Below are 72,089 nucleotides of genomic sequence, written 5' to 3'. Positions count from 1 at the left end.
TTCCTTCTCGCTCACCGTGTGATTTGCCGAATCACTCAATAGCATCTCACTTGCAGATATAATGTGATTATGAAGTAAATAACCACGTGAGATAACTTGCTGACATCTCAAGTTTGCACTGAAGTCAGAAAAAACTTCATAAGTATTGTGCAGAAGAAATTTGTTTCAATATTTGTTATAAACTGATTTCATAGACACGGAAATTAGAAAAAACTTTAGAGGAAATTTTGATGAAATAAAGGCAGAATTCTTATCCAGTTTAAACATGAAGCTGGATCTGAAAGCAGAAGCAAACAGGTTCATTAGTTCATACAATAGAAAACCCGTAATCAAGGCTTAAAAAGAAATGGCTTAGTGTAAGTGTCAGAACAGATCATTTCTCAGATATCAAAAGTAAATTGGGAAGTTACCATAATTTTGTGAAAATATTAGGAACATGCTTCTTATAGCTAGTGCAAGATCCCCTTTTTACCAACGAGCTGCCAGATCTTTGTGCATTGGTTCTTCTGACTTATATTTCTTGTTCTATTCTTAAAAGAGAATGATCTTTTTATGCATGATTTGATGACAGATAATGATTTATGATCACATAAAGCTATTGGGACACAGAGTAGCTCTCATTCACATACGAGGGCTTTTAACAAACTGAGAAAGCATTTTTCTTCAATCCAATCCATTCCCCACCCTTGGTTGAATCTCAAAAACAATGTCTGGGTAACATAAAGCTGTACTTCACTCATTTCAAGCTGCCTATTGTTTTAGCTTGTATTCGTATGCAAAATAATTCAGATGTAAAAAAACTAATGCATTTTATTGACAAGTAATAAAACAAAATGCGAAATGCATACTCTGGTTGAGTTTTACTGCAGTTTCTTCAGCATAGCAGCAGAAACTTGTAGCATTTTCGTATTGTTTTTGTGCTGCATTAACATAAAATGGGCGATTTTCTGAGTCACCAATACATCAGAAAATCTACTGAAACACAGCAGTTGAAGCAGAAAATCAATGTTGTCGGTAATCTGATAGCTCATCAAATTTTCAGTGGCGTGTGAGCATCATGAGGTGAAACTTTTACTCTCCAGTATAGCTGCAACTAGTCCAAACAAGGTCTTTTTAAAATAATAATTTGAAATCGCTCTAGTGTTACCTTGGAGGCACCTGTCTCCCTTGGCTCTTTGTTAACAGAAAATATAATTGGTGCTTGAATATTGTGCAAGACTCTGTTTTCACAACCAAAATACATATGCACGCAAAGCTCTGGTTTGTCTAAGTAGATAGTGCAATACCAGTGCTGTCACTATGCACACCATGGCACACCAAGGCTAATAAATCACATGGGACATCAGTAATGTCACATCCAATTTCCAGACTAAATATTTACAATAATAAAACTTTAATATGAAATTGCTTTCCTCAATGCATTACGATTACAAAACTAGTACAAATTATCTATTTACGGTTCAATCTATGATTGTAGTTAATGTCATAGAACCACAAGATCATACAGTATATTCAGCCCATTGTGCCTGTGCCAGCTTTTTGTCAGGGTTTCTCAATTAATTGTATTCCTCTGCTCTTTCCCCGTAGGCTGACAAATCTTTCCTTTTGAAAGCTGCTGTGAAATTTGCTTCCACCACCATTTCAGATGCATAATAGATCATTACAACTTGCTACATAAAAATGAATCTCCTCATTGCCTCCTGATTCTTTGGCCAATTGCTTTAAATCTGTCTATTCTGTTTAACAAACCATCCTGTCAGTAAAACAGATTCTTTTTATTTATTCTATCAAAATCTCTCATCATTTTGAACATATTTATTGAGTCTCCCCTTAATCTTCTCCTTTCTAAGGAGAACAATCCTAGGTTTTCCATTCCTGGTATCATTCTAATTGGCCTTTTCTTCACCTTTGTCAACGGCTCGACATCCTTCTCAAAGTGTTGTGTTCAGAATTCAATGCAATATTCAAGCCAAGGTCTAATCAGCCATTTGTAAAGGTTTAGCACAGCTTCCGTGCTGTATGACTCTACTAATAAAGCCCAGGATCAAGTATATTTTCTGAACATTTTTATCAAATTGTCCGACATACCTCCAAATATTTTCAGTTGTGAACCATCAGATCTTTCTTTGTCTGCACCCACAGCAAAATTGTTTCAGCTTTCTTTTTATTGTCTCACCTCACTCTTCCTTCTAAAATACATCACATCACTTTGCATCATGATTTACCTGCAGTTTGTCTGTTATTTCCACCAGTCTGTCTATGCCATCCTAAAGTCTGCTACTATCCTCCTCACTGTCAACTACATTTATGATTTTTGTGTCATCTTCAAACTTTGAAATTATGCCCTACATGCCAAATGTAGATCATTAATATATTCCAAAAAGATCAGTGAACCTAATACCAGTACCCATAAGATTCTCCGGTATACGCAATGCCAGTATGAATAACTTTAATATTCCCTCTAACTGTCCTCAATCACAATCTCTTCTGATGTTGTTTCAATGATGAAACTAATTACTGCTGATTTGCTAAAAAACTAACTGTTGCGTGCCTTTCACCTTTACAACCGAATAAGTGCGAACAAGAACTGCTGAGCTGACTGTCAGGCAGTCCATCTCCACTTCCTAGCATCCAACAAGGTATTTATTTCATAGCTGACAATTAAAAAACTCAGGGGAGGAGACAAAGGTAAAGGATAGTATGAATATAACCCATAGCTGAATGTGAAAGAATGAATATCCAAGAATAAATTATTTTTCCTCCAAAATCAGGTCCATGCCTCACATTGTGTTATGTACCATGGTCAGTATGTTAGTGTACCTTTAAGAAATTTGCTCACTGTATCATAGCATTTGACTTTTGGATATAAAGATCTCATACTTCTCACCACGGGGGTAACTTGAAGCATGCCATGCTATTGAAAGCTCAGTGTAACCTAAGACTTTAACATTTGTCCAGTCACTTACGTACCCGTGAATGTAGTATTTATACAGTATTGGCTGTAATTGGATTCTTCATTACCATAACTTCACAAAAGTTCTCACTTGGTCAAGGAGTTCTCTTCACAACATTGCACAACAGGAAATCTGCATTGCTTTTCAAAACTGGTTGTACAGTTCAATATAAGAAATGATGATCAGATTTTTCCAGTTTGTGTATGAGGGCATTATTTCATCCAACTTGACGCCTAATCTCTACATCTGTTTCAGCTTATAAGTGTTATCAAATCCTCATCTATGCATTTGCTCCCTCTGGATTCGGCTATTCCAATGTTCTGCTGGCTGCCTGTCACCTTGCACCCTCTGTAAAGTTTTGGTCTCAGAAGCTTTGATTCCCACATCCTATCTTTCATCCAAGCCTTGTCTACCTGGCAGCCCTGTTCTCTTTAACTTACATTGACTTCCTGTATTTGAATACCTCACTGTAAAATTCTCAACCCTGTTTATATATCTGTCCATGGCATCACCATTCACTATTTCTATAACCTCCTCTATACAACCATCCAAGAAGTTTGTGTTCCTTCAACTCTGGCCTTTAGTGCAACCCCATTCCCTTTGCTCCACCGCTGAACCATTATCTTATGGCAAAGAAAAGAGACAGATCTAAGAGGGAGAACATCTGGGCAGAATACTGCAGCAAATTCTTCTGGGGAGAGCAAATATGATTAAGAATGATTTTATTGTCCTGTGTATTTTAGTGAAGAAAAACAGTAAAATACAGTGAAATGCTTTTCCACTGTTGCCATGATCTGGCGCCATTTTGAATTGTTTAAAAATAAGAAAAAAAATAGAAAGATACAGCTTAGAGTCCATCAGATCTGAGCTAGCTCATCATCAACAACGCCTGCACCTCCATCTACACCAGACCCAACCAACGTTGAAGTTGCCACTCTTTCGTCACTGGGCTAATTCTTCTCCACCACCTCCTCACCGCTGCTTGCGCCAGACCTACAACATCAGAGTTGCATCTATCACTGCTGGGCCCACCTTGTCAATGTTGTCATGATGCCCTCTGGCCACCGTTTCACCTCCACCAGCACTAGACCCAACCAAAGATGAAGTTGCCGATCCTCAGGTGCAATCCTTCACCACTGAGCCTACCTTGCCAATGTCAGCTCTGCCGATGTAGTAGCCATCATGTACCGTGCTCACTCCAGAAAAGTCAGTAAGGCTACTGTGGGCTCACTCGCCGATGCCATGAGGTCCACTCTGTGCTCGCCCTTGTCTGCTCTGGGCTCACTCACTTCTGCCAATGCTGTCTGAGCTCAGAAAAGAGGCAAGTAAAGGAAAAGAGAAGAAACAAAAAGGAAAAGAAAGAAAGCATCAGCAGTCAGAGCGGACGAGCCCCGGCTCAGGAGCCCTACGCCCCTGCCATTTTGATGACATCACTGATAGCCAAATAACCAAAGGTTGCACTCACATTGGTACTTATGGCAATAGGTAGGAAGGGGGATGTGAATCAGAATTTAGGAACCGAAAGAACTGCGGATTCTGTGAATCAGGAACAAAAACAAAGTCGGAGTTCTGAGGAAGAGTCATCTGAACCGAAACGTTAACTCTGTTCTTTTCTTCACAGATGCTGCCAGACATGCTGAGCTTTTCCAGCAACTTTGTTTTTGATCAGAATGTAGGAAACTGGATGGAAAATACATAAACAGGACCTCAAATATAGTAGTCTCATATATGTGTCCAGCTCAACAAGAAAGCAGGTGCTGCTAGACTTGCTCTTAGCAATGAGGAGAACCAAATAGATCAAGTGTCAGTGGAAACATTTAGGAGACAGTGATCATTATACCTTAAGCTTTAGGATGATGAAATGTGAAATTGCCTTATTACAAGTCTTTGCCACTACCTCTTTCTCTCTCTCATTCTTTAAGATCAACCACAAAACCTGTTTGAACGCCATTTTAGTATTTTCTTTAGCTTGGTGATAAGTTTTGTAGATGAGACAATTTCGGACACTTAACTACATTAAAGATGATAGTTTACAATGGCTGACATTTTCTCTTTTGTTGGGAGTAAGAGTCGGGGTGTGCATTTCAGGTGTCAACTAAATTACAAACCCCACTGCCAAGAAAGCTCATTGGATCCCATGCCAATCAGCTGGTTAAGAGACTGCTGGCACAGTTAGGCTCACAAATCTATCACAGGCTCGACAGTGATGTGCCAGATCACCAGAGGCTGCCAGCTTCTAACCTACCAGCCAATCAGACACTGGCAGTTTCTGTTGAGTTCTCATCTTCACGGTATCCAACAGTGAGAAGGTACGTCCTAATTGTTTCCCTCTCGGGGATTAGTGATTGTGGGAAGAAAGGGATCAAAGGCAGCAGCATGGAGATGGTTTTCAGAGGCCAACTGCTTAGCACCATCCATGCCTCTCATTGCCTCCAGATTGGGGAAAATGGAGCTCACCCCAACCAGGCAGGTAAGTTACCCTGGTTACCCAGGCAGGACACCAGTCAGTTGTCTTGCCTACCAGGAAGGCAAGTAATCAGGAATGTGGTGAGTTGAGGCTCTTGAATGGCTTTTGTTTTACCACTTAATGATCTGCCTGGCATGTCAAAAAAATCCACTTTGGACCTTCTTGCCCAACACTTAATTAGTGAGTTGATATGAAGACAGCGATTGTTTCTCCAGTGCCAATGCACTTGGTATTTTCCCTTCTTGTTACCTATTTCGCCAACTCCAGAGAGGCTATTGTTGCAGACTGTAGATCGCCAATATTATCAGTTTGCAGATGATCAATTTTGCAGCATTTGGTTAAGGTGAAAGAAAAATTATTGTCTCAACCTGTTCAATGAATAAAAAACTAGGTAAACAAATAGTTTAACTTTGACTTGCCCTTTTCCTTTGAACTGGTTGCTTTGATCTTTCTGCATGATACGTTTCATACTGAAAAAGTCCTGTGTCGAAATTTATCAGGTTATTCATTTACAAGAAGACAACTAATAAACACTTCGACGAAGCTGCATCTGAGATTCAGAAGTAGAATGTACTATTCAAAATTACAATCAACATCAAATTCTGCAAGGCTTTAATATAGCAAAGAATATTTAACGTTAGGATGATTTTGCTGCATGCATGCGATAATATGACCATGGCCAAAATCATGGCCAGCTCCTGAATGATATGGTAATAGTGAATACGGCAAGATCAGAAAGATGAGATGCTCAAAGCTGAGATAAAATGTCCAATTTTGTGTTGTACACTGTTGCACTTATTTAAACAACTTGGTTATTTTGCTTCTGGCTGCTGCTACTCAACATCAATGCACAATCACCATCATCAGAATTGTACTTGTGAATGATTCGTGTGCCATACATTGGCCTGAACTAGCTTCTGGTGTTCACACTGTCATGCCATAATTCACAAATGACTTTGCATGATCTGAGTTGGCTACACACTCTAGTCACATTTGCCGGTACCCACATATTTGCATTTGTACTTCTACCTTGCACTCTTTGCTCTATGCATAATTTTGGTAATTCTCTACCAGTTCACTCGTCATGTATCTCTTTCAACCTGCCCTGTCCACAAAGAAGGACTTTCCATGTTTTGGAATGATTAGCTGATTGGTTGCTGACCATGGCTGCTCACATTTGTCTTCCAAGCAGAAATGTGCTGGTGATGGTAATCACTTCTCCAATGATATTGCACAAAAATGCAATACGAAAATCCTGCTTTGTTGCTTGACACATGATGACCATTCATTTCACAGAATGTGTCATATGATTTGCTAGCTTGCTTGAGTACAGATAGTGGGGTGACAATTAAAGTTCCATTGAAGCTGCATGCGCAAGAAGCTGTAGGGAGGGTCTGAACACAATGATTGGCCTGCAGAAGAAAAAAAAATTAGCAGGAACATGAATGCAGACTACAATGGCGGAAAACCTGTTTCTCATGGCAGATCCAGAGAGATTTTCATTGCTCACAGGATTTGAATGAAATTCGTATTGTATGGGAAGCTAGCTGCACTTGTATCCTTAATTTTACCAAGGCTTTTCTATGTCTTTCCACTGTTTTGTTAGAGATTTGGTGCAGCAGGACCTCTGCCTATTATTACAAGCATTGAAAGGATTCTGCTAAAAGGGTTCATTCATAGAGGGAACAGGATCAATTTTGAAAACAGCACTTTTCGGCTATTTAGCATTTGTTTTCAATTCATAAATAGTACTTAATTTAAACAATTTAATGACTTTGCAGCCACTAAGCTTTCTGCTGGTTGAAGATTCTTGATGCAGGATTAAATTGGGACCTTGAACCCACACTTATCAGGAGCCAAAATGGAAGTCATATTTTCCCAAAGGCAGCCTCCTAATTGGGTGCCTCCAAGCTCACTTTCCTATTAAAGGCAGCAAGTTCAGAGCCCACTGCAGCACCAGAGAACTGCAAGGAATTGTCACACTCTCTAAAAATTGGGCAAGTTTTCTATTAAGAGATCCATTTGGTCAGATTACTAACGAGGTTGTAAGGGTTAAAATCTACTCTGATTACTTCTGATCCCTACAGAACAATTAAGGAGTCAGAGCAACAATTTGCATAGAGAGTTAAATCAGTGTGATTTGTTTATTTTAGTTTCTGTCTACAGCCAGACAAGATTTTAGTTAGCTGAGAGAGAAAATTGTTTGCTTTAATGGTTTGATTTAATAAAACAAAGTTATTTTGAGAACTGGAAGTCATTGCCCTACATTTCTGACTTACTCCATTGAACTTGTAACCCAATAGAATTTGGCCTTGTCTCTGTAGTTATGTTGATCTTGTTATGTCTATTTAAAGTACATTTATTGCATTCAAAAAATGTTGCATGATTGGGGAATGCTAGTATTTAAAATATAAAGACATCCGGGATACATGTTAAAACTGTCTGTAGAGAATGTTTTGTTCAAACTTAAAGGCAATATTCTTTTATGCCAGCGGATGGGCTACAATTGATATATGTCATGTGCACAATGTCACATGATGATAGGGTAAAACCAGTGGGTATTATTACCACCAGCAAAATTACAATTAACAGAACAGCTGTAATAGGTCAATGAATTACTCACAATTCATGGCCAATAATCATAAACCTCATGCAAAAGCAACGTCACGACATAAACAAACCGAGTTTCTTTTGTTAAACACAGATCATATTGTTCCATCAATGTTAATTTTCATGCCATCAAATACAAAAAAAATTATGCTTCCTCTGAGAAATCTTTTCTTCTACACTTTTCCTTTGACAGAGTTCCTATTTTGATTCACTCTGAATCAAAAGAATTTAAGATTTGAGATGGTTTATTAAGTCTAGAAATTCTTCTTAATGGAAATAATTGCAACATCAACAACTGGGCAAGCTGGGACCAGAAATTCCATCAATAGATCAGCTCACCATCCCTTTAGCACACAGTAGAGACCAAACAGGATTGGGCATCTGGTTACCCACTGGAATTTTTTGCTTATCTGAAGAATTGGCTAAAGATTGCTTATCCACTGAAAAGGCATATGACTGAGTGAAGTGTTTGATACACCCCCTGATTTCTCACACTTCAGGATAATGTGCTTGCCCCCAGCATTAAATTCACCTTTTTAATTTTAGCTCAAGGCCAGAAATATTATTATCGTCTCAGAAGATAGTTCTCAAAGTTGAAATGCCTTTTTTAAACACAACTTCCTTATGGTTAAATATGGAGGTCACTTTAAAAGTGTCCTTCTAGAATAACATGCAATGTGATGAAAAATAATCAAATAGGCATGCTAAGCTGAGAACTCAGCTTAGATCAAAACCAGTCCACATTTACAAATAAAAACAGAAATTGTGGAAAATCTCAGCAGGTCTGGTCGCATCTGTGGAGAGAAATCAAAGTTCATGTATCAGTGATCCTTTTCAAAACTCAAAATGTTTACAAAGAAATGGGATTAATGAAACGGAAAGCTAGGTCACTACGATTTAGATAAATAACAATACATCACATCACTCTACAGTGGTTGTTTAAAAACTTTACTATTAGATACCATTAATGCGCTATCCTGTATACATTTGCTTCAAGTCTTCAGAGTGTTAGAGACAGAGAACTCTACTGACCTCATCATCCTAGACAACCTGTACTGCTCTCCTCTTGGGAAGCAGCTGACAGAATTTGCAGTATCCTTTGCATCCATCTCACGTAATGGTGCCACTACTGCTGGATACATTAATCCTGGTGGTCAAGGTACTTGAGCATGTTTTATCTTGTATTATGTTTGCCATTTCAATCCATTTTGTTTCCAAGTTGATTTTTCAGTACTGGCTCTGCTTCCGCTTCACTGGTTTGTGTGGAGATCAGCAGTACTCAGAACATATGGTCAAGTGCACATAAGTTCTCAGAGGCTCTACACTCAGGATCTGGCTTTGCATGTCTAATTAATCACCAAAGTAGAAGTTTGGGAGGGAATATTGATGCAAAACAAGACAAGCATATTCTCCTTGTGCACCATTCCACTCCAAGATGATAAATTGGAAATTTATTTCACTACAATACGTTAAAATGTAAATAGTATAAACAATGCACAACTAGGTTGACAATAGTTTATGATATTTGCTTAGTTTGTGGCATTTGACTAACATAATTAACTTAGAAACTACCGCTACAGCATTCTAAATGACAATTTTAATGGGCAGAAAATCATGGATTAGCACTACGAGAGGGACAACACTCCAGGAGATTATTACAGAAAATTGTACTCTCATTTTGAACTATGCACAATGTGACTTTGATGCTATGCTTAAGTAAAATATACTCATTATATAGAGCTTGTAGCAATAACCTTTTCAGATCTACAGCCCAACATCTTGAGTAAAATTTTATATTCATTTTCTTAAGAGGAAACTGGCCTAGCTTAAAGCAGGTTTTAAAGGATATTGAAACAATTATCTGAACATTCGAGGATGCAAAGGTTGCTGACCTGCTGTGTGGTCTGTGGAAAATATTCTGAAGAACACCACAGGTTATACAGGATAATAAAACAATGGCATAGTCTCACAGTTGGCAGCAAAGTGATTAATTCTGTTTAGAAACAGGACTTCATGATTTATTGCTGTCAGAACTAATGAGTTTTTCTGTGCTAATTATTTCCATTAGTGCACTGAGTACTGAGATCTCAGAGCAGCAACCTGACAACTGTTAATATATCCCAAAATATCTGAAAACAAGTTAATGACAGCATAGCTCTTTGTATTGGATCTAACATATACATATGGTCATCTTTGCTAGGTATCAAGATAGTTTTCACTCTTCTCATTGTTTTAATTAGCTATAAAAATCTGTTGTCTTTAAGATCACATTTTTATCCACTTATGGGACATGGGCGTTGCTGGTTGGCAGTCCCGAGCTGCCATTGAACTGAATGGCTTGCTAGGCCATTTCAGAGGGTTAACTACATTGCTGTGGGTCTGGAGTTCCATGTAGGCCAGACTAGGTAAGGATGGCAGTTTCCTTCCCTGAAGGACATTAGTGAACCAGATGGTTTTTTCCTAACAATCACAGTCATTAGTAGATTCTTAATTCTAGATTTTTATTGGATTCAAACTCCACCATCTGCCATAGCCAGATTCAAACCTGAGTAAACAGAACATTAGCTGAGTTTCTGGATTAATAGTCTAGCAATAATACACCAGGCTATTGCCTCCCCTACATACCTGATTTAAAGTGTGCCTTATGCTATTTTGTTTCTTTCCAGACATGGATATTAGGGGTGGAAGCAAGAAAATAGAAATTAGAGAAACACAGTTCTGTAGTACCAGTCTGGATCACAGGAACTGATGAGTTATTTTCTTTTGGTTTCATATAATTCCTTTTATTTCTTTGCTGATGAGACAAAGATCTGAAGAGGCCATATTGGACTTGAAAAGTTAACTCTCTTTCTCTCTCCACAGATGCTGCCAGACCTGCTGAGTTTCTCGTGCATTTTCTGTGTTTGTGTTTCTAGCTGTCCTACCTACCTTGTATTGACCACTGAATTTTGCTTTCAGAGGTTCACTCTGGAAAGGCAGTAACACCAATACTTCATCTCTACCCCTTTATATTCCCCTCTCACATACAGAAAGACAAAACGAATACGAGACATAGATATCAAGGATGGAAAAAGGAAAAGAAAATTAAGGAAACACAGTTTGATTCCACCAGTAGAGACCATGGGAGTTGATTAGTTGTTTTATTTTGGTTTCTTCCAATTCCTTTTAGTTCTTTGCAGATGAGACAAGGTTGTTTGCACGCCATTGCCTTCTTTCACTCACCGTTTGAGAATTTGCCTTTTTTAGAGTTTCTGAAATTGCAGACAAAGGAAGGTTCTACAAATATCATAGCGCATTTGTTAATAAAGTCTTGCTTAATTTGAACCGATTTCTTCTTATTTTTAGAATTTTTGCCTCAAGCACATTGCTTTTTTTTTGGAAGTGAACTATTAATTAAACCAATTCATCACAAGTTGAATTTGTGCATCCAAGCATAAACAATTTAATGATTTTTACTTTACATGTTGTTGTGTTAAGCTGTTGGCTTAATTCTACAAATTCATTGTCATATCTCCAGTGCAAAATTGGTGAAACTCCCAAGCAAAAAAGTAAAATAGCTAAAAATAACCATTTGTAATTTCTGTTTGAAGGTCCCAAGGTTTTCCTGCTAGTGTTATAGTGTTGAGACCAATAAATTACTTTTGAACTTTCAAAGTTCTTTGTGAAGCTGATTTTGAACCGTATCAGGTAAAATGTAATTTTATTGCATTACTTCATAAGGTCACTTTTCCAGTGAAGATGCAATAATTTCTCTCAAAATAAGAGCAGATAAATTGTGCGAAGCAGGGGTCTGTTCATTGTTAAAAGTCCCATCACTTGTTCTATTTATATTGTAACTTCAGTCATTTTAATATTTAATGAATATGATGCATGGTCAAAATTAATTAGTTAGTTTGAGACAAATTAGCACAGAGAAGAGCTATTTTCTATTTTTCAGAATAATCAAAACCAAACTTGTCATTTTTCGGACTTACAATGGCAAAAGAGAGCAAAAGAATGAAGAAAATCTTGAGGACATCTGAAGTTCACCAGCAGAGAATGTAGTATTGTCCCTTTATCAGTTAGTCAAAAAGGATTAATTTCTTATGATAAAACCATTTTGACAGCATCAGTACTATATCTTCATTTATTTATTTTAAAAACGTATTGTCCCTCCTATGTTCTATGATTCTTTGATTCTATATTTGTTCTCCAGGATAAACTTTCTCTCCCTTTCTGAGCTACTATTTCTGAACAATTTAATGAAATGCATGTGATGAAGGGGAGGTGATTGCCTAGTGGTATTATTGCTGGACTGTTAATCCAGAGACCCAGATAATGTTCTGGGGACCCAGGTTCGAATCCCATCATGGCAGATGGTGGAATTTGAATTCAACAAAATATCTGGAATTAACAATCTAATGATGACCACGAATCCATTGTCGATTGTTGGTAAAAATCCTTCTGGTTCACTAATGTCCTTTAGGGAAGGAAACTGTCATCCTTACCTGGTCTTGCCTACATGTGACTCCAGACCCACAGCAATGTGGTTGACTCTTAACTGCCCTCTGGGCAATTAGGGATGGGCAATAAATGCTGCCTAGCCAGTGACGCCCTCATCCTGTGAATGAATAAAGAAAAAAAAAATCACTTGGTAGAAGTTGGATTGTACTTCTAATAAGTTAACTATGGCCCAGATCTTCTGGTATCATTAAATTGAAGACTAGGCTGTATCCAACATTTTATATGTTAGGACCTCGAAGATATCCCAATCAATGCATGAACCATTGTGAGAATTGCTTGGAAAATTTAAACTTCCAAGGGCCATCACCCAGCATCTGGAATTCTCCAAAAAAGTCTCCAACACTGATTTAGAGTTGGCTGCTTCAAATATTAATGTTTCCAATTCTTCAGTCCTTTAGTAATACCTCTGAGTTTAAGGAAGACTAAACATTTATGGTCAGTGCCTCTGCAGTTTTCACTGTCACCTCCTAGTATCCTTGGATGCATCTCATTTGGTCCAGTGACTTGTTAACATTAAGTACTCACAGCTTATGCAATACCCCCTCCTTATCAACTTTGAACTGTTCAAGTGACTGGGTTTCCTCTTCTCTCACCATGGCCTGGGAGGCATCTGCTTCCTTGGTAAAGACAAATGCAAACCATTTCCTCAATAACTCAGTGTTGCTGAATTTGCTGGATAGCCAGTTTACAATACAGTGTAATGTCAACAGAGTGGGCTCAGTTCCTACAGCTGCCTCTCTCCTTGCTTGAGACATGGTGACCTACACCAGTTATCTTGGTCTAATGAAAGAGCAGCCATATGGTCCAATAGCACAATGGTGACTTTATTATTCATGTGCATCCTGAAGATTTTGGAATTTCCTATAATGTTAGTTATGAATTCTGTTCATAAACCCTCTTTATGTCCATTAATTGCTTTCTCACCTCCTTTCTGAGCCTTCTATATTTGGCTTGGTTCTCAATAGTATTTTCTACCTGATACCTTCTATAAGCATATACTTTCATTGTAGTCTTGATTCCATCTCTATCACCATCCAAGGAAATCTGCATTGTTTTCCCTATCCTTTTCCTTTGAAAAAGACAAAGATCTGTGGATGCTGGAAATCAAAAACAAAATCAGAAATTGCTGGAAAGGTCTGGCAGCATCTGTGGAGAGAAAGCAGAGTTAACATTTTGAGTCCAGTGACCACTCTTCAGAAGTAGAAACTCCTCTCGTTTAACCAAGACGTGGTTGTCCTCTAATACCTTACACAAACCTGCCCCTATAATTTATTTTGCTTAAAGAGCATATAGCTGCAAACTTCAGCATGAGAAGCAGCTTATACAGTATAGTGGGGTGACCTGCCCACCAATCATTCAAATGAACAGGTGGCATAGCAATGACCAGGCAGCACAACGCTGGTATGCTGTCTGTTTGAAAATGAACAGCTAGTGCAGATTAATCACATATTGTGATCCTCATTCCCATTTCCCTTATTAGTGCTTTTAGAACAGGAGAGGGAAGAATGGTCAAATAACCTGGGAAAAATAAGTTCATAGGTATTAGGATGAAATTAATTTGCCAAAAACTCCAAACCTCTTGAGTCAATTAAAATCACATAGTTTTCATGTTTAGCAGAAACAGTTCTATGAAAGGTTTTTAAAAAGTGGGTTGGTCACAGAGGTAATTTGATTATATTTTTAAGAACAGCTGTCATTTGAATCTCTAAATTTGTTAGTGAAAATAAGTCTGTGATACACTTGCATGGAACACAAGAATCATTTAACATTTAAAAAAAGCATTTCTATGTTGTTTTATCAATTTTCTTTCTGTTGTTTCTAAAATAAAATTATTCTTGAGTGGAGTAGCCTAGAAAATGATTAAGTCTGACTTAAAGGCAAAATTGATTCAAGTGCACATATTTCTCATTGGTTTCTATGGCATTAAATTCCTGTTTAATCTTGATTATTTTTCTCATGCATGGGATTTGATTTTGTGTTGCAGGGCACCTAGAAGATCTAAGGTGACCTTGTACTCTCTATTTGTGCACCATGAACCATTAATCATTCATTAATGGCTTAAATCACCTAACTTAAGTCTGTTTCCAATGAAATATCTCACAGTTTGCTTTGGCCTTCAAGTGCACTTTATCGTGTTTCCTACTTGAAAACAAGTGGTTGGAGCAGATAACTTGATGTACTAATTTTCAGCGTTCCTATAGCAACACAGTGGACTATAAATTGCTGTGCAGTGCAGAGTATTTGGAAAACCTTGCTGTTATGAAGATTCCAATTGTATGGTCTCTGGAGGTAGCAAAATGATGAGACAAATAGTAAAATGTGAAGTAATGCATGTGTCGTTTAGTGAGCCTGTTGTTTGCCAGAAGTTAAATTGTGAGTAATCGCCAAGACAGCAAGCCAACCAAAACAGAGTGACAAATCAGTTGCCCCTTGTGTGTTGTCAGTTCATTTTGTCCTAGTTTACATCTGTCAGTTTCCTGCCCTATTTTCATTCCACTGATTATCAGTGATTCATACCTTATCTAATGCTAGACAGCCCGAGGCCTTTCCAAGGAAGAATTCAAATGCCTTCTGAAAAAATATCTTGTCTGTTCTTCAAAAGATCTTCCCAACATCTAAAACAAAAAAGACTTTCCTTCTGTATCTTTAACCATAACTCTTAGGGACTGCAGCAGAACTTCTGTAATCAAAGATCAGAAATTCTTAAAGAATATGAGTGAGTTTAAATACTTCAAATTCAGTCTTAAAATAGTTAGCATTTCAATGAAATAGAAGATAAACTTTGGATACTCTCTTTTATTCATTCACAGGATGTGGGTGTTGCTGTCTAGGCCAGCATTATTGCCCATCAATAATTGCCCACAGGCCAGTTAAGAATCAGCCACATCTCTGTGGATCTGGAGTCCCTTAAATGTCAGACCAGATGGGGACAGCAGATTTCCTTTACCTAAAGCGCATTAGTGAATCAAATGAGTTGTTACAATTGACAATGTTTACATGTTCTCCTTTAGGCTAGCTTTATAACTCCAGATCTTTACTAAATTTAAATTTTGCCACCTGCCATGGTAGGATTTCAAACTTGTCCCTCGGACATTAACCTGAGGTTTGTGGATTACTAATCCAGTGGCATTGCCACAACACCACCACCTTCCCAAATATGATGTTTTCAAAACCCACTATTGAATAACAAAGTGGTTAAAAGCATTAGTTGTAGTTGACAAAACAAGTTTTTGAAAGGATGCTACAGAGGATCCAATGCTGTTCTGGACATTGGAAAGCAAGAAGATCAATCTTAAATTATTCCTTAAATTCATAATAAGAAGAAAATATAGAGTCATAGAATTATTACATTACCAAAGAGGCCTTTCGGCTTATTGAGCTTGCTAAAAATACACTACAACCTGCACCAGTCCCACATTCCTGCACTAGGTCCATTGCCTTGAATGTTATGATGCTTCAAATGCTCATTCAAGCACTTTTTAAAGGTTGTGAGTTTTCCTGCCTCAACGTGTCCTCTAAGGCAACGCAGTTCAGAGCCCCATCACTCTCTGGGCGAAAAACATCCCTTAAATCCCCCTCTAAACTTCCTGACTTTACTTTAAAGGTATAATTTAAATAAAATCTTATTGGAAATATCCTTTTGCTAAAGTAAATCATTTTTATCTCTAGAAGTTAGAGCATGTTCAGTTATACAGTCTGAGGATCTTTGGATAAAGCCTTCATGTTTCATGCAGAATGAACTTCCTCAATTACAATGCAATCGTTAATGAAATCATATGTTCAGAGCCATAAGGGAAAAGGATACTATGAGAAAAATCAGAAGATTGGAATGTAGCTGTGATCTAATTGCCAACAAAACACCTATCATGGGAATGATCTTTTTTTTCCCATTTGTATTCCTGGGGAAGCGGCTATGTTTCACTATTAATGTTAACAATCCAAACACTGATACAGTGATGCCACCTGGAATGGATCAATCAGACAGACTTTCAGATGGGAGATGATCTGACTTGAATGGCCACGGTCACTATAGATAGTGACTTAGGTTATCTACAGGGACTTCAAATCTAGGACCAAAATCAACAAGCTAAGGAACATATTCTCAAACTAAAACAATGAAGTAATGTTTCCTCAGTTCTGTCTGTGCAGCATTTCCTGAATCTTAGATTTTGTTTAATATTTTACTGCACAATTACACATGGAACCTTCAACAGACTAGGCAATTTACTTCAAGATAACTGTACCCAGCTTATCTGTTTCAGGGAAAGTCCCGCAAACTTTCTGTCTAATGATCCGAGGATTATAGATGTCAATAATAAACATCCCTTCATAGCACAGGCTGTGGCAAGTTACTTTCTGTCCTATCATTGCCACTATCACCTGTTGCTGCTCACTGATAGTTTCATCATGTGCAAGACCCTCTAACTCACTATTTGAGCCAATATCTGAGTTGGTGCCTGGATGGATTGATGTAAGTACATTGTCAGTAGGACTGTACTTCTCCAAGTTAGAGTCATAGAGTCATGCAGCACAGAAACAGACCCTTCAGTTCAACTCGTCCATGCTGACCAGACATCCCAATCTGACCTAGTCCGTTTTGCCAGCATTTGGCACATATCCCTCCAAACCTTCCAATTCATATACCCATCCAGATCCCTTTTAAGTGTGTAATTGTACCCACCTCCAACACTTCCTTTGTTGTCTTCATATGCAGCGCTCTGTTACTGTCAAGAAGAACCTAGAGTAAAGATCAAAGGAACAAGGGTTAATTAGACTCTGAACAACAACGACGGACAGTTTTGAGAATTGAGTCAAGAAATTTGCGGCATATTTGCTGACTAAATGAAATGCTGCAGGTAATATGCAGACACTCTGCAGTGTTGACTGGCCAGTCATACCGTCCCTGACGCTGCTGGCTCTGTCTGAGCCATTGATTCCATGCTGTTCTACTTTGCTTAGGTGAAGACAATGATACTGATAACTTTGCCTGTTTGTTCCTTTACTTCAGAAAAGGAGGGTGGGTGTTAGAAAGTTAAGTGAAGATATATGCAGTTCATCCATACAGTGGATATGTTGGCAGTCAGTTAATGGGATGGTTTGTGATGCAGACTGATAGCAATAGCATAGGTTTGATACTTGCACTGGCCAAGGTCACCCTGAGGATAACACATTCTTCACCTTGAACCTTACCTGAGGCATGGTGATCCTCTGGTTAAACTCAGTACCAAATGTCTCCCTCTAAGGAGACAGCAGCCCTATGGTCCTCTGGGACTATAGTGACTTCCATTCAATTAGGAGTTGGTAAACCCACTTGGCCAGTTGGCTGATGCCAACAGCATGGGTCAGTGGCTAAAGTTACCATAATGGCCCTGCCTTCTTGACCTCAGCCCTTGCCTGAGGTGTGGTGACCCTCAGGTTAAACTCATGAGTAGTTGTGTGTGTTTCTCTCTCTCTCTAATGGGAGTGTGGGACTATTGGCAACTTTACTTTACCTGGGAGATGGAGAAAAATAAAAATGAAAACAAGGTGACAAAATCTTGAATTTAAAGGGAATTTTTCACATCTAAATGTGAATTGAAGGGGTATTAAGTGGATTGTGCTAGTGGTTGTTTGTGATAAATGAATGGTGATAGTGTGTACTGTAAAGAGAGGATAGAAAGAGATGAAAGAAGTGAACTCTGAAAAGTTAATTGGTGAGGGTTACAGGGGTGGAAGAGAAGACTGAAGGCTTGCCTAGGCTGATTAATACTTTTATAGGTATAGCAGTTTGCCTGAATGCTATTGCATTTAAGATTGTGAAGGAGGAACGAAATGGTTGGGAGTGGTTGAGGAGAGGTAACAGGAGTATTCTAGGGTGCTGTTGAATGAGAATTGTAGAAGTGAAGAGCTGGATTTGCCCTGCTCCTCTTCTGAGGTAACTGAATCACTTTCTACATTGAATTAGAGGTCACAGTCTAAGAATAAAGAGTAAGCCATTCAGAACTGAGATGAGGAAGAACTTCTTCACTCAGAGAGTTGTAAACCTGTGAAATTCTCTACCACAGAAAGCTGTTGGGGCCAGTTCATTGTGGCTAAATGGATAAAGGAGTTTGGAGAGAAAGCAGGAAGGGGATACTGAAATTGCATGATCAGCCATGATTATATTGAATAGTGGTGCAGGCTCAAAGGGCTGAATGGCCTACTCCTGCACCTATTTCCTATGTTTCTGTGAACATGGATTTTTGGTGTCATGCTGAGCATTTCAGTCATCTCTGTCCTGGCCCATTTCACTGCAGTCTGGACAAGGCCAGTATTAAGCAACCAAGGTAAATCTTTGATCTTCTATTACCACCCCGTAACCCTCACCAATTAACTTTTCAAAAAAAAATATTGTGATTAAGTATAAATAAAAATCCTGTGTGAGTGTTGTGGTAATGTCACTGGACTAGTAATCCAGATCTTAAGATAATGCTTTGAGGAGATGGGTTTGAATCCTACCATGGTAGGCGGTGAAATTTGAATTTAACCTGGAATTAAAAACTAGTCCAATGGTAATTATGTTGATTGTCAGAAAAACCCACTAAATTCATTAGTGCCCTTTGGGGAAAGAAATCTGCCTTCGCTACCTGATCTCACTTACATGTGCCTTCAGACACACAGCAATATGCATGACTTTTAACTGCCCTCTGAATTGGATGAGCCGTTGAATTCAAGGCAAACTACTGATGGTAAACAAATGCTGGCCTTGCCAGTGATGCCCACATCCCACACAAGAATAAAAAGGATTAAAACTATATATTTAATTTAAAATGGAAGTAGAGAATACAATGATATTGATTATACATTTGCATTGTTCGACACTATTCATATAATACGTAAAAGAAGTGAGTACTACAATGTGTAACATGGCTCAAACGATGCAATACTATGAGTTCCTAAAAGATTGTCTGTACAGGTTGCACAATCAATAGTTATTACAATAGATTGACCTGGACTAAATTATATTCTTTAATATTTTTTATCCGTTCACATTTTTGTTATAGTTATATAAATGTATACATTATAGAACAGTCATATAATTAGGATGAGGACTAAAGTATGAATTTTTGGGAAAGATTGCAAAATAAATATGCAGAAATCAAGTGCATGTCAGTGTTTGTGGATGTACATCAGTAGAGGCCCTTTCATTCCTCTGCTGGAGGCTGTTTGTTTAGACCCACCCACCACTCCACACACCCTCTCCCCCTGAATGTTGTCATTCTAGACACTGTGTGGTTACATCAGTCTAGGGCCTTGAGGATGCTCCTTCAACTTTATTATTATTATTTTGGGAATCCTCATGATGACAACCCTTCATCCCATTTGTCTTGAAACATGTGTTCCAAAGTTGTCCAATTATCCAACTAGAGAATGCAACTTTGCGCAAGATGTGCAGTTAAGTAGGTCCCCTTGACCCACACTGGAAATTGCACATATCATCTGTGGGGGTCTCTTGGATTTGCAACAGACTTAGGAGAACAACTTGTTAGTGTCTTAGAAAGAGGCCCAGATGGTTAAAATTTCCTGGAGAGGGTCTCATGCTAACAGTATCATGGGTACTTGTTTCCCCATCCCACTTGCCCAACTCATGTTCCAACTTAAATATTGGGCTTATGTGTTTGGAATTGGGTTTGTTCTTTTCACTGATATTGATATACTCATCCAGCTTTGAAAACTTTAATTGAGGATAAATATAACAGACAGAAAAGGCTCTGGTTTGATTGTCCAAATTGGAATGGATTACATTTTGTGTGTCTCTTTATAAGCAGAGAGTCTACCTTTGTATTTTTCCTTTATGGGAAATGAAACATTATATGTATTGCTATATGACCAGAGGCTACAAAGTTTGTGCAATTTTGTGGATTAACTATATTCCATACGATGGTGGTACAATCCAGCATGCTTCCTCATTCACAATCCTATTAGTGTCAGATCCCATTGAAAAAAAACAGGTCTGGTGTTAATGGCATTATTCCTTTGATGAAAGAAAAGTCCTAAGGGGCTGTTTGTGATGGACAGGCTGAGGCAGTCAAAGTAAATCAAAGATACTCAGAGATCCATTTAATTATCTGCACTCATATTCCTCATGACAATATTAAAGCCAAACAATTGTATGAGACCAACAATTAAGTATAGAAAAAAAAATTGCCTGAAGCATTCCAAGCAACCAAGGTCTGAAGTATCTATTATATTCGTAGGAAAAATTACTCTTTTTTACAAAAAAAGTCTAGTACATTTAATTAATTAGAACTATGTTTCATGAAAAACTTCTGCTGAATCCATTTATTTTCACTCTACAAAAGGAGTTGCTTTGCGCATACCCCCATTTACATCCATCAGATTTCGCAAAGAGATTTACAGCCAATGAAGTCCTTTAGAAAGTGCAGTCACTGTTGTAATAATAGAAATATGGTAGCTGAATTGCAGAGAGTAAACCCCTATAAACAAACTATGATAATGAACAGAAAATCCATTCATGTGATGCTTTTGAGAGTTAAATGTTGGTCAAGACACTGGCCGATAACTCCCCTTCTTTTTCCTCGTTGAAATAGTGTCAGGGGTCTTTCATGTTCACTTAAGAGGATAGATAGCTCAGCCAAAAGACAGTCCCACTAATAATTAAGCAGACTCCCAATTCAAAGCTTTGGGCTCTGAACCCACAATCTTCTCCTATAGAAGTAAGTGTGCTGCCAACTAAGCCAATGGCAAGCATTACAAGACAACAAGAGTATCCAAAAGATTAGCAAATTGGATGATCTCATGCAGAGAATCTACATGTTTAATGAAGCCACCATGTAGTAGGATCACAACAAGCTGATGCAACAAGTCTCGTTTGGAGAGTGCTGGTGAGCAGTGAGTGCAATATTGAGACAATGTGTTTCACAGGACTTAAACAAGACTAACCAGCTTTGGCCAGGGGTAAAGGAGAAAGGCAGTTGATGAGGTTCTAAGGAAGTGTTCTGAAGAAAGTTCTGAAAAAGGGTCACCGGAACCAAAATGCTAACTTTGTTTTCTCTCCACTGAAGCTACCAGACCTGTTGAATTTTCCCATCAATTTCTGTTTTTGTTCCAATTGATGAGGTTTATCAATGGCTGACAGCAGAATTTCCTTTTTATTAAGCTTGTTTCCTTATTATTAAACTTATATTTAGCATTCAAGAGTTATTATTTCCACTTGGATCACTGGTACACCGATATGCAACGGATGGAAATTGACTGACAGAGTTAAAATGAGTCTTGAGAGTTACAAATCACCCTAACTCCATTTCTGGAGCAGTCAGCAAGTTCATACCTCACACCACAACCCACTTACTCAGAATTCAAATTAAGGTTTGAGAGTTACAGATACTGCAGTTCAGATCCTTTGTCCTCTCTGTGTAAAATTCTGAATTGAACACAAATAAACAGGGATTTGTTTCTAACACTTGTCCCTGTACTATGCATTGTCACTATAACAAAGCACAATGGGCATATGTACCTCTAAAATATAGGAGGCCTTTGTAATCCATAGCAGAATAATTGATTTTGCAGGACATTATACCAAACATTTTGAAATTCTTTCAAAGATCTACTGCCAACACTATTCTGCTACAGAACTGTCTCCCTTTCAGCACTGGAAGATTCCCTTCAAGTTGCAAAACATATCACAAATATATTTACTGACCCTGTCGCTAATGGTTTGACTGGTTTCAGGGATGAGTTATAGGCAACAGATATGATACTGTTATCATGCACCTGTTCACATGAGGCAGACGTGTCTGATAGAGGAAATCAGCAGATCTTCCGAACCAGCTCTGAGGAAGGGTCAGAAATGTTAAATCTCCATTCTCTCCACAGGTGCTGCCAGGCTTGAGCTCTCCCAGCAATTTCTGTTTTTGTTTCAGATTTCTAGTATCCACAGTTCATTAGTTTTTTTGCCTGTTGGAGGTGCTGACCTGGTGAAATGATGCCACTGGTGTCTCACAGGATTGATTGTTGGCTGGAAAGTACAAGGAGAGGTATAGACATAGAAACAAAGAAGATAGGAGCAGGAGGAGGCCAAACCGCCCTTTGAGTCTGCTCGGCCATTCATCACGATCATGGCTGTTCATCCAGCTCAATAGCATAATCCTGCTTTCTCCCAATAACCTTTGATCTCATTTGCCCTAAGTGCTATATCTAACTGCCTCTTGAATACATTCATTGTTTTGGCATCAACTACTTCCTGTGGTAATGAATTCCACAAGCTCACCACTCTTTGGGTGAATCCTAAATTAACTACTCCGAATCCTCAGGCTGTGATCCCTGGTTTTTGATGGGGAAGAACCTTCATGAATACTACAGGGAAAGGGTGGAGGGTCACTCAGGACAGAGGAGGCCTTAGCTTTTCTGGCAAGTCAAGAGTAACACCTCTTGGAAAGGGGTTGGGATGTAGATACACAGTTCAGTGTAAGCTGAGAAGTTCTACACAATGTTTTAATTGATGACGCCTTTAAATGCACATTTCTGATAACTCACAGATCTTTACATACAGTCACTGGTTCCTTAAAATCTACATCTTTGATCATATTTTGGTCATCCGACCTAATATCTCTATCTGTAACTCGGTGTCATGTGTTTTCTTAATTCTCCAGTTAAGTGCCTTGGAACCTCTTTTTAGTTTAAGCATGCTGCATGAATATAGGTCATAGTCATTGAGCCTACACTGATGGTTTAGTGGCACTATCAATGGGTTAGTAAGTCCAAGGCCCAGCTTAATGTTCTGGAGACATGGGTTCAAATCTCACTCTGCGAGATGTGTGATTTGAATTCCATGAAAAGAAAGACCAATGGCGACAATGTTGGTTGACATAGTGAGCCATAATTTGCCATTCTTACCTAGCCTGTGTGTGACAAAGTAACATGGTTGACTCTTAGCTGCCCTACAGGTAATAAATAATGGCAATGCTCACATCCAATGAATGAATTTTAAAAAAAAATGTGACCAAAAGGATTTTAGTTCAGTGGGAAGATTGATCCCCTGATTTACATTCCTAGTTGAGAACCTGGGCCTGCTGACTATACTATCTTCAGTCTTTTCTTTCCCTATCCATGCATTAGAAGGCCACATTAATCACTAGGTACAGTTTTATGGAGCTTCAGCGTTCAAATGTTTATAGCAAGACTGATATGCAGTGCCATAGAAACCTGTACTCATGTTGAAAAGAGTGTTTAATGATTACCATTTGTTCTGATTCTTTTACTTCTAAGGAACATCAAGATCTAGGTGGTTAATGTAGTAAATTAAAGAAAGTCATGAATTACTTCTTTCAGAAATTAATTTGAAATTTTAAGGTTAATTTTAGCATCCCTTCATTTTCTCTACCCATTTTAATGGGTATAAAAATATTTTGGCTCATTCAGTGTATGCCAGTGATATCACTGAAGAAAATACCAGCCAAGAATTAATGACTCCAAAAATGCAAAGTGTGAAACAACATCAATGGATATAACTTTAATTCTGTATTCTGCACTACTGTGCTTGTTTCAACTATGTTTTCTCGTTTAGGTTGACCCCTTGATAATGTTGGGTCAGTTACTTCAGTCTTAAATTTCCAGTCTGCTCCCTGATAAAATCATTTCCTGTGCACAATGGTGCACCAAGGACAATATTACCAAGCACAAGAATATCACAACTATGAAAGTTTTTAACTATTGCAAATGTAAACTGAGAGTAGGGGAGTGCTTTTTTGCTGATTTTGCCTCAGCTATTGTTCAATTGATGCATCATTGCAGTTTAGATTTAAAATTATTTACCTGTCATTCTTCGCATTTTAATTGCCTACCTGCATGTAGTTGAAGCAGAATATAAGAAGAACCACTAGGTACAGTGATACCTCACTTGGGACACTGCTGTTCCCCATGGGTCAGTTCATTTATGGAGTATACAGTATTCCATGGATGCTCATCATTTGTCCTGTGTGTATTCCGCACAAGAAGAAAAAGAAAGAAGTAATGTAGAATTAATCACAATTTTGTTATCCTATAAACATAGATAGCAAATTCACTTTGATGCCTAGTCTATGCTTAATTAGCTAGTTTTAACTGGATAACAATAACAATGATACATTTAACCTCAATGTCTACACAATGGAGAAAAACAGAGCTGGAAGAGTTTGTGGAGAAAACCGTCAGATAGGGTGGAGAAACGTGATTCGGTTCAGCTGTGATGCCTGTCACTGTTGAATAACCTGTACTTACTTTTATACCTGGTCACATGTGATGAAATGAGCTATGTCTAGCTGTCGTTATAGAAGTAATATAACCCATTATGTACTAAAATAAACAAAGGCAGAATTGGAAGGAATATAACTATAAATGTTGACACCTTACTTACAGTTGACACTAATGGTGCAATTTTTACCATTTTCTTTTTTAAGAGGAGAGCTAATGAGAAAACTCAGGTTTTCAGTAAATTATTTGGCAATGGGAAAGGTGCCTCAAAGTAAAAATTCATGCAATATACTTGCCTTAATCAAGTGAAAGTATTGCTGGGGTAGGGGCATTGGAGGTGGGGAGTTTCCAGGGTGTATTGGAGGTGAAGCTGAGAACGGTGGAGGGACAGAAGTGCTGGTAAAACAAATGCTGATGAGTTAAAGGATAAAGAACATGGACTAGCTCTCTACCCACCCCCACATCTCCTTTCGCACACTATCATTTACCCTTTATCTCCAACTCACCAGCTCTGCCAGATCCAGCTGGGAATGGGGGAGGTAGATCACACTGATGTGGGTTTGCTTTTGGGTGATGTACAAAGGATGAGGATGCTAAGAAAGCCAGGAATTAAATTGGAGGGTGACTGCAGAATGAACCCCCCTATTTATGTTAATTTACCATATTCATTGCTGGCTAACTTTTACAGGAGGAATGGAGATCATAGAGGTCACTGAATGTGGGTAATAGACATGCATGTCACTATGGACAGAACTTTATTACCCCCAAATTTATTGCAATATGAAACTTTGATCCTGAAGCAGGGGATGGAGTATTAAGGTCTTCCTCAGAAACACACAGAACTGGATCTCTGTAGCTCTCTCCTTTGTTGAGTGCTCGCAATAATGAATAGAAAAGTTGAATTATTTTATATCTGTCGGTATCTAGACCAATATCATGGCTTAAGATTCTGAAGTGTTTACTGCTACCAACTCTTTTGTTCCCACCAGGATAGTCAGCTCAGCTCCTTCTGGGGAAAGATCATGGAAATTTCCAACAAGAGGAGACACACTGACTCTCAGGAAGTCCCCAGATCTTCTGGAAATCAAGAAATGCAGAAAAATGGGCATGAAAAAGAAGTTGAGGCAGAAGATTAGCTATAATCATATTGAATGATGGAGCAGGCTTAAGGGACTATCTGGCCATCTGCTACCACTATTTCTTATGATCTTATGTTCCCCTACATGCATAGGTGCCTGAGGAAGATGACTGGGCAAACAATTTATATTACATCAGGAATGACAATATTAATGGCACCAATATTACCTTGCATTTATATAGCATCTTTAATATTGAAAAATATTCCAGGGTACTCAACAAAAGTGAATCAATCCCTACCTCTTCTGTATCACAACTCCAAAAGAAGGCTGGGAGCCAGAATATCTATGCCTTGGGCTATTTTAAATCCTTCAGCCCTGAAGAATCAAAGAATTTTGATTTGTAATCCTTATGAGCATAGGCTGCATTGATCAGAATATTTTATAGAATCACTCCAAGTAACTACAAATTACAACGTATCATCAAATTGACGTAAATCAGTATGGTCTGCAGATAGTACATTTCAAAATTGCATCGTAACGTAATATCTAACTAACATTTTAAATAGATCTCCAATAAAATGGTAAACAGCAGATTAAGATGGCAAATGTACATTAAAGCTATTTGAAAACAATCACATTCAATGTTTAGCTCAAGCATATTTTCATGACTACACCATTGTTCACATCCATTAATTTTGAGCTGTCTGACAGATATCAATGGTTGGTTGCTTTCACAACTAAAATACCTATTTCAATATATTTAGCTTAAAAAGAAGGGAAGAGGTTAGAGAATGGACACGGTTGTATGACTTGTAGAGTGGTTTTGTCTCTGTGCTGCGGAGGAGCTCTGCTCAATTTTTCTGATATTACTCACTTCCAGTCAAGTCAGAGAGTCTCTGCAGGCCCTATGGTTCTATTTTATCCAACCTACTACATTAATTGGAACTTTAGGCTGCAAGTTTAAAAACGTTTTAAATATTTTGTGTTTTAATTTTAAAAGTGCATGAACATGTAGGGACTAATAAAAGGTGCCTCAATTGAATTAATATTTAATTTTAATTAATCATTTATTGTAGCTCTGTTTAAGAAAATCACTATGATTCACCGAGTTAATCAAATTGATGACTCTGAACAAATGGTAATTTGTATAAAAGTAAAACTCAAAATGGACTCCATCGTGAGTGCTGGCTTCATACCCTAAATAGACTTAAAATGCAACTATTTTCATAAATCCAGTTTTACCATTTCATTTTAGAATGCCTCTACCCTCAACAAAATTATGTCAACAGTGAATGCAGGAACATTTTGTTTCATTTTCTGCCTTAGCAGGCCACAATTTCGGAAGTCACTTTAGGTTCGATAGCCTGATCTGGTGACACAAGATCACAAAACAGATAAACATGACTGAGCTCATTCAGCCATTGAAATTCATCAACTCAAAAAAATCTTAACATCTCCCCATTGCAACATTTAATCATTTCTTAACTGACTCCATTCATTACCCATTAGAGGTTAGAAGAATGAGCAATGAACTTATTGAAATACACAAGATTTTGAGAAGGTTTAACAGGGTAGATGTTGAGAAGATATTTTCACTAGTGGAAGAATTTCAAACTAGGGGACATGGTTACAGAATAAGGGGACACTCATCTAAAACTGACGTGGAAATGAATTTCTACTCCCAGAACTAGTGGATGTATGGAATTCTCTACTCTAGAGAACTAAGGAGGCAAGAAAATATCTAAGGAGGAGATAGATAGATTTTGAAATATCAGGAAGTTGCCAGCTATGATGACCTGGAATAAAAGTGAAGTTGACGCCTGGGGCAGATCAGCCATGATCTAATAGAACTATTGGGCAGGCTTCAAGGGCTGAAAAGCTTACATTACTCCTATTTATTTTGTTCTTGTCTCCTCGTTAATCCAAAGCGTTTAACATCCAATGGTCTCTGAAAATATATTTCACAGATTGGTGACTGAATGAAGAATATATTTCCTGATATTATTCCAAAATGTGACTATTAGTTTGAAGTTTGAACCAACTCTCCTTGGGGCTCCTTTCACGATTCAATTTATTACAGCTTTAACTTTTCCATCCCAAAATTATAACCTCTATTAAAATACATAGTGACTTTCAAAGGGAATTGGATTAATACTCAAAGTGGAAACATTTACATAAATATAAGGACAAGAGCAGGGGTGTAGGACTAATTGGATAACTCTTTCAAAGAGCTACCACAGGTACAATGGACTGAATGGTTTCCTCTGTAATGAATCTTTCCATAATTCTAAGATTATTTCCCAGGCACCTCCTTTCTGGTTTGAATATCTCAAATTGAGCAGTTTTCCTGAATATTTCAGACCTTTGACATATCCAAACCTTTCACTGTACTGTCTCCAGAAAAAATTGTATCTCAGCAATCAGAGATAGACAGTACTTAAGTTGTGGTCTCACCTGAGCACTCTAAAATCTGATCATGGTTTTCTCTGACTTATATTCTATGGTTTTGAATGTGCAGTTTAATATTTGTTTGTTTTTTTTTAAATTGTATGGGCATGTTTAGTTCTGTGTCTCTTAGAACTCCTAAATCCTTTGAATTTTATTATTACATACATCAGTACCATTGGGTCCGCAAACATGTTTTGACCACCCCATTCTATTATTTTTGAGCTGCCTCTTCTAATTACACTGCAAATCTGAGTTGCAAATGTGGCTATTTGGCATTGAGTTTCCGAAAGCAAGTGAATTGTGAATTAGAAACAGTTGCGAACCCTCTACTGAGGTCTAGGGCATCTAATATTTCCCCATCCTCACATGACTAATATATTCCTTTAATTCTTTTTCCCCTTCAGCCAGTTTCTTCATTCCAACAGCTAATCCTAAATTCCCACAACTTTGATTTTGACTAATGGCCTTTCATACAAAATTTTGTCAAATGCTGCTTTGGAAATAAAAGTACACTATATCATAGCACGTCCCACAATCCACCCGGCATGTCACTTGCATAAGATTAAGGAGGCTGGTCAGGCAGAAGCCTTCCCTTCTAAATCCATGCTGGCCTTTGTTTCCTGGTTTATTATTCTAAAGATAATCATCAAATTGTCTTCTAATGATCAATTCATTTTAACTTGAATGGATGAGACCCTAAATGAGCCAATATTTGCTTGGATCCGTTTTATTGCTCGTTTTGAATATGATGCAGAGGTGCCCGAGTTGGACTGGGGTGGACAAGGTCAAAAACCACGTGACACCAGGTTATAGTCCAACAAGTTTCTTTGAAAACACAAGCTTTCGGAATCTCTCTCCTTCTTCAGGTGCTCATGAGAGGAAGCAAGAAGACACAGAATTTACAGTGACCTCAACTGGGATCTTGGGTTCATGTCAAACTACAGGTGACCCCACCAACACTATACACTCACACACACGTGCGCACACACACACACACACATACACACACATATTAATCCATGCAGTGAATTTGCATTTGCAGATTTATATTTGCAGATACATTCTATTTTGTTCAAGAGGCACACAATTTGTAAACAGTCAGTCAATGTGGCATCTTATAAATTCCTTATTCAGAAGTCTGAATCCAAGTTGAAATACAAACAGATTCTAAACGGGGCCTCACGCCTAACATGCATTGTCTGACCTGAAATGTCACCTCTTCTTTGATAAAACCTTTACTTACCTCTGGGCAGAAATTCTGGGATTCGCATATTAATGAGTCGAAACCTGCATCTCCTTTGTAACCGATTAAAGATTTAACAGCATCTTAGGTCTGTTCAATTCGCATCAGTGGGTGACTCTTTGGTCTTTTACTCATACATTTTGTGTCTTTTTGCTTCCTCTCCCACAAGCACCTGAAGAAGGAGAGAGACTCTGAAAGCTTGTGTTTTCAAATAAACCTACTGGTCTATAACCTGGCGTCGTGTGGTTTTTGACCTTTTTGAACATGGGCACCATTCCAGCCTGTCTTCAAATGGCTGGTGACTCCTCAAGAATTAAATTAAATGAACATTGGCCTCAGATTAAAGCCTTACACCTCAAAAATAGTGAAGTACTCTAAACTTTTTTTGTACATTCGCAAGATGTGGGCATTGGTGGCAAACCAGCATTTGTTGCTCATTCCTATTTTGTATTTATTCATGGGCGATGGATGTCGATGGCTGTCCCTAGTCGCACTTGAGAAGGCAGTGGTGAGCGGCCTTCTTGATCCCTGTCCTCAATAATCATGAAGTGCTGAGAGAGGCTGGTCATGGCCCACATCAACGTAACAGGTCCACAGAGCATGCTGTATCCCTAGCCTCGCACTCATCCCTGAAACATCTGGACAACAAAGACACCTACATCAGACTCCTGCTCATTGACTACAGCTGGCCCTTCAACACCATTTTGCCCTCCAGACTGATCTCAAAACTCCATGACCTTGGTCTCAGCTCTGCCCTCTGCAATTGGATCCTTAGCTTTCTGACCCACAGACTGCAATCAGTGACAATAGGTAACAGCACCTCCTATACAATAACACACAACATTGGAGCCCCCCAAGGATGGGTCTTCAGCTCCATGGTATACTCCCTTTACTCCTATCACTGTGTTGCCAAATTCCAAATGAATGCCATCTACAAGTTTGCAGACGACACCACTGTAGTGGGATGTATACCTAACAATGATGGGTCAAAATACAGAAGGGAGATAGAGGGGCTTGGTGACATGGTGCAATGAAAACAATCTGTCTCTCAACATCAGCAAAACTGAAGAACAAATCATCGACTTCAGAAAGAAAGGAGGAGAATACGCCCCCATCTACATCAATGGAACTGAGGTTGAGAGAGTGAAGAGCATCCAGTTCCTCAGAATGATGATAACAGACGACCTGTCCTGGAGTCCCTACGTAGATGCAACAGTCAAGAAAGCACAACAACGCTTCTTATTCCTCAGGTGGCTCAGGAAATTTGGCATGTCCATAAGGTCCCTCATGAACTTCTATAGATGCACCATTGAAAGCATACTGTCCGGGTGCATACGGCCTGGTACGGCACCTGCTCTGCCCAGGACCTTGAGAAACTGCAGAAGGTGGTGTGCACAGCCCAGACCTTCACAGAAACCAACCTTCCATCCATGGGCTCCGTTTACCGGGCTCGCTGCCGCGGAAAGGCAGCCAACATCAAAGAGCCATCACACCCTGGTAATGATCTCCTACAACCTCTTTCGTCAGGCAGAAGATACAAAAGACTGAACACACGCACAAGCAGGTTCAAGAGCAGCTTCTTTCTCGCCGTTATCAGATTGAATGGACTCTAGCCTCAAATAATGTAACCTGCAATGTAATCTGTATGCCTCCAAGTCTTTTTGATCTGTACATCCTTTGCTTGCTGTGATCGACCTGTACTGCTCGTAAACAAAGCTTTTCATTGTATTTCGGTACACGTGACAATAAAATCAATCAATCAATCAAACAACAACCACTGCAGTCCATTTGAAGTCCAATTGCTGTTGAATTAGATGGCTTACAAAGCCATTTCAAAGAGTAGTTCAGAATCAACCACATTCTGTGTATCTGAAGTCATACGTAGGCCAGACCAGGGAAGGTCTCCTTCCCTAATGAACAGAAGTGAACCAAATAGGTTTTTACAAAAATCAATGATAGTTTCATGGAGCTGAATCTTACATTTGTATGGCTAAGTACAAATTGCTTTGAGATTTTTGAAGAATTTCTCAGCACAAGATGTAACAAGATTTTTTGCCGTATTTTATCAAACTCACCTCATTCCCTCACTACCTCACTCTGGGTGTCCCTGTCCTGCAATTCTACCTTATCACATGCCATTCCTGAATGTACTCTCCAGACATCCACCAAAAGACCAGCATCCCATGTGCCCATGCCATCTTTATAACATTGCTGTACACTGGACAAGCAATGGCATTCTGGCATTGCTCCTCACCAACAATGTAATGGCAATGCAGACAACAAGCTACACTACGCAAAGCAAATAACTGACATGACTGGTACTTCCTTGCACATATACCCCATTCTGTCACCCTACTCACTTTATAACCACCATGTTAGTTGACCCATCCTTAACTACATTCCACCTAACACCCTCTCTAAATTCTGTCCCCAGATCACATCGGGGAACTGCATGTTGTCACTGCCCAGTCCATTCCATTCCCCCAGTTTCTCCATTGCTGTTGCTGTTGTTCTGATGATGCCTTCTACAGGGAGTTCTCAGGACTATCTACCTTTTTCCCCAGGGCCCTCAGCCATGTCTGACCCATTTCCCAAACTACTGCCCTCACGCCTTCCCTCCCCTCCCACATCACCGATGGGGTTCCCCTGGTCCTTACTTTCCATCCCACCAGCTTCCAAAGGATCATAAGCCTCCACTTCCTCCATCTCTACTGGGATGCCACTACCAGACACATATTCCCCTTCTCTCCCTTGTCAGCTTTCTGCTGAGACTGTTCTCTCCAGGGACACCCTAATTCACTCCTTCTCCATTCCCAACACCTCCCCACATACCCATGGCATTCCCCATGCAATAGCAGTGGGTACAACTCTTCCCATTTACCTCCTTCTTCCTCACCGTCCAAGGCCCCAAACACACCTTCCAGGTGAAGCAGGAATTTGCCTGCACTTCACTCAATCTAGTCTACTGCATTTGCTGCTTACAATCTGGTCTCCTCTTCACTGAAGAGATAAAATGAAGACCGCGTGATCACTTTGCAGAAACCCTTGCTCAATCTGTAATAATGACTCTAAGCTTCCAGTTGCCTGTCACTGCAACACACCACCATGTTCTCTGGCCAATATCTCTGTCTCAGGCTTACAACAGTGCTCAACAAGGCTCAACGCAAGCTTGAGGAACTAAACCTCATCTTCACCTAAGCACTTTACAGCCCTCAGGGCTCAACATTGCGTGTAACAATTTCAAAATGTGAACACTCTCCTCTATGTTCATTACTCTTCCCCCATACCCCCTAGGTCATGTCTTGTATAGGTTGCTCACTGCACAGCCGATCCATTTTCATACATTTACACTTCTCATTAACACCCAATCCAGCAATTATCTCTTGTGATAAGGAACAGGCTGAATGGCCTCCTCCTGCTCCAATCATATATCTATCTTCTTTCAATTGATCAACAGCTAACTCTTTGTTTGTCTATCCCTTTTTCTCTCTTTCTGGGTTCCATCTCTATGTACTCCTTTAACTCCCACTCCCACCCTGTCATCAGCATACAAATCCCACATGACCTTGGACATTCCACATTGATGACTAAGCATGACCAAACCCTTATATTGTGTGTGGACTGTGAGGAACAGACAGCATCCTCTTCACGCCTCAATTGGACTGAGGAGTAGGTACTACCGAGTTTCTGGCATGCCCATTTGGTGAAATAAATGTGTGGTGTGTTTGCGCAGGTAGCTAACACTCACTGTAGGCGTTAGATTGATGCGTTGACTGCTCATCATGGATAAAAACTTTCCTCCTCAAACATAGCCAAATCACCAACGACAAGCCACCTATCTGTACATCTGCACGAAACAGGGCATCAATATGAAGTACTGATAGACTTTGACTGTGGGTGATTGCCAATGCACTAAAAGGCCTAGCAAATGGATCAGAGAGGTGCCATGATGTTCATGATAGTCATGAGGAGTTGAGAAATGTCAGAACCCAATGACCATGTACAAGGGGTGTGCACGGCTGGTGCCAATGGAACATGCCCTGAGATATCGCTTGGTGCTGTGCAACATGGAGGTTCCTCACAGTCAGTGGTGAGCTGAAGTTCCCAGTGTCTACTCGGACTCCCATTTTGAGATTTCTCAGCGTCTAGCTTGTTCAGAGCTTTGGTAAGATCAGAGGATGAATATTTGAGAGATGACCGATGGCACTAATAAAGCGAGTATCAAAAATAATCCCCCCAGTTGACAACTCACTGCTGCCTAGTGAGAATCTTTTCTTGCTGCTCAGCAATAGCTTAAAAGATGCAGTGAGTTGCTCCTAATGTTGAGACAGGCCTCACTGTAGTTCTCGAAGATTCAGCCACAAATCTCACCATTGCCTGTGTCACTCAGGCCCCTGCAAGGTTCACCATTACTGAGATTAGCTTCTAGTTCCAGATTTTATCAGCTGGTATACCAGGATTTGAACCCATGGCTTCAGACATTTAGTCTAGGCCTCTAGATTTCTAGTCCAATGATATTACCACTGTGTCCCCCACCTTCCCAAAAACCTGAAATTGAATACATTTACACCTTTGATGTGACCAACTGAAGAGAGTGAGCAGTGGAGATCCAGTTCACCCCTCCCACCTGGTTACAGCATATCACATAGCATATTGGTCCAAAGCAGTGAGACAATGTCAGGCCTTCAGGTGAATCCTGCAGTTTTAAAACAAAATCCTTACAGTGCAGATAGAGGACATTTGGCCCATCAAGTCTGCACTCACTCTCCAAAGAGCATCCCACCCTATCCCTGTAACTCTGCATTTACTGTGGCTAATCCACCTAGCCTGCACATCCCTGGACTCTATGGGCAATTTTTAGCATGCCAGTCCACCTAACATGCACATCTTTGAACTGTGAAAGTGGAGCACCCAGAGGAAACCTCAATACTCATGGGGAAAATGTGCAAACTCCGCACAAGCATATGCCCAAGGCTGGAACCGAATCCAGGTCTATGGCACTTTGAGGCAGCAATGCAAACCACTCTGCTGTTGGTTTAATCATAAATTTTCTGGAGCCTTATCTTCTACACCATTTGTAAAACATGTATGGCAAACAATTCATACAGCTGTCTCCAGAAATGTTAATGGCTGTTCTGTGCACAAATCATCTGATGTGGAGATCTTTCAAATCTATCTGCTAAGGAGAAGGTGCTAATATCCTGGAACACTGATACAGGTAGTTAAATGTCACATACTCCATTGAAGCCTCCACTGTCTTCTGTGAGGATCAATGTTCCTTGACATTGGTCGATATGAGGTCCTTGGACTGCAGCATAATTCTGTCGCCTTTCCAAATCATAGAGAGATTACCTCCAAACTAGGACATAGGTATAACCTTTAATGACTACCCTTCTTTTCAGCATCAATATAGCCCATGACCAAATCTGCCAAATAAAAGTATCTTCACTGCCTTCCATGAGAAGCAGCCAAATCCTCATCCATTCCTAATCATTGAACAGCCTTGTGTTGTGTGACTTAGCATACAATGATGGTGCAGATAAGCATATTTCATTGAATGGTATTGTCTCAGAAAGCTACCAGCTTGGCTCCTGAATTTTTGGGCTCTTCTGGCAGGTGGGTGTTCCTGATGTATCCTAATGGTCTGATCTCATGACATGAAATTAAAAGATAAATAACACAAACAGGCCATCTGGCCCAATCAGTTTATGATAGTGTTTACACTTCACTTCTGACTCAATCAGTTTATATTAATGAACTTTCAATTTGCTTTTCCCCACAAGTAGATGCACATTCTCTCTGTGTCTACTCTGTGAAAATTTCTTATGATACTTAAGACCTCTGTTTGGTCTTCAAAAGAGAAAACAGCCAACCTGATTATCTTTGCTGAAAGGTATAACTAAACAGTTCTGGCATCATCTTTGTAAATCTTTTTCATCTTCTCCACTAACTCAATATCCTTGTCATGATATGGTGACTACAACAGAATATTCCATTGGTATGGTTTAGCTTATAGGTGGAATTTTCCCAGCCCCTTGATGACTTGGGCCATGGTGGGACGGTTCTGCACTAGCTTGCAGTGTTTGAGCTGGTGAGTAGCTAGGGTGTAAATAGGATGCTGGCAGTATGAATGTACATGGTCTCAGCAGCAGTAAGCATGTCTAACACTGCTGAGTGTAAGATAGTGCAAGCTCAGTGCAGTGGAGATGAAGTACATGCTTAATGAGGTGAGCATTGTATAATTACATGAGAGAACTCACTTGAGTTCAAGGTGGGAACCCTCCATGAAACTCTCTGAAATTGACAATTAACTGAATTTTGTGAACATTCAGTGCACAAATTCACTACCTCTAAATTCTTTCAAAATAACCCTATTACGTTGTTAGCATTTTTTTTGGTCCTGTTAATTTGTACTTGTACTTATAATGATTTGTATTCGCAGATCCCATCCTCTTCCCATTTAGATTTTTATTTTCCAAGTAATATACAATCTCTTTATCTTTTCTCAGCAAAATGAATTTCCTCGCGCTTTTATGTTAAAAATCATGTGGCAAATTATACGCACATTCTACCAGTCCAATAGCACCTTCGTGTTATTTATTGAAGTCTTCTCCAGTATTGATTATGTGTCCTCCAAATTTGGTCTCATCAACAAATTTAGAAATTCTGCTTTTTATTCTAAAGTCTGGAATATTAAAATAATGTGTGAACAACAACAATCCCAACATTGATCTTTCTATTCACCTTTTGACATTCTGAATCCTTAATCTCTGCTCTCTGTTTTCTGTCTTGCAGTCAGCTAACTATCCATTCCCCTGATGCTCCATACTCTCACCTTAATCATTAGACTATTAGATTTACCATTTGGAATGGCCTTTTGGAAGTCTCCATAAATTATATTTTAATGATTCATTGCACTTCTTATTTTGAGGAAATACCATTTAACACATGGACAGTGTGTTCAAAAAGAGTTTGTTTTGCTTTTGTGTGTAAATTGTATAAAACTGCTTTATGGGCTCCCTGCAAGTTCAGGTTCATTAGTTTGCACTAAGACTAATGCATGAATGAATGGCCAATCAATAAGCACCTGCAGAGTCTTGCTAAATTAACCCAACAACCATTTAATTGGTGTGAATAGCACAGTTTGTGAGTCATGCAGCTGTTGAGTGGACAATTTTTGTGAGAGATGCAAGAAGGGCACAGAGGCGTAAAGCAAGACTTACAGTTCATGATTTGGAGATTGTGTAGATGTGGGTGGTCTGGCAGCTGGCCCACAAAAATCAGCTGATTGTTACCATCGTAACAAAGCTCTTGGTATTTTCTGCTGGCAATAGTGTAAGCAACACCTTATCCAGTGGTACACTGTTCTGTAAGAATAAAAATAGGCTATTCCCAATTTTGTTTAAGATTATATATTAATAAAACAAATCATCCCTTTGGATAAGTAACACCTAACTGGCATTGTCTGCTCATCTTTGGTTGTTCTTGCAGCTTCCAAGATGACGTGGCCTGTGAAGAGCTTTTCTTGGCATTGCCCCGATGATTCAGGTGATCAATGCAGGTTGCAAAATTATGACAAGCTGTAAAGACTAGGAAGAGCCCAGATTCAACTTCTGCTCAATACTAAGTTAAATGATCTCAAGTGAGAGAATGATGGAGGCAATACAGTTTTGCAGGCTAGGGTGATGAAAATCAGCCAGGGGTCCCACTTCCAATCCCTCAGATTATTAGAAAATTACAATTTGAATTTGCTTCTGTCCTGTTTCTCAAGGCAGATTATGAACTTGCCACATGGTCCTCTTTACAGTAAATACCATAGGAGTAATTTTCCAATATTTGTCAGAATGATTTCTTATAGGCTCTCCACAAATTTTACAGTTTAGTTTTCTGTCTTATTTTGCTTGGTTTTGTCACATATATTTATCTAGAGATAGAACATTTTGTCAGTATTCATTAGTTCTTGACATTTATTGATTCATACTCAGCAGTAAGCCCTTAAAATGTTTCATTTGTACTCAACTGGGGCTTATTTTTCCCTGCCCTTACTTCCTCAATTCTTTTTAAATTATTTAATAACATTGCAATACATAACTTATTTTTACTTATTTAATTGTGTCACAATTAATTCTCATATCATAAATTTAAATATAAATTTAAATTTAAAAAATAAATTTAAATAAATTTAAATTTATATCTAAGCATGATTTATGTTTTTAATATGATTTTTGTACCACTTGACATAATTATGTTTTCATCTGATTTACCTCCAATGACTTCCCTAACTCTCAGAATTACATTTATTGGCTCACATTGCAGGTCATTTGAGAGATATAATTTGTATCAGAGTGGTTAAAATTATCATTATCATCATTTTCAACTTCATGTACCTTGCCTATCTTCCAAAGAACTGGGTCAAGCAATCAGTTTCAGCATTGATCAGAACCAGAGGACAGCTTTCTCTATTCTGCTGTAACAAAGCACCTTAACCCAACCCCAGGATATTGAGGTTAGTTTTCAAGTCCCACCTGGCCCTGATAGTGTCACAATGTGTCTGAACAGGTTGATGTAAAATACCTGTTACTCTATTGCTTCAATGAGACATTTCCTGCCCAAGATTAATCATTCGTATGATCATCCTGACAGAGATGGACAATTTCCAAATCAGTAGTGATGTTTGGGTAGTTTGATGCTAACAACAGGCAAACATTGATTTTAACTCATCATCTGGTTCGCCCCATACAGCCTATGCACTCCATGAAAACCTGAATGAACCTCTTAACTATCTTCTCGAATTGTAGGTGTCTGTGTAGTGTTTTTGCACCCACAATTCCCTGAGGGAGGGGATTCCAGGATTTTGATCCATCAACACAGAAAGAATAGTGATATATTCCCAAGTGGAGATATGAGTGGCTTGGAGGAGAACTTGCAAATGGTGGTGTTCCCATTTATCTACTGCCCTTGTTCTTTTGGATGGGAACAGTCATGCATTTTGAAGGTCCTACTGAAGGATCATTGGTGAACTTCTACAATGCATCTTATAGCTGGTTCACACTGCTGCTACTGTGTACCGATTGTGGTGGGAGTGAATGTCTGCTCCGATTGTGCAGAGCACAGCACGTTTCTAATGGAGGACCTGCCCTTAGCCTGTACAAGTAGTGGAACCACACCTTTAACAGCCCTATCAGCTACTCCACCATGTCTCTGCTTGAAGCATGGGCACCAACTTGCTGAAGGAGCCACATCAGCATCAAAAAAAAATGTGCCTGCTGTGCTATAACTCCCTCACATCCCAGTCCCACATCAAACATTAAACATATCATTGCATTCAGTGAGTCCATCATCATACTTACAGTGGGATATGATGCAGCAATGTTCCCTATCCCACAGCACCCTTGGAAGTTTCACAAATGATGGACACTTTTAATAAGCATTCACTTCTTTTTAAAGCATTGCTGCTAACCTCTGCATCACTGAGATGTCAATGCTAGATTTACAAGCACCAATGAGCATTTCGCATCTAGAGAAGTGCAGTGATGGTGGGGCACAAAGCTCATAGTAGTGACCATCGGCACTGGGGTCCACCTGGTCTCCAGGAATGCCTCCAGAGCTCCCAATTATCCTTTAGCCTCATTGACAATATCCAATTCCCCGGACTGCTGAAGCTGACCATTGTCCACTTCCCAGGCTGTGGTGGGACAGACCCCCTGACCTTGAGTGTAATAAGTGGATAATTAACTGTGGACATGCCTGTGGACTGTTTGCGTACTCTGAATGACAGTACCCTCTCATCCACTTTCACCGGACTGAGGACTAGCTCCCACTGAGTTTGACTGAATCAATGTGGGGCATATCTGTTGTGTAGGCAGCTGCATGTTGTGTTATGATTGCTGATCATAGATATGGCCCCCAACCACCATCCTCACACACCACACCCTATCCCTTCATCTGTAACTCCTGCCCTTGTCCTTCTAGATGGTAGATATGACTTTGAAAGGTGGTAAGGAGCATCGGTAAGTTGTAGATGGTACATGCTGCTGCCCTTTAAATGAGTGGTGGAAGAGTGAATAACGAAACTGTTAGATGGCCTGCCAATAGCACAGGTTGCTTTGTTGTGGAGGGTGTCATGCTTGAGTGCTGTTGAACTCATCCAGGGAAGTGGGAGTATTCTGTCAGACTCCTGCCTTGTGCTGTGGACAGGCTTTGGGGAGTTAGGAAATGAGTAACTCACTGCAGGATTCCTGCTGACCTGGTCTGGTAGCCACGGTATTTATGTGGTTAGTCCAGTTCAGTTTCTGGTCAATGGTGACCCCCAGGATGCATCAACTATAGGTAGATTTGTTAGAACAAGGTCATGTGATTTTCCTCTTTCTGGTCCCCTTGCCATCTGCTGCTGACCCAGTCGAACAGCTATGTCATTTCAATCAGCTTAAGGGGGAAGTAATAGCCTAATGGTATTATCACTGGACTGTTAACCCAGAGACCCAGGTAATGTTCTGGGGACCCGGGTTCGAATCCTACCATGGCAAATGGTAGAATCTGAATTCAATAAAAATCTGCCATTAAGAGTCTAATGATGACCACAAATCCATTGCCAATTGTCAACAAAACCCTTCTGGTTCATTAATGCCCTTTAGAGAAAGAAACTGCCATCCTTACCTGGTCTGGCCTACATAAGACTCCAGACCAACAGCAAAATGCTCGACTCTTAACTGGACAATTAGAGATGGGTTATAAATGTTGGCCTAGCCAGTGATGCCCTCAGCTCATGAATGAATTTAAAAAATGAGAAAAAGTCAGTAGGGGTGATATTGAAATCCACCACCCAGAGTACATTCCACACCAAGTGATGTAACGTGAAGAAAATTGATTCATCATCTGAGGAGCACAGTAGGTAGTAAGTAGCAGAATGTTTTGGTGCCCATGTTTGATCTATTGCTATAGAAACCATGAAGTCCAGAATCAACATTGAGAGCTCTCAGGGCAACTGTTGCCTGACTGTATACCCACTGTGACCCACTCTATGGTGGGTATGTCCTGTCCCATTGATAAAACAGGGATAAGGTTGGTGGGGTCTTGGACATTGTCTTTACAGTATGTTTTCATGAGAAAACCTATGTCACTTGACTAGTCTGTGAGACAGCTCTCCTAATTTTGGCACAAGGCCATAGATGTTAGTAAGGAGGAATTGTAAAGCCAGATGGGTTGTGATCTTTCTGGTTCCTTGGCTGATACCATGTGGTCCAGCTGGTTTAATTCCTTTTATCAGATTTTGTCATATTTAAACACAACAGTTAAAAGTAAAACATGTTGCTGTAAATCTGGAATCATAGGTAGGCTGGATCAAGTGAAGATGCAAATTTTTCTTTTCCATAGGGTGTTAAGTGAATCGATAGGTTTTTTTTTACAAGAATCAACAGTGGTCACCATTAGACTACCTTTTAACTCCAGATTTATTAATTTAATTCAAATTTCTCCATTTTTCCTAGTGAATTTGAAATATTCCCTGAACATTACTCTGAGTCCCTGAATAGTAGTACTCGGCTAATAACATTAACACTATGCCATTGCCTCCCCCAGTGTCACCATGATCCTGCTGCAGGATTCAGCTGAATTTGGACTACTGGTCTTCATGTCAGCTCGGGACAGCATGTTGAAAACGCAGATGGGGTTTCTGGGGTAACTGGGAGCGTTTAACAATCCAGCCATTGAGTTCCTGCTGGGCAAGGAGGGTTAAAATGCAAACACATTAGATTTGACAGGAATTACTTGATACAGACTCCTTGCAGCCAGCAAACAAGGCTGACACCTTTTCAGATGGATGTAAATGCAAATGCAAGTCCTCAAGATTTAAGAAAGTGTGATTAACCAATGGCCCCTTTGATTAATTGTTGTATGATGGATCAAAAAGAACAAGATAATGATTTTGAACCTAATCTCGGATAAGTTACTTTAATGTTTTGGAGATTTATGTAGTGCACAAGTGGAGATGTAAGATTCGACTAACCTTATACCACACACCATGGGCTGCTCACTCAGTGGGTGGTAGTTAGTCTCCTGCCAGCAATATTCTCAGAAAACCTAACTCTCAAATATTTCCCCTCATTGTAGTACCCACTAAATAAAATATATAATTAGCAGGTTGATAGATTCGTGAATTTCACATTTATTTTTGTTGATATCATTGAAGTGCTATCTATCTAAGCAGCTCTTTTAATGACTGACTTTTTCAATTTGCATCATGACCTGTAGCTGCATTCTTATCCAGCAAAATATAGATTTCCAGCCATCAACCATTAAAAAAACTCAGCAACATAGTAACAGACTAGATCATTCAATCTCTTACTTCTGTCTAATTAGATCATAATTCATCTGTTTCCCAACTCCATCTAAGTGTCTCTGATCCAAACCCCTTGCAAGCCAATCCTAATAAGAATCTATCAATCTGTCTTGAATGTTTCAAGTGATGTGGCATGTACAGCCTTTTGGGGAGAAGATTCCAGGTTTCTCTACCTTCCATGAACAAAGTGCTTTCTGATTTCACTCTAAATTGTTCTGTTCTTTTGCCCCTTGTATGGATTTTCTCAACAAACAATTTGATCATGCCTCCACCTCTTAATCTCAAGTAAATACACAGTTAACCCTTTAAGTCCTGATATCATTCTGGTGATTAATGCTGTATTGACTCCAAGGTTTATTTTCCTCAACTTTAACATCTAAAACTGAAATAAATACATCAGATGGGGTCTGACCAAGCCTCTGTAAAGTTGAAGCATAATTTCTGTCCCTTTGTAATTAGGTGCAAACATATAATAAACATATTTTATGTCCTTGCATCTATATGTGCACTAGCTTTTAGTATATGCTTTTTTGTTCCTCAGATCCTAGCTGCTCTATAGTGAGAAGATATTCTGACTGTCTTTCTTTTTAATTCATTCTTGGGATTCATTTGTCTTCTGTCTGCCTTAAGGGAAATTAGACTTGAGTTTAGATTTCCCTTTGATTCACAGCCAATTTTGGAACACTATACACAATAAAATATTTCTGGGAGGCCTATCCCCTCCATTCTGCCAGTGGAAAATGCACATGAACTCTGTTAAAGATGCATGATTATCCTAATTTCCACACCCTGTGCGCTACATGGATAAGGCCAACAATGCCATTCAGGTTCCACATAAATTAATAGCATAAATAGCAAAAACATAAATTATAGCCAGAGATAGGATCTTAAGAAGGGTCCCGACCCAAAACGTCAACTTTCCTACTCCTCTGATGCTGCCTGGCCTGCTGTGTTCCTCCGGCTCCACACTGAGTTACCTATAAATTATAGCCACATTTTTTAAGTATGTGCAGCTTGAAGTAGATGATTAACTGAACAAGCCATTTTGATTCCTGGAGCTGAAGTTCAGCTGCTTGGTGCTCTGAAAAAACTGTCAACACAATTATTCCTATTTCTCAAGATAATCCTTCCATTCTTTAGGTTCGATGAGGAGAAAACCGTCAAAACTCCACGGAAAAACAGATGAGTCATTCCTCTTTTAAAGGCCAGTCCGCTTCAATTTGGAACAAGTGAGCGGCCGAACTCTTCCCTAGTGATAACACTCCAGCCCAGAATGTCATTATACAGCTCAATCCTGTCTCATCAGGTGGCCACACATTTTGAAGCAACGTCGTTGAATTGCATTTCAAAACACAAACCAAAACCATGGGCAATCGACTGCAAACTTAGAATTGTTCAAAATCCTGCAGCGAGTTATAGGGCATTGGTCTAAACAGGAAATATTGAATGTTGAGTGAAATGCATATGGTCCTATCCATGAGTTTTATGCAGCTGTGTCAAGGTGAGAAGGTGACAAGGCAGCTGGAATCTCCGTCAGCTCCTCTTCCTCTTCATGCTAGCAGGGAATTACAGGCGGTTCCCAGTTTATGACCATCCGATTTACAAACACTCGTACTTACGAACGCAATCCCATACAATGATGTAATTTTAGAGACCCAACATACTAATACTCCCTGTACGTATGAAGGGCTGCTTCACATTGTCCTGCATTGCATACAAATCAACTTTGTGAGTGAACTTCAGAGCAGAACCAATCCTCAAGCCGGGAGCTGCTTTACAAGAGAGACGAAGCAACTGGCTTTCTACTTTTGAAGGCTCATTTCCGGATGTTCCTGATGAGGACAGCGGCTCCTCAGCCCTTCTGCCAGTAACACCAGTGACCCCTATGTAGAGATAGAATTTCATCAATATGTAACTGAGCCTCTGCAGTATGCTCTGACCTAACGGCTGGCAGGGAAGGATGAGCATCACATAGAAAAAAAAATTGTGAAAGTTAAGAACATATCGCTGCATATAGTGTTTACATTACAATCACAGATAGAACATATATTTCTGAAGAAGGGTCTAGGCCCGAAACATCAGCCTTCCTGCTCCTCTGATGCTGCTTGGCCTGCTGTGTTCATCCATGCTCTACACCTTGTTATCTTAGAACATATGTACTGTCTTACTGCCCATAATATCCATGTTCTGTGTGGAAATTGGTGTGTCTTTTTTGTTGGTTTTGGAGTTTGTATTGTGATTAACTAATACAACAGAAAAAAAATTGAGACTTTAAATAAAGAAGCCAATTTATTCTCACAGTATTATCCCAGACTAATGCAAGGTTGCACATTTATGTCTCATGCATGCATACAGACAAAACTTGGATATAGTTAAAGATAGAGCACTTTATAAATTACAGTTAATTCAGTTTCTGATTTCTGATCTCTGGCCTCCCATGTAGCAAGCTGAAGTGAAGTCCTTGTAAAGTGAAAGGTCCACAGCATGATTTTGAGGTTCTTCTGGTCAAATACCTAGGAGATTAGTTTTCATGTGAACTTTGAGTCTGGAACAAGTTAAGTGCTTTTGCGGCTTATAAGTTGCAGCTGGTTTCCAAGTCTGATTCTCAGGCTGACTGATGACTGCTGGTTCTAGTAGATTTGCAGAATCTGCTAGCAAACAGCTCCTGGCTGTTCTTATAAGCAAAAAAAAAGTTGTAGAAATTGAAGATCTTTTCCAAATCAGGCAATGTGTTTATGTTGACTCCACAGTAGTGGTGTCAGTAAACACTTCTGAGACCCATCCAGTCTAGTTTTGATAGGGAATGCCAACATGATACAATGGGAAGGTGATGGTGGCCATTTATATACATCTGCCACAAATTGTGTTTTGATGTTTTTTTGTCCTGTATGAAAAATGGAGACAGACAGTACGTATTGTAACAATTCTGTGATTCTGGAGGAAACCTCCTCTGTCTTTGGAGCTGGCTCTTTCTTAAACAATGGGATGCATGAATAACACAAATGGCTATGAAGTACCCTCATCCATGTCTATATTATAAGGTATTTGCTGGCCACTTGATACTGTGTACTCAAATGCCTGAGGTCACATAACTTGAAACAGCCATCTTACCTTCTTAATTGTGTCCAATTTTTAAAAGTAGTAATCGAAGTTTCACAATAAAATATGTCTGCATTGAGTATGGTATTATATGGATTGTTAAGTTTCATTACTGTGGTTCAAACTCAAGAAGTCTTTCACTCACTGTTGCTGCTTCTCATTCTAATTTGTGCTGACCTTCCTCTGTTACTTATTCACCCATAAAAACTGTCCAAGTTCTCTGCACTCTTCCAATACATGTGCATCACTGGTGTGAATTTCCCTTCTGTTTACTCATGAAGGTTAAGCATTACTGGCAAGACCTGCATTCATTTCCCACCCCTTATTGTCCTTCAAGGAGGATGTGGTGAGCCATTATTTTTTACTACTTTTATACACGTGACCATGAAGGAATAATGATATTCTTCCAAGTCAGCATGGATGGAAACTGTTACAACATTTAAATGACATTTGGATAAGTACATGAATAGGAAAGGTTTGGGGGGATATGGGACAGAAGCAGGGAGGTGGGACTAGTTTAGTTTGGGATTATGTTCGGCGTGGGCTGGTTGGACCAAAGAGTCTTTCTGTGCTGCATGACTCTATGGTGGGCAACTTGTAGATGATGTTCCCACGCATTAGATGTTTTTGTCCTTCTAGGTTGTACAGGTCGCAGGTTTGGAAGGTGCTGTTTAGGAAGCCTCAATGAACTGTTGCAGTGCAACTTGTAGCTGCTGCCGCTGTACATTGGTAGTGGAGGGTCTCAATATTGAAGGCGGTGGATGAGGTGAGAAACCAGGAAGCTACTTTATCTTGTGTGATATCAAGTTTCTTGAGTGTTGTTGTAGTTGCACTCATCCAGGCAAGTGGGCAGTATTCAATCACAGTCCTAGCCTTGGAGATGGTGGCCAGGATTTGGAAGGCTGCATTTATTTGACCCTGTTATATTTAAGATCAAAAGACCATAGAACCTTAAGACATAGGAGCAGGAATAGGCCATTCAGCCCATCATGTCTTCTCCGCCTTTTAGTGAGATCATGGCTAATCTAAGAATATGACTCTGCTTGATTATATTATGCATTTCCAAATGCTTGTTTATTGCATCCATTATTATAGACTGTAACAATTTCCCCACAAAAATTTAAGCTAACTGGCACATACTTAAATGTTTTCTTTGCCATCCCCCTTTTTGATTAAGGGCGTTAGATTGGCAGTTTTCCAGTCCTCTGAGACTTTTCCAGAATTGAAGAATTCTTCAGAGGTTATGACCAATACATCCACAATTCCTTTATCCTAGAATGCAACTCATCAAGTCCAGGAGACTTATTAGTCTTTAGCCCCATTAGTTTCACCAGAACATATTTTTCAATGATAGGTATTGTGTTTATTTCCTCCCCCCACTTTAGTCCCTTGACTATTTAGTAAGTTTGGACTGCTTTTAATGTCCTTTCCCATGAAAGCTGATGCAATGTAACTTCACCTATCCGGAAGCTTCTGGAAAAAATTATTCAAGATAGCCTAGGTAGTCACATGGAAAAGGTGGGTTGATTAGGAAGAGTCAGCATGGATTTCTCAGGGACGAATCATGTTTAATTAACTTACTGGAGGTTTTTTAAGTAGGTAACAGAAAGGCTTGATGAGGGAATGCTGTTAATGTGATGGACATCATCTTTCTGAAGGTGTTTGATACAGTACAACCAACTTGTGAGGAAAATTATGGTCATTGTTTGAGTGATAGGAAACAGAGAGTAATGGTGAATGGATATTTTTCAGGCTGGAGGAAGTTTTGTAGTGGAGCTCCTTAGCAGTCAGTATTGGGACTCTTGCTTTATATTAATAATCTCCGTCTTGGTGCACAGGAACAATTTCAAAGATGGCAGATGACACAATTTGGAAGATAATGGATGTATCAGTTTTAGCACATAACCTCTGAAGACCATAAGATGATAAAACAACTTGAAAAGGCACAGCAAAGAGGAGTTGAAGAGCTGGTACAACTCTTGACATAGGAAATGAATTCCATCAGACTTAAAGACAGGACAGAAAGTCTGGGTAAGGGACAGGAAGTTAGAAACCACAGGCATCAGATAAACAGATCAACAGAGATCTTATATTGTCAGAACTCCTGGGGGTCATTCAGGAGGAACAGGAACTAACTGATCTTACTCGAGCCAAGAAATGAGAGTGAGCATTATTAGAATAGAAAAGGTCTTTCTCCGCCCCAGGGTGGAGGAATCCAAAACTAAAGGGCATAGGTTTAAAGTGAGAGGGGAAAGATTTAAAAGGGACCGAAGGGGCAACTTCTTCACGCAGAGGGTGGTGCATCTAGTTGGGTATATGAATAGGAAGGATTTAGGGGGATGTGGGCCAAATGCTAGCAAATGGTACTAGATTTATTTAGGATATCTGGTTGGCATGGATGAGTTGGACCGAAGGATCTGTTTCCGTACTGTATATTTCTATGACTGTATGGGGGACATCCATGCTGATACAGCAGACAGTGTACAGAGTGGTACAACAATTCCACATACAGTACAACTCCATCACCTTAATGTTGAACTCAAGCAAACTGGATTGGGACTTCAGTTCTGATTTCCAGATCATCTCAACTGATGAGATTCACAATTTAAGGGTTGGTAATGAGATGTTAATAATCCTGATAACAGTGACAATGGTAATAATAATGTTAATGATTACAAAGACTTTGTAGGTAGGTAATAGTAACTTACACATATAGGTGAAGTAGAGAAAAACTAGACGGGAGATATGGTATAATGAGATTCATGGAAATGATGGTAATGCAATGATCAAGTGATTCTAACATCAGTAAGGTATAGAATGAGCATGTGAAGAGTGGCACCTTAGGCATTCCATTAGACAGCTGTGTGTGCAAATCTATTATGTATAGAGGTAAATAAATGAATGTCACTGTACATAAGGATTGGAGACATTTTTCTTAGTCTCAGGCATGGTGTACGTGCAGACACTCGTAGCCTGAAATATTCAAGACTGGTATCTCAATGTGAAATTAGCAGTATTGGCTTAAAACATTGACCAAGAATTTAGCCAGCTCCTTAAATGGCTAGGTGTCAAATTCTGCTTGAAAATGACCTATTGAAGTGCTTTGTGCCATTTTACCGTTTCATATATACTGCTATATAATTACACATTGTTGTTAAGGTTGTGGTCCCAAGAGAGAATTACAGTACCTAGACCTGCCAATAAACCTGATTTTAATTATGTCTTCCTCACCTTAATGAAGGGACACCAAGGCCATTTTGCTTTGCAACTGAATTCAGCTAACCCAGCACTGTGTGGGGATAAAATATGGAATCTGTGAGTCAGAACAAATTGAGTGCATTTATCCGGTGGGTGAACCTCAGCAGTTTGTTTTATCTCGGAGCCAAAACTGTCTCACCTGACCCAAAACCAAAGCAGAGTTTAAGTGTGGGGAACTTTTCACTTACGTGAACCATCTCAGGAGACGCAATAGTCATTAAAAAACCTGCCCTTTGTAGTTCTCAATACTTTCTGCTCACCATGGAGGTAAAATTACTTTAAATGCTAATTGCTAGGGAACACAATAATTACATGTGTATTCATTAAAGTAAACTTTTTTTTTCATTCAGGACATGTGGAAGCTGAGTCTAGTTCCCTTAGAAGGAGGTAATGAGCTACCTTCTTAAACTGCTGCAGTCCATTGAGATTAGGTACACCCACAATGCAATTGGAGAAGATGTTCCAGGACTGTGATACTGAAGGAATGGCGATATATTTCCAAGTCCGGATGGTGAGTGGTTTGGAGGGGAACTTGCATGTGTAGTGTTTCCATGTCTCTGCTGTCCTTGTCCTTCTCCCTGTGAAGATTCATGGGCTTCGAGATACTTTCAAAGGATCCATGGTGAATTTCTGTTATGCCATCTTGTAGTTGGTACATACTATTGTTACTGAGCGTGGTTGTAGAGGAAGTGAATGCTTGTGGATGTAATACCTATCCAATGGGCTGCTTTGCCCTGGATGGTGTAAAGGTTCTTGAGAGTTGTTGAAGCTGCACTCATTCAGGCAAGTGGAGAGTATTCCATCATATTCCTGACTTGTGCCTTGTAGATATAAACATACTTTGGGGACACAGAAGGTGAGTTACTCACTGCAGAATTCCTAGTCTCTCACCTGCTCTTTTAGCCAAAGTATTTATACAGTTAATGGTAATACTCAGAATGTTGATAGTGCAGGATTTAATAACGGTAACACCATTGAATGTCAAGGGGCGATGATTAGATTCTCTCCTATTGGAGATGGTCATTGCCTGGCACTCGTATGGCACAAAGGTAACTTGATACTTGTCAGCAGAAAACTGGATATTGTGCAGATGTGACTGTATTTGGAAATGGATTGCTTCAGTATCTGAGGCATCATGAATGATGCTGAACATTAAGCAATCATTGGCAAACATCCCCACTTCTGACCTTACAATGGAGGGAAAGTTATTGATGAAGCAGCTGAAGATGGTTGGGCCTAGGACAATATCCTGAGGAGCTCCTGCTGAGATGTCCTGGAGCTGAGATGACTGACTTCCAACAACCACAACCATCTTTCTTTGTGCTGGTATGACTCCAACCAGTGGAGAATTTTCTCCTGATTCTCATTGACTTTAATTTTATTAGGGCTCCTTTATGGCACACTCAATCAAATGTGTCATTGATGTCAGGGACAATCGCTTTCACCTCAACTCTAGAGTTCAGATCAAGAGTAGACTGATGTTGCAAATACCTCAGCCTCATGCTTGTAACACATAATATAGCACACAATAGCAATGTTAAAGATTCCCATTGCAATTGATGTAATTAATTTGTACATGGTTGCTAAATTCAAGCATTTTTGTAAAGAGCATCTGAACAGGGGTGGCAATGGTACAGCAAAGAGTCAGTTTCAGTTTTCCTATCAAGCAGCTTGTCAGTTTCAGTCTTCCTATCAGCAAAGGGTCTCAGTTTGCCAGAGATGATGTAAGAGAAATTTCAGAAATTATCTAGAAACTATTTTTGGGCTGTATATTAGTTCTTAACAATCTCTATTACATCTCCCTGCAGTTTTCGTTGGTCATTGAATAAAGTAAACATTATATTTAAACAAATGTCTCAGACAATTGTAACTTCATTTGATTTACGTAATTGCTCTAACATGTAACAAGATATTATCCCATTTGGATGCCTTAATTTTTGCAGGAACATTCTCATTGTTTACCATTACCACTTTCTTCACATAATATATACACTCTTGGAGAAGTACCACCATGGACATCTATTATCTATGGAATTTCTTGCCCAGTGAAGTAGTTGACGCTACTTCAGTAAACGTTTTTAAAAAAAAGGTAGTTTTTTTTGAACAATAAAGGAATTAAGGGATACGGTGAGAACGCCGGTAAGTGGATCTGAGTCCACGAAAAGATCAGCCATGATCTTATTGAATGGTGGAGCAGGCTCAAAGGGCCAGACGGCCTACTCCTGCTCCTAGTTAATGTTCTTATGACATGATGCCATTATTAAATATATCTGGGTGACTAAAATATGCAAAACAAGAAAAGTGAAAATGCATTCTGTACAGGGTGGTCTAATTATGGGAGTTGCTTCTTTCAGAAAATTACTTCATTTTTTTCCAAATCTAAGCTATATAATTACTTTCATTTGTAAAAGCCAAATGCAGTATCAAATCTTCTATCAAGCATAGGGAGCCAAGGGTAATTACATCAATTAGAATATAAATGCTGAATCATCATTTCTTTTGTTTTTGTGCATGCAAAAGCATCAGACAGTCTACTAAAACGCAGAGTGTGAAAGCTTCCTTTATCAATATAGATGTCTGCTTTCTTTAAAATCACATGACTTACATCTTGATTTACTTTGGCATTTTACAGAACGAAAAAAATAATATTTCTGTCACTCTTTCAAATATATTACGATCCAAAATGTCAGATTAGATGCTTAGTAATTTGAGACCATTCCTACCCCATGCATAATGCAGTCATGGCAATTGTCACATTTGGAAGGTCAATATTTATCAGAGATAGTTTCTCTATTATCTACAATTATAAGCTGTAGGGGATGGTTAGCTCAGTTGGCTAGGGTGCAGAATAAAGCTGACACTGTAGGTTAAATGCCTGTTGTCGTTAGTGGAGGTCTACCTCTTCACCTATCCCATGTTGTGGAGTTGTTACCCTCAAGCTAAACATAACTAATTCTCTCTCCCTCTCTGATAGAGAGAGATGCTTATAATGCTTATAGCTCCTTACCACAATTCTAAACTAGCATGAGAAATTACCTTTGCTGTTCAGGCAAGGAGTGCATAATGTGGGTTTTAAGAATTCCCTCAAACATTTCAATGAAAATAAACATCTGAGGAGACAAATGTCAATAATTTTGAAGTGTTTAATATGGAAATAGACCTTCATTGTGCTTGTATGCCACTGTTCTTCACGATATCTATAGACTGGATAATAATCCCTTGAATACATAAAGTTGAGGGGTTAATCTGATTGAAACGATTAAAATGATGAAACATTTGATGGGATGGATGCATGGAAACTATGTCTGCTCATATGTAGATTAAGAAAAAAAGTCTTACAATTAGACACTACTTTTTTTTGACATGCACATGCTGTTAAAATGTTTTTTTCTGGCAGAATATCTATCCCCATTATTTCAGTCACTGACATCTTTAGAATCCCTATGGTGTGGAAGAAGGCCATTTGGCCCATCAAGTCCACACCAACCCTGTGAAGAGCATCCCATCCAGACCTCCCACCCCCTGCCCCCTATCCCTGTAACCCTGCATTTCCCATTGCTAATCCACCTAGCCTGCACAACCCTGGACATTATGGGAAATTTAGCATGGCCAAACCACCTCACCTGCACATCTTTGGACTGTGGGTGGAAACCGAAGCACCCAGAGGAAACCCACACAGAAACTGGGAGAACATGCAAACTCCACACAGACAGTCACCCGAGGCTGGAATCAAGCCCGGGTCCCTGGTGCTGTGAGGTAGCAGTGCTAACCACTGAGCCACCGTGCCACTGACAATCCTTTACCCACAATTGCTTTGTACCAATTACTGAGTCCTCTCAGCTTTAGACTAGCGTCTTTTTCTAGTTTCTCTCCCATGTCCCCTCCCTGATTTGTCCATGAGATCCACCTGCTGCTTCAACCTTGTTCCCACCAAATGTCTGACAATGCAACTTTACTTCCAGGCTCTTCATTAGCTCATGTTAAAGCTATCTATTTTACCCTCCTCTTTAAAAAAAAAAGTCTCACCCCATCTTTTCAAACCACAACTTTACCTCCAACTGCTCTTTTCTCTCCAAAGTTCATTAAAAATTGACTCCAAAACTTGTGGCTTCCTTCCCTGCTGGAACCCTTCCAAAAAACATTTCTAACAATGTCATTGTCTCACAAAATTACATTGACCATTTATCAAAGTCACAAATGACATACTGTGACTATAGTAAACCAGTCATCCTCAATTTTCTCAAACAGTCCTTTGCACAACCACAAAAGAGAAACTATGCAAGGGAGGTCAGACGCATCCACTTATATTTTGCTAGTGTCATCACATTCTTTTGGTACTGTAACCATTTTGCAGAAGCAGAGAAAGAAGAGTTGCAAATGTTAGAAGTGGACTGTGTGGAGAGAATGGGATGACTGTAAGGGCTCAGATTCTCCTGCTCACCACCTCAGCTGCTTCTAGCCATACCTGCTTTGTTACAGAGATAGACGTCTTTCTTCTTTTTGCTTGGAACCATAACTCTCTGTGATGCCTCATAGCCGGTTGCACGATATCTATACTTGACTCAGAGAACTGGGTACAACTTTCTTCTGTTGTTGAGATTTCTTTGCTCACGTTGCCACTTTCCACCTGCCTGCTTTGAAATTGTCTCTTGTTGGAGTCCCTTTAAACATTGAAGCTTATATGGTCAGTTATGGCTCTTAATCTTTTACTTATAAATTCTGGCCCACTCAGCCACTCTGACTAATCAGGAAATCCAGAAGTAGGATGTTAATTGTGGGATTCAGTTAAAAGCCATTGAAAAACCGCTCCATGTGAATTCCTACCCAATCATCTGTTTCCCTTGCCGTCAGTGGGTCCAAATGCTAAAAGGCAATACTTTGTTTCTCCATTGCCATTGGTAGAATGAGGGATGAGGTCCTCCAATCAGATTTTACGGAGTTAAGGGAGCGACAAGCAGGCAGACCTTCAAAGGTAATGCCTACTAGATTAAGCCTGATTCTGAGCATGCACAAATTTAGAAATTGGGGGATAACAGTGTGACTATAGAAATGGTTCAGGAGGAATGGATTTATATTCCAGGAACACTGAAAACTGTTCTGCAGCAGGTGAGGACTATCCAAATTGATTCTTAACAGACCCAGGACCAATAAGTTTGTGGCAGCTGGGGAGGGTTCAAACTAACTTTGTGATTTATTTTGCCTGAGGTCCCAACAGCAGCTCCAATTGAGTTCTAGCATTACTGTGACTGCTAGAGCTCCTGGCCAAACATATTATCTGGCAGCTCTCAAGAATGGGACTTCCTCCCACTGTGGGGATGAAATCCCAATATCAGCCTATTTAGAGAGCATTATGAGGCACTTAGTTTTTAACTGCATCAGCGCTAGCTGACGATTAGAATTAGCAATGTGTTTGACTCTTCTGGGCAATGAGGGATGAGCAATAAATGCTAGCCTAGCCAGCAATGCCTTCCTAACATGAATGAATCAAAAAAAGGAATGGTAGTGGGAGAGGCAGAGTGGTGGATGAGCAATTTGCACTTCCTCTCCCACCCCTCCGTGAAATCCAACACAGGATGTTATGATAATAACACAGATTTTGCTGGAAAATAGATCGATCTGAATACTAAATATTCCCAAATACAAAGTGCTCAGAAAAGATAGGGAAGAAAAGAAAGAGGGAGGGATATTTGTCATGATTAGGAAGTTGAATGTTAGCATACAGATGCAGCAGGCAGTGAAGAAGGCAAATGATATCTTGTCATTCATAGTGAGAGGATTCGAGTACTGGAGCAGGGATGTCTTGCTACAGCTCTACAGGTCATTGATGAGACTGCACCTGGACAATTGTGTGCAGTTTTGGTCTCCTTATCTGACGATATTCTGGCTACTGAGGGAGTTTAACCAAGGTTTACTATACTGATTCCTTGGATGAGGAGGTGCCAGTGATGGACTGGGATGGGCAAGGTCAGAAATCACACAACTACAGCTTATAGTCCAACAGGTTTATTTGAAAACATAAGCTGTCAGAGCCTCATTCTATCTTTATGTGTTAGTGAAAGAGATGGTATCAGACACATTTATAAGTAAAAGATCAAAGGGTCGCACCACTTTTAAGGATATATTAAACAAACCTAAGGTGTTGTTAAATCTTTAATCAGTTAGAAGGTTTTAATTTATTAATAAGAATGTGTATACGTAAAGCCTCAAATTATTACATATTAATTATACCTATTAATCAATTAAAACCTTTTAACTGATTAACGATTTAACATCTTGCATTTGTTTACTACATCCTCATCAGTGATGTGACCCTTTTACTTATCTTTTATCTATAAACTCCATGTCTCATACTACCTCTCTCACTAACACCTGAAGAAGGAGCGAGACTCTGAAAGCTTGTGTTTTCAAATAAACCTGTTGGACTATAACATGGTGTTGTGTGATTCCTAGGATGCAGATTGATGGCAGGGGTGATTGTGGATAATTAAACAAGTACCAGGAGGAAGAGACTCCACAAATATTTCCATCCCTGATGATGGAGGAGCTCAGCAAGTTGGTACAAAAGACAAGGCGGAAGCATTTGCAATCATCATCAGCCTGAATTTTCAAGTGACTGATCCATCCCAGCCTCTTGCAGAGGGCTCCAGCATCACAGACATCAGGCTTCAAACAATTTGAATCACTGCCTATGATGTGAAAAGGCAGCTGAAGGCACTGGATGCTGCAAAATTCTTGACATCATTATGGTCCTGGTTCAAAAATGGACCTAAGAAAGGAAGCAGTGATTGTCCTTGGCATCAGGGCAGCATTCAAACAAGTCTGGTGTCAAGGAGCCTTGGCAAAGCTAGAGGCAATGGGAATCAGGGGGAAAACTTTGCTGCTTGGAGCCTTGCCTAGCTGAAAGGATTATAGATGTGATTGTTGGAAGTCAATCATTCCAGTCCCAGAACGTCTCTGCAGGAATTCCTCAGGGGAGCATCCTAGGCCCAAATATTTTCAAGTCCTTCATCAACGATCTTCCCTCCAAGATAAGTTCAGAAATTGGGATGTTTGCTGGTGATTCCAGACAGCTCAGCAACATTCGTGAGTTTATAGATTCAAGGATAATGAATATAACACTTTTATTCAAAAATAGAGAGAGACAGACAGAAAGCAGAAGACTACAGGCCAGTTAGCTTAACATTTGTGACATGAAAAATGTTGGAATCTATTATTATTAAAGAGGTAATAGTGAGACACTTGGATAAGTTCAGGATAATGAGGTTGAGTCAACATGGTTTTGTGAAAGGAAAATCATGTCAAATCAATTTAGTGGAATTCTTTGGGGAAGTAACATGTGCTGTGGATAAAGTGGAACTTGGTGGGTGCACTGAGATTTCCAGAAGACTTTTAAGAATGCTGTGAGCCCTGGAAAGAGTGGATGTGAAGTAGATGTTTCTACTAGTAGGAGAGACTAGGACCTAGGGGCACAGACTCAGAATGAAAGGATATCCCTTTAGAACTGAAATGAAGAATTTCTTCGGCGAGAAGGTGGTGATTCTGTGAAACTCATTGCCACAGAGGGCTGTGGAGGCCTAGTCACTGAGTGTCCTTAAGACAGAGATAGATAGGTTCTTGATTAGTAAAGGGATCAAGGGTTACAGGGAGAAGGCAGGAGAATGGGGTTGAGAAACATATCAGCCATGATCGAATGACAGAGAAGATTTGATGGGCCAAATGGTCTAATTCTGCTTCTCTACCTTATGGTCTTATGGTTTTATGGATAAATTACCACATCAAAAGTTATTTGAAAAATAAAAGATCATCATGCGCAGGTAACATATTGACATGGTATGAAAGACTGCCTGGCTAACAGGAAGCAGAGAGCAGGCATAAATGGGTCTTTTTCATGTTGGCCTGATTTAATGAATGGTGTGCCACTGGAATTGATACTGGGACCAAAATATCATTTATATACATTAATTGGACATTAATTATATACATTAATACAGAAGGTATGGTTGACAAATTTGGTGATGACAAAAAGATAGGTAGGAAAGTAGGTTGTGAAGAAGACATAAAGAGGACACAAAAAGAAATAGATCATAGAACCCCTACAGTGCAGAAACAGGCCCTTTGGCCCAACAAGTCCACACTGAACCTCAGAGCATCCAACCCAGACCCCATCCCCTTATAACCCACCTAAGCTACACATCCCTGAACACTACAGGAAATTTAGCATGGCCAATTCACCTAGCCTGCACATTTTTGGACTGTGGGAGGAAACCGGAGCACCTGGAGCAAACCCACGCACACACGGGGAGAATGTGCAAACTCCGCATGGACAGTTGCCTGAGGGTGGAATTGAACACAGGGTCCCTGCTGCTGTGAGGTAGCAGTGCTAACCATTGAGCCACCATGCTGCCCTAAGATATGTTCAGTGAGTGAGCAAAGGTGTGGTAACTGGAGTATAATATGGGAAAATGAGAAATTGTAAATTTTAGCAGGAAGAATAAAAAACAGCATATTACTTAAATCATGAAGCATTGAAGAACTCTGAGTTGCAGAGGTATCTTGGTGTCCTAGGGCAAAAATAAAAAAAACATTAACATGCAGGTACAGCAAGAATTAAGAAAGCTAATAGAATGTTATCATTTATCACCAACGGAATTAAATACTAAAGTGAGGGATGCAGTTACTCAGGGCACTGGTGAGACCATATCTAGAGTATTGTATGCAGTAAAAGGTTAACTTATTTAAGGAATGACATAAATGTATTGAATGCAGTTCAGAGAATGTTTACCTGGTATGGGTTTTGGGTTGTTTTATGAGGAAAGAGTGGACAGGATCAGCTTATATCCACTGGAATTTAGAAGCATTATAGACAAATTAATTAAAATATATAAAATCTTGAGGGAACTTGACACATCGTCCATTTAAAACACAGATTAGATTAAAAAAATTTAGCTCTAAATGCTGTGAGTCTTTGCAACTCACTTCCTTGAATATTTTCAAGGCAGAAATAAATAAGGATCTCAGTAAAACAGGGGCTACCTACTTAACAAAGTGCAATGAACAGGATAGGCTTATATGCTGCCTGGAGCAGGTAGGTACCAGATATTCTCCCTTTATGACAGATGCACCAAAAAGTCTAATGCAAATGTAACATCATATGATCAGTTAATGACAAGGGATTTAGGTGCTGGAAGACACTGGAGTACCTACTGGGGTGGGGTATGGTGGAATCAGGAACACTGAAATGATGTCGGTGGACGTTCAGAACCTGAATTACATTCAGTCTGTTTCAACCAGGGGACTGAATTTAATTGGTAAAAGCTTTCAGCTTTTTAATTATTTTATCCATGCCTGCAGAAATAACTGATTTAGTATCTTATCAAGTAATGTTAGGAACATAACATATTAAGAGTTTCTGGTGCATAAAGATGGCTTATTCCTCAGTTGTGTTGCTTTCAAAAGTCAAAGCATTCAAAAACAACACGATGACCTGAGAGGCTATTGAATCAGTTACTTGAGACCTAAAAATAACTGGAGACAAATTCCCAAACAGTGAAATAATGCCACTAGTGGATTTTGATGAATTGTAAATATGTAAAAGACTATTGACAGTTCAAAATTCATGTCAAGCTATTGATAAATAAAACCTTGTCAATGCAACTAAAAGAATTCTTTGAAGTCCATACTATACAGCACATTAAAGAAGATACTGTTCAAGTTGGTCTTAAGCTAGCTAGGAAAATCCTTCAAACATCCACTTGGCTTTTATTTGATGAACGGGTTCATGAATTTAAAACTGAGGACAGAATGGAAACGATCCCCATCTGACCTCTTTGATATTACAGACAACAGCTGAAACAACCTTGAGAGGAAGTAAATGAAGGACATCTTCCATAGCATAAAAGCCAAAGGCCCCAGATCTTGTTTCAGGGAGCCAGGGACAATTCCAATAAGCTGGACATTTTGTGCAGGAAGTCACCACATAAATCAGCATATGAAAGAATCCTAGATGTTCTTCTTTGGTTCAATTAAGGTGTATGATGTTCTTGCCAAACAGATTAACAGATTAACAATAGTGGATCTTTTGTGAAGGGGAATGAAAAGATCTGCAAGTTTTATTATTAGTTAAGGTGGATATGGCAGAAACATTCTCACTTCTAATATGCAGCTGAGTTGCAGTAGGATCCATGATTTGTATATTGCTGGGTTCAAGATAAACCTTTGTTTTTGGTGCGATTGACTGCGAACTCTTTAGGTTTCAACTGGATCACAAGGACAAATACAGATTGGCCCCGATGACTTCCTGTAAAGATGGCAGCCACTGACAGGGGCCTCACGGCTGAGAAAGGCCAAGCAGTTGTTGCCAGTTCAACTGATGCAACAATGACTTTCCATTCAAGGTTTAAATTGTTCTCAATGTATATATAGAAGCTGTCAATCCACCCTCCCAGCTCCATCCTCCCTTCTCCGCAAACCTGAGAGTAATTAAAACTTTTTCAAGATGACGGCGCTGGCACGTTAGGTAGAGTTTGGGCTCCTGATCCCATCTGCTCCAGGCCAGCGGCAACCTTTTCTCACTCTCCATTTCATCTTTTTTATATTTCCTTTTTTTCCCTTTCTGCATCTGTTGGAGGAGCAGCGGCTATAGCACCGGTGGATTAGATAGGATCTCCTGCCAGAAAGAGACTCCTTGGAGCCTGGACTCTTGGTGGCGGCAGCAAGGCGTCACCTGCGGTGTTGGTTGTGGCCGGAGCAGGCAGCCCTGGCTGCAGTAGGCCCAGAGCAGGGACTCCTGGCAATGTTGGCATGGCAGCAGCAGAGCTGGAGGCTCCTGGGGCGTTGGCATTATCGTTGCTGTGCCCGAAACTGGGATTCCTTGAGGCCTGGAACATCTTGCAGAAGCCCTGGAGCCGTGCTTAACACCCCAATTTGGACAGAAAATGAACTCTACTTAAGTAATTTCTTCTTATTCTTTTTATAACTCAAATTGGCACTGGATTGTGGCAACAAAGCACTTTTCACTGCATCTTCCTCAATATTTGAGACAATAAAATCTTTCATTCAGATGAAGAGAAATTTAAAAGGCCACCTCTGCTTTGCAAAGTTTCCAAATGCCAATGGCCAAGAAAATCAGCAGACACCAATTCAGTAAAGATAGATAACTTAATGATAGCTTTGTCAAGGTTTACACATTTTCAAGAGACAAAGGATTGGTAAGACATCTGACCATTGTCAATGTTGTGTGTGAATAATTACAACCTTTCTACTTGTAAGAGCCTCTAAAGAATGGTTTGCTGACAATTTGAGTGCGTGTCCACTGTTGTAAGAAAAGAAGAGAGGAATGGCATGTTTTCTGATCAATCTTTTCAGAGATATTACTGCATACCTCTGGAACAGGTGGGATTAGAACCCAGGCCTCCTGGCTCAGAGGTTAGGGCATTACCTCAAGATCCCCTATAAAACGGAATAGAATTTACTGGAAGGAAACAATAAACATGGTCATTAAAAGCAATTGAGACACAACAAGACACTACTATCCGGAGGTTATCCTGTGAGTTTCTTTAGTTTTGCACATTCAATGTATTGTTAATTTGATTTGAGAAAAGGTTAAAGTGATAAATAATGATACTGTTTACATTTTCAGTTGCATGAACGTATATAAATAAAATAAAATCTTGTAATATTTTCTTAAAAAAATAACAGTCCCACAGGAGATGAGGACACATTTGGAAAGTGTCATAAAGAAAGCCAATAACAAAGGGGCTACAAAGGGCTATAGGAACACTGAGGCCATGAGTTGGCATAGAAGGTGTGAAGAGTTATGGTGCAGTAGGTTGGCATAGATGGGGCATGGGGAATAGGAGGGAATGTGATGAAGTGTGAACAGTGTAATCTAGAGGGCCTAATATTAAATAAATCATTGGCACAAAGTTCCAAAGCAGCAAAGCGAGCCTTTTAACTAACGCACCTTGGCTCTCAACAACTCATGTGGCTGCTTCTGAATTGTTTCTGTGGATGGTGAGCCAGAGTCCAGTGCGCACTTATCCGCTTCCCTCGCAGAACAAAGATACTCTGGGTGGTTTTTAATTGTGTTGCGCACCTAACCTGGAAGCAAAAAAAGCTGAGCCATGAAAATTCCAGGTACAGTCCCTCGTAAATGCTGTGTTCAGAAGTCTTAGCTGGAGCTATAGTGGGGGCACTGTAATATGCCTTAGCATTTCATTTAAGGAGGGCCAAACTAACCAGTGTTCTCAATCCAGAAACATTCAATGGATACACATACTTTTGGATGCTGCCAGATGAAGAAACAAACACAAAACGTGCTGGAGAACACAGTTGGTCTGGCAGTATCTGTGGAGAGAGAAACAGAATGAATGTTTCAAGTCTGATATAATTCTTCTTCAGCACTCAAGATGCTTGATGAAGAGTCCCAGTAAAAGGGTTACAGACTACAGATGTCCTTTCCTATAATTAAAATGTTTTTCTAGATTCTTTAGGTTAATGATTCCTATGTTCTTAAGACAATGTACTGTGTTGAAACTAACACTTATCCTAAACATTGATTTTATTTGTATTATCCCAGAATAGGTTTTAAAAGCTGAGTATATTTGTTTAACAATAGCCAATGCATATTACCATGTCAAAATATCTCTTGGTCAATACATCATCTCTGAACTCCTACTCCCCATGCCCCATCCATGCCAACCTATTCCACCATAACTCTTCACACCTTCTATGCCAACCTATGGCCTCACTGTTCCAATGGCCTCTTGTACACTCTTGGCTATTGGTTTTCTTTATGATACTTCCTAAATGTATCCTCATCTCCGGTTTAAAAAAAAACTTACAAGATTTTATTCTTTTATTTATATATTATCACGCAATTGAAAATGTAAACATCCTGCCATTCCAAAAGACCAACCATCCTACAAATGGCAATGAAGGAGCCACGTTGACCTGTATCTTTATGGCAGCATCAGTTGAAGGATTTCTTTCTCTTCTTCAAATGGTGGCATAAGATCTTGAATATCCACTTGAACCTCCATAATAGATAATGTCTTAATTCAATGCATGATACACACCAAATAGGTCATCTTGCTGTAGCCTGAGAAAAAATATTTTCACATAGATCTAGTGAGATCAGTTGCATCTTGGGCAATGTTAATTTCATTCTGGTATCAGCTGATTTATCTGATTTATGACACCCAGCTACAGTGATGTCACCAAGGAGGCAAAGCAACAAATTGTATTGCAGATGTTTCAGACACTGAAAAGCAGAAACCAACAAGCAAGTTTTATTATTCACTTTTATGTTTCTACAGAAGTTAAAGGAAGAAATGGGACCCACGCTTGGGATTAATGGAAAAGCTGAACCATAATAAACAAACATAAAAACATTCTGACTTTTTTTTTAAAACTGTAGGCAATCTTTACTTGGAATGAAGACATTTAACATTCCACAACTATAAAAATAGCTTTTCAGGACCAGAGAGGTTGTTTAGAACTAATCATGACTTAGCCTTGTTATTTAACATATTATTAGTTATTACAATTACTGTTATTACAACAGAAATAGATGGGCTAAATCAATCCTTCAGCTGTAGTTATCTCTGTGATTTTTGTAAATAGCATATTTTTATTAGCACAATAAATTCCATGCCATGGTGCAGTATATCTACCAGAGATACAGTGGTATAGCTTTTACACAAGTTCTTTTTGACACCATGGCAGCTGTACAGTAATAAAAAGATACAATGAAAGAAATTTGACATTTGTAGTAATGAAAATAGCACAAATTTGTTTTAAACTTATAATATTTCAGATGTTATAGGTATTCTTAGCATGAATTTTCAGTGCCTACAGTTTAGTTAATAACCTATAAAGTACTAACAAGACTAAACTGCATGAAGAAGAAAATCTAATAAAGATGACTGTGCTATTTTTTCATCTATGAAGTCGTTTCCCTTGACAAGAGAAATGAGATTGAGATGATTTTGGCATCCTGTATGTTATGCTAGCTGAGTAACACCGTCCTTCCTAACAAGCTATCAGTTAATAGCTGGGTGGGATCTTTCCGCTGTTCATGGAATGATGGCAGGGTAAATGTGAAAAAATAAATATGCTCACATTGATAACAGCAATGATATCCTCGCAAGGTACTGAATACTAGTTACAGTTAGCAACTTGTTCATAACTTTGAAATTAATGTCTTTGCTAATCCATTTTCAGCAGAAACTTACTGTTTCTTACTGTTCTGGAGTACTTGAAACCATGTAACATTTCTCAATTTATTAATGTTTAGTTCTTGGCCTAAAGCTATCAACATTAGCTCATTTCACATAAACTTATCCAGTACTGATTGAAGCATGGCAGCAGCTGATGGACAAGGAATGTTTAATGTTTTGTCAAGTGCAGGAATGGTCAACCATAGTCATATATTTAATTAAATGTTTCCATTTAATATTGATTCAATTGGCTATCTCATAACACAAGTTGGCAATAATGTGGATGATTTCCCTATTATTTGCAGATGGGAAGCATTTATTTCACTATGGACAAAGCACAGAAAGTGGGGATTGAGACAAGACATTTCAGGCTCCTATAGTTTTTATCACAGCCCAGGATTTCAGAGCTTTTGTAAAATCTGAGGTGTGGGTCAATACCAGGTCCAGCCCTCGGAGAAGCATGAAAATGATGTGGGAAGGAATCATTCCAGATATTACCACTTCAGTTACTCCCATCTTCATCAGAAAGTATCCAGAAGTTGACATAACCAAAAACTTATGCCAACATGAAAGAATGTGTATGGGCTCTGCCAGATTGCAAAATGTGAAGATGTTGGGTCAGGAAAGCTTATGAAGCTTCCCAAATGCTGGTTTAATATTGAGGCCTTCAAGCTGCTGTTTTCCAAATTCAATCAGCAGTCCAACAGTTAGCAGCCATTTCTGACTTGTGACAGCCACATGGCCCTGCTCTGAGACCAAAGTTGTTACTGGACCTTGTCATGACAGGACAAAGTGGGTCCAAAAATTCCCAAATACCCTGAGAAATTCACCCATCAGGAGTTGCCAAATGTTCAAAAACTGAGAAAGTATCTGATCTCAAAGTGTTTGCTTTTGGCTGAGATGATATGTAAAAAGAAACACATTTTTGATCATTTGATTGCATTCTCTATAATAAATAACTTATTTCAACTTTCAGACTGACTTACACAAGGTGACTGTGAACTGATTGTATGTGTTCAAAGCGAAATAATTTATTACTTATTTGGATTGATTGAAATTGAGAAGAAAGGCTTCAATGTCACAATCCTTTTGGTCCTGATTATGTAAGGCAGGCAAAATCCATGTGACACCAGTCTCACATGCAATGATAACTGAGAACATAGAACATAAAACATAGAACATTACAGCACAGTACAGGCCCTTCAGCCCTCGATGTTGCGCTGACCTGTGAAACCAATCTGAAGCCCATCTAACCTAAACTATTCCATTATCATCCATATGTTTATCCAATGACCACTTGAATGCCCTTAAAGTTGACAAGTCTACTACTTTTGCAGGCAGGGCATTCCAAGCCCTTACTACTCTCTGAGTAAAGAACCTACCTCTGACATCTGTCCTATATCTATCACCCCTCAATTTAAAGCCATGTCCCCTCGTGCTAGCCATCACCATCCGAGAAAAAAGGCTCCCACTGTCCACCCTATCTAATCCTCTGATCATCTTGTATGTCTCTATTAAGTCACCTCTTAACCTTCTTCTCTCTAACGAAAACAGCCTCAAGTCCCTCAGCCTTTCCTCATAAGACCTTCCCTCCATAACAGGCAACATCCTGGTAAATCTCCTCTGCACCCTTTCCAATGCTTCCACATCCTTCCTATAATGCGGTGACCAGAACTGTAAGCAATACTTCAAGTGCGGCCACACCAGACTTTTGTACAGCTGCAACATGACCTCATGGCTCCGAAACTCAATCCCTCTACCAATAAAACCTAACATATTGTACGCCTTCTTAACAACGCTATCAACCTGGGTGGCAACTTTCAGGGATCTATGCCCATGGACACCAAGATCTCTCTGCTCATCCACACTACCAAGAACCTTACCATTAGCCCAGTACTCTGTATTCCTGTTACTCCTTCCAAAGTGAATCACCTCACACTATTCCGCATTAAACTCCATTTGCCACCTCTCAGCCCAGCTCTGCAGCTTATCTATGTCCCTCTGGAACCTGCAACATCCTTCCGCACTATCCACAACTCCACCGACTTTGGTGTCATCCGAAATTTACTAACCCATCCTTCTACGCCCTCATCCAGGTCATTTATAAAAATGACAAACAGCAGTGGCCCCAAAACAGATCCTTGAGGTACACCACTAGTAACTGAACTCCAGGATGAACATTTCCCATCAACCACCACCCTCTGTCTTCTAACAGTTAGCCAATTTCTGATCCAAACTGCTAAATCACCCTCGATCCCATGCCTCCGTATTTTCTGCAATAGCCTACCATGGGGAACCTTATCATACACTTTACTGAAATCCATATACACCACATCAACCGCTTTACCCTCATCCACCTGTTTGGTCGCCTTCTCAAAGAACTCAATAAGGTTTGTGAGGCACGACCTACCCTTCACAAAACCGTGTTGACTATCCCTAATCAAATTATTCCTTTCCTGGACTGCTCTAAATCTTGCAGTGAGTTCTTCCCCATATTTTCAAAAGGCTACTGGCAAAGCAAATGTTTGCTGTGTCAGCTTGGGCTTCCCACACACTCTAAGCTAGGAATTGGTAAAATGTAGCAATGCAGCAGTTCTTAAAGGGCTGCAGATCACCCTTGAAGGGGAAGCTGTGCTGGAAGAAAATTAGATCTAATTGTTCACAGTGATCAAATATGGGTAACCTGTTGTAGGGTTGGAGGGGCTGGTATTGGAAGTGCATCAAATTAGAATGACCTGATTAGGAATCTCAAGTGAAAGCACATGTGAAATCTGAAGAGAGAAAGGTTGCCAGCCAGTTAGCCAGTTCCCTTCCATTTGGTTGAAAATGGCATTTGGATCAACGTGAAGCTAAATGTGCTCCAAATTACATGTGGGGCATGTCAACTATGGCACCAATCTAAGTCACTCATTCTGGGGGATACCATTTGGAGTGCTGTGTAAGACTGTGTTGCCCATTTCATATACATTCTTTTACTGTGCTTACGTAGTGCTATTCTCACTGCTATTGCAGAAATCCAGATTAATGCCACTGGGGCATGGATTCAAATCCCACCACGGCAACTGGTACCATTTATATTTAAATTGTAAAAAGCTGGAACAGAAAGATAACGTCAGTTATTGATGACCATAAAATCATCATCAGTTGTGATAAAAAATGGATGTGGTTTGCTAATGTCCATTGGGAAAGGAAATCTGCCATCTTTCATGTAACTTCAGATGCAATGTAACGTGGTTGACTTTTAACTATCTGCTGCAAAGGAAAATGGTATATGTTTCTTGAAGGTGAAGAGGGAGGTGTGAATTCAGGAACAACAAAGCAATGTTGATGCAGCTTCGCCGAGGTGCTGTTCTGCTGTGTGGATCTTTCTCAGTGGTGTCATTAGCTATGAATTCAGAAGATAATTACGTTTCCTAATGGCCTCTACCCATCGTTTAATTCTTTCAAATAATCTGAGCAGTGTGAACTGCTGGGCAACAATAAAGCACTTTTCTGTATTGGAAAATAGTTGAACATTAATTGCACTCAAAGTCTTGCTGTTACTGAAAGATTTACCACGTTGCCTAAATATTCAAACAAAATCACATGTACTGGTTGCGCTACCAGTGAAAGCTAAATACAACAAACTTACACACTGTTTGCATGCAACTAACTGAACTTGAGATCTTCTTGGTCTACACATTGTGAAGCTGGATGAACACAGCAGGTCAGGCTGCATCAGAGGAGCAGGAAAGTTGACGTTTTGGGTCGGGACCCTTCTTCGGACCTGAAACGTCAACTTTCCTGCTCCTCTGATGCTGTCTGACCTGCTGTGTTCCTTCAGCTCCGCACTGTGTTGACTCTGACTCCAGCATCTGCAGTTCCTGCTATTTTCTTGGTCTATATGGCTCAGTGGCAGACAACTTGATGCCTTCACCCAATAAATTATGAGATGAACATGAGCCACATCCCAACACCAATTTGCAAAATGTACAGATTTAAAAAAACTTGTTGAGGTGTAGAACACTGTATTGGATTACCTTTCTCCTTCCATTTATTTCCATCTCTTTAATTCAAGTTTACAATTAGCCTATCAGATCCCATGAGAGATATCTTTGTTTTGTTTTAAAGATGACAGTTTTTTTTCTGAGAGACCCTTGCTACATAAAAGCCTATTGCAAAAGACATTTTTAACAAAAACATTATCTTCACAAGAGACATTTCCCCCATTCTGATGTAGTGATACTCAGACATGCATAAATACTGCAGATGATGCACAGCAATGATGCCCCCTTTGTATTCCATTTTGTGCAGTTTAGGAATGATGAAGGAAACTTATTTCGTATGCTGTTATGAAGCTTCACATAATTTTCACTGACTCTTCAATGTGTTTTCAAATTTTACTATAAAAGCAAGTCAGTGATAAGCTAAAACAAAGTTATACGCCAACTCCAACAAGAAAAAACTTCTAGTAGTACCTTAAAAGTTTGACAATTTTCTTGCAATGAAAAAGAAGAAATGATGGTCAAATCACTGTGGCATGATCTCAGGAACATATACCTTAGAACCATGTGCTATCTGACAATGTGGTATTTACAAGTGGCAGCACATAAGGAATCACCATCCATCTGCAATAACCTTCTTCTTGAGTAGTTCCTCAGAATTGTGAATAACTTGAATCCACTCTGGATTGTTGGTTCTGAGATGACTGACAGTCCAATGCTCAATCTGCAGACTCTGCTACATGTAGGGTAGGTGGTGTTTGAATGGTTTAGTAGATTTGGAGGTTTGTGCATTACCTCCAATACCTGAATTACACCTCTGCACATCTGTAGCAAAGTCTTTCCATGTGTTTGGTGCCTTCCAAATGGACCTTCTCTTTTTTGGCTGGTCACAAGGCAGGTCTCCCATAAGTTAGTGTATATCGCAGAATCACAAAAGTATTGTCATGCAGAGGAAGGCCATTCGGCCCATTATGTCTGCACCAACTCTTCAAATAAGCATTATTACTTAGTGCTAATGTCGTCCTTCTTCCCTACTTCCCTGCACATCATTTCTATCCGAATATCTGCCTCTATTACATTTCCAGGCAATGCAACCATGAACTCATTGTCAATTGTCAGAAAAACGCATCACAAATGTCCTTTAGAGAAGGAAACTGCCATCCTTACCTGCTCTGGCCTACGTGGGACTCCAGTTCCACAGCAATGTGGTTGATTCTTAACTGCCCTCTGGGCAATTAGAGATGGGCAATAAATGCTGCCTGGTCAGTGACGCCCTCATCCTGTGAATGAATAAAGGAAAAAAAGAAACTACTCGCTGTATGAAAAAAGTTTCTGTCATATCACCGTTGCTTCTTTTGTAAATCACTTTAAATATATGCCCTCTCAGTGCTGTTTCTTTTATGAGTGGGAATAGGCTTCTGCCAATCTACTCTGTCAGCTGACTCATGATTTTGATAACCTCTATCAAATTTCCTCTCAGTCCCAATCTCTTCAATCTACCCTCATAACTGATGTAACTCATTCCTGGAACCATTCTCATAAAGCGCTTCTGCACTCTCTCTAATGTATTTACATCTTCCCTATAATGTGGCACTCACACTGTACACAACACTCCAGCTGAGGTCTAACAAATGTCTTATAAAAGTTCAACATCACCTGCTTGCTCCTGTACTCTATGCCCGTATTAATAAAGCCTAGGACAATGTATGCTTTATTAACTACTCTCCACTTGTCCTGCCATCTTCAGTGGTCTGTGCCCTTATACACCTCTGCTCTTGCACCCACTTTAGAATTGTACCCCCTATTTTCTATTGTCTTTCAATGTTCTTCCTACGAAAATGCATCACCTCATACTGCTCTGCATTGAACTTCATCTGCCGCCCATCAGTCCACTCCACAACTTGTCGATGTCCTTCTGGAGCATGTCACAAGACACCAGGTTATACTCCAACAAGTCCACTTCTTGAGTACCACACTGAACTCTTCACTGTTTACAATTCTTCCAAGTTTCATGTCATCTGAATACTTGGTGAATTTGTGTAACATATGTATCTTGAGTACCTGAGTATGTAGTGCGAATGTGGTACGGACAAGAGTCCAAATATGAACGATTTAATTGTCTGTGTGAATGATACAAATCAGCATTTGTTATATGACAAATTGTGTGGCATGTATGTTCTGTTTGCAAGTGCTACCTAGTACCTATGGCTACCTAGTACAGATTTTGTTTTTTATGAACTCACAGAGTTAACATGGTCCCTTGGCATCAGGAATTTTTTCCACAAACTGTTTATAGAACCAAAAAGGACCCCACCCTTTGAACTGAACTGGCTGTTTCCTGTAGAAACAAAGCTACTGGGGCGTCCTGTATGTGCCTCGTCAAAATAGAAAATCATGATATTTTCGCAAAGTTATATTCCAAAAATGCTTTTAATATGTTTTTTCTTGTAATTAAATATTGAAACTAACAGAATTTTGTGTTATCATATGTTGCTGCTAAGAGCTTTGGGGACACAATGTTTCCAAAAGGTAAGACAGTTTCCAATCTCCAGCTTTATTATTGTTGGGAGTTTCCCTTTGTGAGGCCCCTCCTATATCACTAACCACTCTGACAATAAAAGTAAGGAAAGAAAGGGCACATGAAACATACAGAAATATGTTTCTCATTTGTGTCACGACATAAAATACTAAAACATTTTCTTTTATGTCCATTTTAGAAAAGGGGTCAGTGAGACTTGAGATTCTACATTTTATTTGGGCCGGAAACAGCTTTGAGGAAAGATTTTATTGTTTCACTCAATAAAAGGAAAAGCCTGATCCTGGCTGCTCAGATTAAATCTGCAAGCATTTTTAGTGCTGTTATTGTGCTCAGATGGGTACGTTCCCAAGGTGATTTGACATTTTTAATCAGTCCCTGCCCTAGACCCACTTTTCTAAATTGCTGCTCCAGCAGTTAACTGTATGAAAAAAGAGTGCACTACATAGAAATATAAACAGTGCAATGGATTGGAACTTTAAAACATTGTTCAGCTTTAACAATCAAATCATTGGGTACTTCAGAAATTAAATAAACCTAACCTTTGCCTCTCCCAAAGTGGTGTGCAAGCTTCATGGCAATAAATATTTTTTCTTAATAATTTTGTGGGATGTGAACCTCACCCACTAGCCAGCATTCATTGTCCATCGCTAATTACCCTGCAAAAAGTAGTATCTTCTTGAACTGCAGCAGTCCTTGTGATGTAGGGAGACCAACAGTGCTGTTGGGAAGGAAGTTCCAGGATTGTGACCTGGTGAGAGTAAAGGAATAGCCATGTAGTTCCAAGTCATATGGTGTATGACTCAGTGCGAACTTGAAGACAGTGGTATTCCCATGCATCTGCTGCCCTTGTCCCTCTAGCTGGTAGAAGTCATGAGTTTGAAAGTTGCTATCGAAAGAACTTTAGGGTGTCACTGCAGTCCATCTTACTGTCACCGTGCATCAGGTGGTGAAGGGATTAAATGTTGAAGATGGTGTCAATGAAACATGGCCTGAATGGTGTCAAGCTTTTTGAATGTTGTTGAAGCTGTACTCATTCAGGCAAGTGGAGAAGATCCATCACATTCCTGACTTGTGCCTTGTGGATGATGGACAGGCTTTAGGGAGACAGGAAGTGAGTTACTTACTGCATGTTTGGGCCAAGGCTGTTGGAAAATGGAAGAGTTGAGATTAAACTTTTGGTACTAGTAAATACTTTGAAAGATCTCAGAAGATGAAGACTAGTTGAAGCTGTTGTCAAACATGAGGCATATAAGTAAGCCTTGGGAAACTAGAAATTGGGATGGGATAGTTTACTAGTAGATAAGGATGAGAGTTTTAATGGATTAGTTTAATTTAATGAGGTATTTGGATGATAATAAAATATGTAAGGAGCTTGATTAGGGAGTTGAAGGGTCAAAGAAAGCAGAAGCACCAGAACTCACAACGTTTTCCATGCATATGATTGCAGAGTTGGCCAATATTCAAAAGGAGTGGGATTTAAAATGGTTTGTGGAATTAGCGGAGGAGTAAACATCAAACACATTTATCTACCTTGTAGAGCTGGGACAATTACTTATACTGTCATTTTGGCTTTAAGATTGGTTCAAAAATATGGTAAACTGACAGAGTCTGACAAGTAAGCTTGAAAAACAGGTTCTTATATCACTTGATGAACACAGAATCAATTCAGTAATTTTAAACCACATACTATAATTTAGTCCAATTGTTTATAGTTGTTTTGCAAAATCCAATTTTCAGTAATTTATTGAAACACACCTATCTTGTGTTACACCACAATTCCTTTTTGTAAGTTGCAACACATTTGGACTGGAAAGATATAGTAGGCAAGAAGACTGACACACCCATATGCATAACCATCTTTGAAAAAGGAATCCTTTCCTTGTCAAGAATATGAGACAATATGAAGCATTTTATCAAAGTACATGACCATGTGCTTTTTATTGCCTGACCAGCTGTTATACCTAGAGTGTGATAAAATTGCTAAACATTGGTATAAAACAAAGTGGATGCATATCATTTTTAACTCACTGTAGACTTACCAGGTCATGCAATAACATTGGCTCGAACCAAGATGGGAGGTGGGGGGGAGCACTCTTGTGGCAAGTGGTAGTGTCCTTACCTTTCAGCCAGAGGCCTGCATTCAATTCCCACCCTCTCCAGAGATGTGCTGTAACACATCTGAACAGGCTGTTTAAAAATATCTAAACAAAGAGTAGTAGTAACATGGAGCATGGTATTAATCAGGAGATGACAGAAGTATGTAGCACAGGCAATACAGTTACGATGAGTGATTTCAATCTGCATATAGACTGGGTCAAGCAATTGTGCACTAAAGCTGCTGAGGCTGCGTTTCTGGCGTATGTTTCTAGAGCAATTGAGATGCCAAGTAGAAAAGGTGCTATGTTAAATCCAGTATTTTGTAATGAGCAAAAGCAAATTAACAAAATGGTTTTAAAACAACCTTTTGGATTGAGTAACCATATAATGATAAACTTTTACAATATGTTTGAAAATGAGGTAGCTCCTTCTGAGGCAAAGGTGTTAAATTTGAAGAAGAAAAATTATGAAGGCATGAGACACTAATTGGCTGAGGTGAATTGGGAACACTAAAAGGCATGACTGTAAAAGGTAACTAAGAGACTTAAGGAAATACTGCGTAAGTTAAAGTAACTGTCCATTCCTTCAAAGTACGAAAACTTAAAAAGGTGGCTAACAAAGGAAACTCACAATTGGTTGAAAGAAAGGTCTATAAAGCTGCCAGGAATAGTAGAAATTCCGAGGATTGGGAGATTTATAGAATCAACACAAGAAGAGCAAGAAACTGATAAGGCAAGGGAGGATAGAATATGAATGCAATCTAGCGAAAACACATAAAAACGAACTGTAAGAGTCTATAAGTACTTAAAAAACGTTTAGCTAAAATGAACGTGGATTATTGCTGGCAGTGTCAAGAGAATTTATAATGGGGGATAGCGAAATGACAGAGAAAATAAATGATTACTTTATGATGGTTTTCGGTGAGGAAGTTAGCAGAAATCTCCCAGAACTACACATCCAAGTGGCTGAGAAGACTTCAGAGTGTAAGGAAATTAATGTTCGTAAGAAGATTATACTGTAGAAATTAATGGGGTTGAAATTTA

The sequence above is a fragment of the Rhincodon typus genome, chromosome 1 (assembly GCF_021869965.1).
Source record: "Rhincodon typus isolate 14 chromosome 1, sRhiTyp1.1, whole genome shotgun sequence".
Classification (NCBI taxonomy): domain Eukaryota; kingdom Metazoa; phylum Chordata; class Chondrichthyes; order Orectolobiformes; family Rhincodontidae; genus Rhincodon; species Rhincodon typus.
This window is presented reverse-complemented; position numbering follows the sequence as displayed.